General features: G+C 39.0%; 3 protein-coding genes and 1 pseudogene across 7 annotated transcripts; all 4 read left to right on the forward strand.

The window, feature by feature from the left end:
* Positions 1-10,796: 10,796 nt before the first annotated feature.
* On the forward strand, positions 10,797-18,735 carry LOC143862044 (jasmonoyl--L-amino acid synthetase JAR4-like). Its single transcript, XM_077373034.1, has 5 exons — positions 10,797-10,893; positions 12,855-13,208; positions 13,311-13,412; positions 13,880-14,703; positions 17,993-18,735. Exons 2-5 carry the CDS (start codon positions 12,868-12,870, stop codon positions 18,538-18,540), a joined length of 1,815 nt encoding a protein of 604 aa, XP_077229149.1. The 5' UTR covers positions 10,797-10,893; positions 12,855-12,867; the 3' UTR covers positions 18,541-18,735.
* Positions 18,736-20,159: 1,424 nt separating this feature from the next.
* On the forward strand, positions 20,160-25,498 carry LOC143861933 (jasmonoyl--L-amino acid synthetase JAR4-like; annotated as a pseudogene). The gene is made up of 4 exons (XR_013240077.1): positions 20,160-20,453; positions 20,538-20,639; positions 21,134-21,970; positions 24,432-25,498. The product of XR_013240077.1 is annotated as a jasmonoyl--L-amino acid synthetase JAR4-like (transcript).
* Positions 25,499-26,706: 1,208 nt separating this feature from the next.
* GLA1 (Folylpolyglutamate synthetase family protein) lies at positions 26,707-36,771 on the forward strand. 3 transcript variants are annotated; one of them, XM_077372081.1, is made up of 12 exons: positions 26,707-27,068; positions 29,156-29,262; positions 29,397-30,155; positions 30,285-30,365; positions 30,667-30,817; positions 33,699-33,761; positions 33,980-34,141; positions 34,861-35,052; positions 35,234-35,333; positions 35,660-35,791; positions 35,876-36,007; positions 36,169-36,771. In XM_077372081.1, the coding sequence occupies exons 3-12, from the start codon at positions 30,130-30,132 to the stop codon at positions 36,516-36,518; spliced, it is 1,389 nt and encodes a 462-aa protein (XP_077228196.1). In that variant the 5' UTR covers positions 26,707-27,068; positions 29,156-29,262; positions 29,397-30,129; the 3' UTR covers positions 36,519-36,771. The 3 variants fall into 3 exon arrangements, with proteins under 3 accessions (XP_077228196.1, XP_077228195.1, XP_077228197.1); XM_077372082.1 differs by having other exon boundaries at positions 27,041-27,068; positions 29,165-29,262; XM_077372080.1 differs by lacking the exons at positions 29,397-30,155; positions 30,285-30,365 and having other exon boundaries at positions 29,165-29,262.
* Positions 36,772-47,627: 10,856 nt separating this feature from the next.
* LOC143860583 (uncharacterized) lies at positions 47,628-60,452 on the forward strand. 2 transcript variants are annotated; one of them, XM_077371292.1, is made up of 6 exons: positions 47,630-47,793; positions 48,149-48,410; positions 48,523-50,926; positions 57,226-57,286; positions 57,385-57,608; positions 59,980-60,452. In XM_077371292.1, the coding sequence occupies exons 2-6, from the start codon at positions 48,296-48,298 to the stop codon at positions 60,032-60,034; spliced, it is 2,859 nt and encodes a 952-aa protein (XP_077227407.1). In that variant the 5' UTR covers positions 47,630-47,793; positions 48,149-48,295; the 3' UTR covers positions 60,035-60,452. The 2 variants fall into 2 exon arrangements, with proteins under 2 accessions (XP_077227406.1, XP_077227407.1); XM_077371291.1 differs by having other exon boundaries at positions 47,628-48,410.
* The last annotated feature ends 1,365 nt before the right edge of the window (positions 60,453-61,817 follow it).

Below are 61,817 nucleotides of genomic sequence, written 5' to 3' on the forward strand. Positions count from 1 at the left end.
TTCTCTATCGGCAATGACGAGCAATTATATGGTGGCCGACCGTGTGGTAACCAGGAGAGAGAGAGAAAAAAAAATCTCACCCTTGATTTTTTATCAAAGGAAAAGTAAAAAATGGGGCTTTCCTTGGATAAAAAGTCAAGGAGGGGGATTTTTCTCTCTCTGACCTTTACATGTAAAGGTGGGCCACCATATAAAATCTCGGCAATGACACCCCATTCCACTACTCTATAGTCTCTACCACTATGCTACGTGGTTGAAAGCCAAACACTACTACCAGTAATATTCTACAAGGGAACTAGGAGAAGACCCAGGATTGTCTGCTCCCTGTTAACTACTTCCAGCACTCGACGAGTTAACTACATGAAACCAAACAGAGCAGTTAGCCATGATTTTGTTCCATAGAATATTAACTTACCTAATGGCGAGGGGAGTGATAGAACTATGAGGGACTAAGTGAGCAGATGGTAAGAAAAGGATGAAAACAAGGATAAAAAACTCCACTCAAAATACGATTGATTTTTTTTTCTATTTTTAGCCACTTCTTGCGTTCTCCTCACTCATGCCCACTAAGTTTCTCTTCCCACCCTCATTACCCCTCTCTCACAGCTAGATAAACTAATAGAAATAAATTCATAGTTGCCAAATATGACCTAAATGTCTAGAACTCCACAAGGAGAAACCCATTATTCAGCACAAGTCAGGCACACTTGATGTTTCTCTGTGTAATTGTGTCTCCCTATCATTCCTTTTGTGTTTATATTTGATAAATGAACTCTGGAGAGCATAGGAATGGACGACTTTCTTGTGCTAGGACTTTAGCTCTTCAACATAAAAATAAGTCACAACTTTTCTTAAAGGTTAGGTTCGGAATTCTTAGAAGGTTTTTTACAAACAACAAGTTCTTTCTTTGATCTTCCCAGAGTCTAAGGGGCCAAGTCCTATCCTTCTTCTCTCGTCTCCCAACTACGATTTTGAGGAAATTTAAGATTCTAACATCTGTGTATCCAAACGGCCCCTAATTGAACTCAAAATTCACCTTCTAATAAAGCATCCCAATTGGCCAGGTCTAAACCGGCTCGCTTTTGACCAAAAGTGGCATCTGGGTCCACTTTCTTGGACTATATTGGCATGCAATTAACCATCATTGATAACTTGAGAAGACTATACGTACCGGCCATTTTACATCTAAACATTCAAGAGGAAAGAGACACCTCTCTCCTCCCAGTTGGACGCTTTATTGGACCGTGAAAGTGGAGGACGACGAGTAGTAGTAGCGATAGAGACTACTCAGTGGCGTGGGCTTAGGCGGAGAGTATAGCAATTGGAACTGGAGATATTTGATCCAGCGAAGAGGACTAATAATCAACAATCAGTTGACTACGACAAAGCGAATCGTATGGCAATCGGAACTCGTCATAAATAAAGTCAGTCTTTCAACGTGAACAGGCTAGCTAGCTAGCCAAAAGGACTGATTATTCAGGGTGTTGGGCTTTCCTAACAACTGTTTTTTGGGCCCCACGCATCAGGCCCATTGATCAATCAAGCCCCATTTAAAATTCCTCACGCTAAGAAAAACCAAAACATTGATTTTTATAGGCCTTCATCTTACCGATGGAATGCCTGTTCGGCATGTGACCAAGACAAAGTGGATTGTTGAAGTATAGATGATCTAATAACACCAAGTCTAACCGTTTGGTTTCCTTCTAATAACACCAAAAAGAAAGCTTACGGAGGAAGAAGAATGGATGAGAACTACTTTTCCTGGTTCAAATCAACTGCCTACCGCTATCCCTATAGCATTTACTTCCTCAATTTATCTCATCTGGTAGGAAAGAAATAATAGGTTACACGGAGCTGACAATTCTCACAAGAAAGTGATCCTGAGTAATATCCTCCACACTATCAGAAGCAGATGTATATTCTTAGATTAGATAGTCAAACCAGCAATAAAGATCTGGCTTTTTCAAAGGCCTTCGATTTACCCCTGTTCAGGTCCCAGAAACCCACCAAAAGCTGTAAATGAGTCCATCCAGAACCTGGATGTGTCATGCTAAACTGTGATGCGTCTGTGGCAAGCTCATCAGCCTCCATTGGGGGTCTTTTGCGTACCAATGATAGTTCAGTTCTAGCCATGTATTCCCAGGACAAGATTCAAATGACCTTCCAGGAATTGGAGCTTGAAGTGATTTGTTATGGAGCCTCCCTGGCCTCCTCCCTTAATATTGATCGCCTTTGGATTGAGTCGGACTCTCTATTAGCAGTGAATGTAATAGAAGGCAATGTCCCATGCCCGTGGAAGAAAAGACTATCATTAGCTCATCTGAAGAACACTCTCTTAAAATTTGTTTCTTAGAAGGTGTCTCACATCTGGAGGGAAGCAAATCGACCTGCTGATTTTCTTTCAAAAGCTTATTGCCCTTTAAAAGGTTCTTGTATTCAAGGGGTGTCCCTCCCTCATCCTCTTTATGACTATGTCAAAGATGATGATGAAGGAACCCTCTATTATAGATTGTAATATCTTTTTTTCTTTTTCTCTGTTCTCTGGTCTTGGGGTCCTAACCCCAATTACTAATAAAAAAAAAGTCTTAACAGTTTGGACTTTGGAGTAATTGGTTGTTTCTCATGGTTCGGGAGCTATTACCTCACTTGTCTTGGGTTCAAAACCCAACAACCCGTTGATATTGAAAACCCACTCTTAACCCAAACGAGTGGTCACATGTGCCAATGTGTACTCACATCGATCCCCTCATGATTATCTATAAGATCGAAGGTGCGATCATAGGTTTGCCACAATGTGAATCCCAAGTCTTATTGTTAGGATTCATTATGATGGTGGTCATACACCAAGACAGATTTTTTATTTTATTCTCGTGGCTGTATGACAAGAAGGTATGTTGAAAAGAATTGGAACAAAATATAAATAAAGATGATTAGGACCCGCTTAGTGTGAAAGCTTAACTGTTGTTTTTTATCTCATCATTGATTTTGATATTATTGGCAGGGCCACCTCTCTCATCCGGATCCACATGGCTTTATTGGACGGTGAAAGTGAAGGATGGAGAGTAATAGTTAGCAAGAGAGACTAATCATTGACGCTTAGGGTTGGAATTCGCGCCAGGCTCAATCGGAAACTAAGGACGACTCGGGTTGGGTTAGGATGTGTTAGGGTTGAGAACAGCCAACCCAATTTAATTTCGGGTTGGGTTAGGATTGAGGGTTGAGGGTTGAGGCCTTGGGCAACCCTACCCAAACTGAATCCGATTTCGCCATCTAATTTTATAACGATTTTTAAAATTTCAAGGTTATATATATGTTTTGCTTCTTTTTTTCCCTAGGCCAACCCAGCCCAACCCGATCTAAATTGGGAAAAAAAAAAGGCTTAGGCAAGTTGGTTTAAGGCATGTTGAGTTGTTACTGACCCTCCTCGACCCAACGGTCAAGTTGGGTTGAGTTAGGGTTGAAGGAATGCTATCTTGGGTTGGGTTAGTGTTCGCCTCAACCTGACCCATTCCAGCCTGAGTTGCACCCCCAGTCGACACCCAGATAAAACTCTATAACCAATCACTGTTATCGTGACATGTGTCCCAAAAACAAAAAAAGAGGGCACCTATCCTCACAAATCCAGAAAATCTCTTGAAATTGCCAAAACGATCGTTCATTGTCTCCCCTTATTTATTCTCAGTACAGTATCCCGTTTTAGAAGTGTTGTCCTTTTAATTATAAACAAAGTTGAGAGCGGTCCTTCATGGCCTCTCTCATGTGTCACAATATAATAGAAAGAAAGAGAATCTGCAAAAAGTGATCGACTGAGGACATATCATGCTCCCTTAAATTACCAAGTGGTTCGCCTGGGAGAAGCAAAATTCTACCAAAAAGCAAAAGATTTTCACAGCCCCGTTTATTAGTCTCTTCTTAAAAGTTGATTTATTTTCAGGGAAAGAAAAACTACTATATAACTTACCCAATTGCTTTTTTTTAAACATGCGGACATTTATTAGAGGAGAAAGCACACGACCGTGAAAGTCGAGGCAATTACAGGGAAAATAAAGAAAATTAAAAAGAATGCTCCCAAAACTGGGGGGGGGGGGGGGGGGGGGGGGGGGATCAAATATCTCTAACACCGCTCGGGAAACCGCCTCCTGGGCTAACCAATTAATCTGCCTCTCCATTCACCAAACTCGTAACATGTTGGAACTAGTGTCCTTCTACTCGATCAAGGATCTCAATAATGAACAATGAAAGTATCCAAGGAGGGAGAGATCTCATGGCCAACCACTTGATAACGTTTAGGGAGTCTCCTTCCACTCCAAGATTATCCAAGTCACCTGCCGCCATCATTCTAATACCCTGAATGACTACTCTGACTTCAGCCTCATTTGAATCCTCGATGCTGATACGGCCATAAAAGGACTACTTGGTGCGGCCACTTTCATCCCTAAGAAGCCCTCCAATGCTAGCTAAGCCCAGGTTGCCCAATCTAGATCTGTCAAAGTTTACTTTTAATCATCGTGGGTCAGGTCAACTCTGTCTAAGAGTGACTTTCTCCTCAAAATCCCTACTACAGCAAATGTCCTTACACCAACAACTAATATATATATATGGCCGAGTACAAGCTGAAGTTGGGAAGGACTTTGGCCCAAAGCGCTTTTGACTACATTCTTAATTGTGCACACATTTCTCTCTTTCCAGAGGACCCAGATAAAAGGCAAGAATACCAGCTTCCATATGATCCTTCCCTTGCTAGGCCATGGCATAAAAAACCATCTATCTAGAAGGGCTCCTCAAAGGAAGCAGTGAATTCCCACGAAACCCGATTAGATCAGGAGTTCTAGGCCAGACGTCCTTGGCTACGTCTGATGCCTTCTTAAAATTTGAAGTTTGTCTCAATATTGCTAGAGCATTGTGCCTAAATTTGTAGTCCTATATCCAATTTTCAGGCAAAGCACCATACTTAGTTTCAATTACTTTTGTCCAAAGATTAGATCTTTCCTCCCTAAAACGCCATAATGACTTCCAAGGAGGTCGTTTTTGGACTTCTCTTAACCGGCAGATCGATTCATATTCCCCCATTTTTATGGGCTTCCAAACATCGTTTCAATTGTCTAGATGCCTCTTTTCCTTATCGACGACTCCTCCCCATAGATATATAGCTAGATGCCTAATTGCTTTTACACCCAAACACCGACCCAAGCCTAGTGACTACTTCACGCCACTTATTTCTAAAAGATGGCAGAACGAGCTTAAGCCTTTGGAGCTCCATTTCCTTTTTTAAATAATTTTTTTTTTCTATTATGTATGAGATGGTATTTCTTAAAAGATGTGTCCACCATATCAAAAGATCCAGCAAAATTAAAGGGAAAAGCTCATGGTTAAATGTAGATAAAACACTAATCTAACAATCTCTTTTTTTTTTAAAATTTATATGAGGTTTTAAATATTTTGGGGTGTCTATGGCAACCCACTTATTCCATTACATACAGTATAGGTTACAGGGATTTGCTAGGGACCATCAAAGAAGGCTTTCACAGACCGGCTGTTGCATGAGTGAGCAGCCACATAGGCTAACGTTTTGTCTTATTCACTTAATTCATTGCTCTCTCATGATAGCCAAATGTGCCTTAAAACTGTTTTTTTCTCCTGATTTTTAGGAGCTTTTCATGCTCCCCTTCCTGCCTCTGAAGTCTCTCCCGACCATCTCTCACAACTGACCCCACAAATGTTCCACGGAATATTTTTTTCCCAAACATGGCCAAGTCTTCAAAAAAATTTACCTATCATCCCTGACCTTGATTTTTTTTTTTACTCTTCATCACCTGGGACTAGTCCTAAAACTTGTGAGTTTTCTCTTTTGCCTTTATGAAGAAGAGCCGTAAACTTCAGACCAATCCTTTACCACAATAGAGAGAGATTGCTCTTTTACTAGTTGTGAAAGAAGGGGGGCAAAATTAATTATCATTCCCCTTACCTTTTCCTTTTTAACTCCTTTACCATCATCTCACGTTCACTCTTATGCTGAACTTTATATTAATAAGAATATAGGTCTTGGACAAGTTACAAAGTTAGAGATTGTTATTAATCATCAATTGATCTTTATGAGTTGTTCATGCAACGAACAAATACCATTGAAAAGTAAAATATCGGATGGGTTGTCACAAATTAATGAGAAAACGGTTCCTACACATATGTGGAGATAAGTTATCTACACACTAGCTTAAAATACAGTGAGGGCCACATTATTTGGGTGATCCAAACCATTCATTTTTAAGGCCCTCACATAGATAAGGTGTCCACAAAAAATCAGATCCATAGGATCATCCTAACCATTCGAATTGTGGAGGCAAAAAATGGACTAATTTGTGAAGGTTTAAAGACATCCATTTTACCTCCACAAATCGTAGGGTTGGGATGATCCTATGGATCTGATTTTTTGTAGACACCCTATCTATGTGAGGGCCTTTAAAATGGATGGCTTGGATCACCCAAACAATGTGGGCCCTCACTGTATTTTAAGCTAGTGTATAGAGAACTCTCTACACATATGTGTAGGAACCGTTTTCTCTTTCTTAATACAAATTAAAAAATATTATGAAGGTTGATACTTGCACTACTAATATTTGCACTACCATCTATACACACAAAATATCTTAAACTTAGCTGTATCCAAACAAATGCACGTACTATACTATACTATATTATTTATACATTATAAGGCAAACCAATAAGCTATTGGAACCTATATATTCCTTCACAGACGCACTATACTAATTATGATTTAAATTTATGCAAATAAAGGAAAATTAGCAAGCACACACTAGCCCCTTTCTGCTCTAGAGTTACCAAAATATCCAGGCTATTCTTTTTTTAAAGACGTGAAAGGTGATATTACTAGCACTTTGCCCACTTTTCTAGGCGTTCTAGTTAAGAATGTTGCCTCATTTCCCACTACGTGTGTGGGAGGCAAAATAGAAAGAATAATGTGACACGCACATATGGGCTGTTACATGTGAGAGCAGCCACCTCAGATGAATCAAATGAATGAAGATCTATATGTGTGTGTGCAAATAAAGGAAAAACAGAAAATGCACACTAGCCCATTTTTGCTCTAGAGTTACAGAAATACCTAAGCTATTTCTTTTTTTAAAGACAGTGAGAGGTGATATTACTCACACTGTGCCTACTTTTCTAAGCGTTCTAGTTGAGAATGTTGCCTCATTTCCCACTATGTGCGTGGAAGGCAAAATAGAAAGAATAATGTTTGTCCTATGTATAAAAAGGCCTCTAATCTCATCAGCATGGTTGTGACGGCCACAAGTGGGATGTGAGGAGAGAGAGAGAGTTTTTCTTTGCGAGTTTCCCTTGGGATTTTATTCTCTTGGATTCTCCTATGAATGGTCTTTGTTGAGAAGCAAGGGAAAAGGTTGCAGGTTTGGGGGTTTGGGTTAATCCATCATAATCCTTATAGTTTTTTTCTCATAGTGGAAGATCGTGTTCTCGCCCATGGATGTAGGCATTGCTTCCAATTTCTAACTATGAGTACAATCGCTGGTTCTTTGATTTTCATCATCCACTTAATGGCAACTAACTAGGGGGTTAGAGCAATCAAATGAGATTGAATTTTGATGCATGGCCCGTTCATAACAAGGCTTAACAGATAAATGGCTTGGATCATTGTACAGGTGTCCTCATTTTGTACTTCTACATGCTCATATTTTCTCTTGTAAAAATTTGTCAGTATATCATATATAGGTTTAGAAGGAAAGAAACTCTAGGGTGTTTGCTAGCTACGTGGTGGGTGATTTGGAAGGAAAGAAACTCTAGGGTGTTTGAGGGTTTGGCCAAATCACCTTATTATTTGTACATGCGGATTATAGCATTGGTCATATCGTGGGTTAGATGTCTTCCATCCTTTCATTTTGTATCGGCCTTTGATCTTTGGGAATGGTGGAGGGAAGTGTGCTCTAGTAGTGAGAGGAAAATTAACATAGTCCAAAGATGAGAGCCTCGATGCTAGGTATGTTGAAAATAAACATTGATGGTGCTTGTTTTGGAAATCCGGGTCCAGCGGGGGTGGGAGGACTTTGTCGTGATGAGTTTGGTGAGATACATTGGGCCTTTTCTGGCCCTATTGGTGTATGTGATTCTTCGGAGGCGGAAGTCAAAGCGGCCTATGTTGGGATCATGAAGTTGAGTAGGAAAGTTTTGGACCATATTATCGTTGAAGGGGATTCATTGAATGTCATTCGGTGGTTGAAGGGTGGAGTAGCTCCTCCTTGGAGAATTTTAGCTTTATTTGATGAAATTGAGGATTTTACTGTGGGTTCAGCTATTGTCTTTAAACACGTTTGGAGGTCGGCAAACGAAAAGGTGGATGTGTTAGCCAAGCAGGGAGTTGGGGGGGGGGGAGTATTCTCTGGTTCGATCATCTTCTCTCGTAGTATATTCTTGTAATTTTTGTTGTCTCTTTTCTTCTTCTTTTCTTCTTCTTTTTCCTTGTTTTTGTTCTCTGGATTGCCCATTCTCGGGTGCTCCTTTTTCATTTAATACAAATTGCTATTTAAAAAAAATAATCATATATAGGTTTAGACTGTCGTTTAGTGAATCATTCTAACATATGAATAAAACAAGGATATAAAGAACGTGTTTCCAACAAAAAAAAAACATGTGAACCCAAAACTTCGATATTGGGTCCCTCATATCACATGTGTGTGGTCCTGATGAGATGACCTAATATGGTATTGGTTTGCCGTGAGAATATTCCATGCGTATATCAGATATCACGATCCAATGTATCATGTTTTCCAATGTATCATGTTTTCCCATCATCACCTATAGAGACAGAGAGGTGAGGGCCCGAGAGAATTTAATCCTTTACCGATTGTGAAGTGAAGTCGATTAAAGAGGATAAGAGCATGAAAAAGGGGGGGGGGGGGGAGGGGAAGGGGGGATGAACATATAATTCCCCTTTCCTCTTTTCTTGTTAATTGGCCTCTTTTGGAGTTGTCTTATCATGTTTAATGTTCCTGTGGATTCCATATTAATAGGAATAGTTCTTAGACAAGGTAAAAGCTGTAGATTGTTATTATCACTTGATTGATATGACTTGTTTCATGCAATGAACAAACATCATTGCAAAGCATAATATTTATAAGGTATGGGTTGTCATAAATTAATTTTCTCACGTTTAGGTAATGACATTTTATTAGAGGCTAAAAACTATTCTTCATATCAACTAAAAATAAACACAACATTATTTTTTTCAATATGTACTGTATATGTAGCAAGGAATGCTAAACTGAAGGGTGCCCTTGCAAAAATCAGCCGCAATGGTGCCTCCATTGGAACTATGTCATCAAAGTGCATTTATAATAGTGGTGGATCCAACGGGCAAAGGGGTAACCATTGTGGCTGGTTTTGCAAGGATGCCCTTCATAGTAGCATTCTATATTATATATGTAGTATATGCCTAAATTGCCCCTCTTTTAAAGATGGAGAAGAGTCTGTATAACTCGCCCTTTCCCCACTTTTCTAAAGGTTCTTATATGATGAATGCACATATTTTTTTCAGGTGGAGTACAAGGCAGGAGGGGGCCTACTTGTTCAATGACAAACTATTTATCTGTTAGATATGGATGGGCCTTGCATAAAAATTAACTTCAATTCCAAGTTTTTTTATTCTTTGTGCTTTTACCATCCACTAAATGGCCACAAATTAGACGGTTAGAAACTTAGAATCGTTTAACGGGAGTGAAACAAGCAAAATAGGGAGCATTTTCTACTCCTCTCTGGTTGTTTGTTCATGGTTCAAAATCACAAGATATGATATATTCACCCACTTTTCCAGCATTTTCACTCCTCTCTGTCTGTCCCTTTCCTAAAAATAACCTTACTTTAAGGAGAAGACAAGCAAAAGGGAGGTGAAAAGTGGTGGAAATATAGCATGTCACATTAACATAATAACTGTCCAGATAAGGACAACCTGTTAGTCAAGTGGAAAATCAAACGCTCCACCAGTTCCAGTAGTCCACACTGAATAGACCCTTTCAAAAACGTGGAAAAGTTTAGTATTTGTTTTTTTGGGTGATGACATTTTCACCCCCCCTGCAGTACTTGCACACCCCCTTTATAACATGATTTAACATGAAGTTGCCCACTTGCACGTCGAATCATGTTATAAGGGGGGTGTGCATGTAATGCAGTGGGGTGAAAAATCATCTCCCTTTTTAGGGGTGCAACTTGGGTCGGGTTGAAGCCAAATTTGGGTTGGGTTTTTCTCAAAATCGGGTTGGGTTGGGTTAGGAAAAATCAACCCGAATTGGAAATCGGGTTGGGGTGTCGGGCAACCCGACCCGACCTGAAACCCGATTTCCAATTCCGATATGTGGTTAAAACCCGATTTCAACTGCACACATTTTCCATTGAAGCTAGAAATGTGCTTAAATTTCAACATAAATTTATCCTTCAGTTCAGTTACAAAGTTTTTATATGGTGGATGCCTATGTGGGAATGTGAGCAAAAAAATATAAAAAAAACAGTGGGGCTCACAAAAAACATGTGCATAAATTGGAATTCGGGTTGGGTCGGGTTGCACCCCTATCCCGAGTTGGTTTTTGTCAGGTACGAAAAAATTTTCCTGTAGGTGATCCACATTAGAGTGGGGTGGGACCCACTCGCCTGGGACAGACGATCGACTTGGTTCCTCTGCTCCGACCTCCCAGACTCCCAGTGATGTCGCTCATGGTGTTTTCGTAATTTCTTCAAAAAATACGGGCATTGAATAACGTACGTTTATTTCGGTTTTCTCTATAAAAACGGCCGTCCTCAACTCAAGAACCTCCATCTCAACCGTTCTTCTACGAGACCAATCTCTCTCAGTTCATTAAAGATCCCATAAAGGTCGGTGATTTTTTATCCATTTTTTGTACAGAATTCTGCTTGAAACAATGTTCTCCCGTTAAGGATCGGTTTGATTGTACTCTGTTCTTTTGCTGGAGCTTTTTTTTTTTTTTTTTTTCAGTGATTTGTAGTGTCAGTTGAAGTTCACTTTGGTTTCGTTTCAAAGAAGTGATTTTTCTTGTCGGAAGAAGCTGAAATTTTGTTTAACTCTTGTTTATCGGAGATTTAGTTCGAGAAACCAGTATCAATGATTTGTATTTGTATTTGTATTTTTCGAGCGAATTATAGTGACGGAATTTGTTCTGCTTTGGAAGCTTTGATTTCCTCTTCTTAATCGCGTGCTTTAGAGGATTTCTGTATCTCTATTCAATGTAGGTTTTGAATCTTTTGATTTCTCTCCTATCTGGTATTTACAGTTGTGCAATTTTTCATGTTCTTCTCATCAGCCGCCTTTTCAAAAGTGGAATTTTTTGTTTCAAGACTAAGATTTTTCAAACAGACGTCTAATTTTTTTTTTATGACAATGGCCATAGAGGCCTCGTTGTAACCCATGGGGATTGCATACGTTTTTGTATGCGGAATGAAAGAGGGGGCGTAACGGTAGTCATTAATAGCAATTTGTATGTATTGTTCTCATTTTGTCATGCTTTTTTACCCTTTCGTTGAAGAAGAATCCCTGTTTCTCTAATTTCTTAATACCTGTGATGTCTATGATTCTATTCCGTCCTCACCATCCTCACATACCCACCTTCCGATACTCTCAAATCTTGTTTAACAGATTTGAGAGTATTAGTTTTGTGGAAACTGGTGGTTTTAGTTGGCTATGCATTCGAGTTAGGTTGTATTTCTGTTTTGCAGGTCTTTAATGAGGGTCCTCCTTATGTGATGGAGCTATTGAGCTGTTGACTTGTTTGTTGAAAGACCACAATTTTTACTCTTCTAATCTGGCACATGTGTGGTTTTCCTTTCCTTAGATTCATGTTTCTTAACAAAGCTTTGAAATGCTCAGGTTTTTTCCACTTGAATAATGTGTGTTTTGTCTTCTTTTTTTTTTTTTTTAATGGCAAAGAATTGCATTAATAAAGGATTCACCTTCTTCATGAAAATTTTCTAAAGGATTCATTGGCCGACCCCAACTAGTTTGGGACAAAGGCTTAGTTGAGTTGAGTTGAGTAGAATGGCAAAGAATTGCATTAATAAATATAAGAAACAAGGGGAGAACCCCGGCGTTTGAGATGATCTAAACAAAAAGATAGGAAAGAACAATCACGAGTCAATGGGGAGAAGAAAATCAAACACTTCCAACTCTGCCATTAACACTCCTTCCTGAGCCGGACCATCGGCCTCGCTATAAGCCGATCACCTAACATGATGGAATGACATAGCAGTTCCCACCACTCTATCCAATATCTTAATCTCATTGATCCACCGATCAAACCTCCAGGGATGGGCTTCACTTCCCTTCAACCACTTTATCACTTTTAAGGAATCGCCCTCCACTATCACCATGTCCAAAAGCTTTCAATTAATCAACTTGATTCCTTGGCCCATAGCTCTAATCTCCACCTCATTGGCATCAACGATTCCAATTGACCATCCTCGTTACTGGATTAGGCAATTATGCTAAATTAAGTAGTTAGGTTATGTTATGCAACTTGGTTAGATTACGCAATTATGCTAGATTAAGTGGTTAGGTTATATTGTGCAACTCGTGTTAGATTAGGATTATCTCTTCCTCTCTTTGGGTTGACTGTCTTAGTCGCCCTTTCTTTCTTTCTTTCTTTCTTTCCAATAAAAGTTCTGCTATCGTTAAAAAAAAAGAGGATTATCTCTTCCTAATCTTATATTTATCTCTTCCTTTGTTTATCCCTTAAGTGCTCTATATGAGGACTATTAGAGTTCATTGTTAATCTACAAAGATTATTGAAAATCATTTCTTCACAAGTACTTCTTTCTTGCAGTGCCTTTGAAGATATGTCAGCATTCTTGAATGACCGTAACAGCACTGTGAAGGTTTTGAAGATGTCGGGGAAAATAGAGAAATTCAATCAAGAGAGTGTGATAGAGGAATTCGAATCAATAACAAAGGAGGCGGGGAGAGTCCAGAGAGAGACACTTCGGAAGATTTTGGAAGAAAACAGCAATGCAGAGTACTTGCAGAGATTGGGCCTCAAGGGAAGAACCGACCTTGAGAGCTTCAAAGCATGTGTTCCATTGGTTACTCATAAGGATTTAGAACCATATATTCATAGGATTGCAGATGGAGAAACTAAGCCCATTCTCACAGGAAAAAGCATTACCACCATATCATTAAGGTGTTGTTTTTTTATACTTGCTCATTCTTTTCTTGTGATTATTTTGATCTTGTGTCTATTTTGAATGATCTAAAAACTCTTGGGAATTTATTTTACTTGCAGTTCTGGTACGACACAGGGAAAGCCGAAGTTTGTCCCATTCAATGAGGAATTGGTTAAGTCCACAATGCAGATATTCCAGACATCCTATGCCTTCAGAAACAGGTACAAGACCTTCCTTTTCAATGCTGTTTCTCTTTCGGCTCATTACATTAAGAACCATCATGCTAATTCGTAGAAGGTTTATGCATATTTTTCTGCAACCGGATTTCATATTAGTTTCAACAGCTGACTGTATTGATTCTCTGTCCTTTTTCATGCTTAGATAGGAGTTTGAAATCAGTTCTTTTATGATTCTGGTTTTAATGGTTTAAATGAATCCACCCTCTCCAGATTTATTTCTTTTTGGTTTTGATACTCACATCGCTTCCCAGATGCATATAATATCAAACGATATATGAACTTTAATATGCACAACCCATTAAAGTAACTAGCAATGTGTAATCTCTTTCTTCAAACGTACTTATCCAGAGGCTCTGAAATTCTGAATCCTACCCATGCCTTGTATGCAGTCTAATTTTCTTCTCTTTTGGATTTTAAGGTGATAATCTATTGACAAATTGTCTCTGCAGAGAATTCCCTATCGAGAATGGAAAAGCCCTGCAATTCATCTACAGCAGCAAGCAGTTCAAAACAAAAGGGGGTCTAACGGCTAACACTGCTACAACAAATGTTTACCGCAGCAAAGAGTTCAAGAACACGATGAAGGACATCCAGTCACAGTGTTGTAGCCCCGATGAAGTCATATTTGGCCCTGACTTCAACCAGTCCTTATACTGTCACCTCTTATGCGGACTAATATACTGGGACAAAGTTCAATTCATATCATCAACATTTTCCCACAGTATTGTTCATGCGTTCCGAACATTTGAACTTATTTGGGAAGAACTCTGTACGGATATCAGAGATGGGGTTCTCACTAGCAGAGTTGCCGTTCCATCCATCAGGGCAGCTATTTCTAAACTCCTCAAACCGAATCCGGAACTGGCAGATTCTATATATAAGAAATGTCTTGGTCTTAGTAACTGGTATGGAGTAATCCCAGAGCTTTGGCCTAATGCCAAATATGTTTATGGTATTATGACCGGGTCGATGGAACCATATCTGAAGAAATTAAGACACTATGCAGGAAACTTGCCACTGTTGAGTGCTGATTATGGGTCATCTGAAGGATGGATTGGTGCAAATGTTAACCCACAATTACCTCCAGAGTCGGCGACTTTTGCAGTGCTTCCCGATATTGCATACTTTGAATTTATTCCTATCAGAGAGAAGCTTGAGGAGCAGGAACTTGTGAAGAGTTTGTCTACTATCGTATATACAGAGTCTGAGCCAGTCAGTCTGACGGAAGTGAAGGTGGGGGAAGAGTATGAAATCATCATCACCAATTTTGCAGGTATAAAGTCTTTCTGTAGTTAAAGTATTTCCTTGAGAACTTGGACTCCTGCAGACATCCTTGCCATGATTTTATTTTCTTAATTTATATGTATAACATGATTTCGTAAATCAAACCCCTGATATGACTTCACCGAGCCTCTGCTCAATGATATAGTTTTGCGAGTGTTTAAAAGCTCACCGAGTCGAATCGATTCTGTTTTGCCTTGGCTAAGTTGTAGTTCTAGTCCGAGTTTGGCACCTTTGACTCGCCCTAGTTAATGAAAAATTGACTGTGTCAATCATTGGCTCACCCGAGTCAATTCAGTTTTAGCTTTGCCAAGTTCTCTTCCAGTCTGAGTAAACACAGAGTTTCCAAACTTTTTTCAGGATTGACTCCTAACAAAAATAATATCATCGTTCCTATTCTACAGAGAAGTGGTCTTCCCTCTTATATTTTCAATAGTTTGTCTCTTGTCCTGGTTTAGAGCTAGTCAAAAGCTTCCATTTTATGTGTTATTAACTATTGAATTGAAGCTTAAAAAATACCGATAGTACTTTTGTAGACAGAACACTGCTCTCTCTCTCTCTCTCTCTCTCTCTCTCTCTCTCTCTCTCTCTCTCTCTCTCTCCTCTTATATTTTCAATAGTTCATCTCTTGTCCTGGTTTAGAGCTAGTCAAAAGCTTCCATTTTATGTGTTATTAACTATTGAATTGAAGCTTAAAAAATACCGATAGTACTTTTGTAGACAGAACACTGCCTCTCTCTCTCTCTCTCTCTCTCTCTCTCTCTCTCTCTCTCTCTCTCTCTCTCTCTCCTCTTATATTTTCAATAGTTCATCTCTTGTCCTGGTTTAGAGCTAGTCAAAAGCTTCCATTTTATGTGTTGTTAACTATTGAATTGAAGCTTAAAAAATACCGATAGTACTTTTGTAGACAGAACACTGCCTCTCTCTCTCTCTCTCTCTCTCTCTCTCTCTCTCTCTCTCTCTCTTATTTATTTAATGTGCCTGCCACTTGCACAAAATAATGGGAGGAGTTTTTTATTGAAAAATTTGTTGTCTTATGGTTCCTTTCCTCTGTTTGTCAATTCATTTTCTCAGTTTCTTAGGTGCATGCCTTAGTTTCAAAGCCTTGGTCCATAAAATATTTTTTATATGCTCTTCACATGGTATGCATTATCTTTCTTAAAGAAAGAAATTTCAGTTAGTTTTCCTTCTCTTTCCTTCAGCTTTCTGACTTGGTTCCTATAGCTGCCAAAACCGTATACATCCTTGGAATTTATAATTTGGTAACTACATGAATCATACACAATACACAAATATTAAAATAGATGGAAAATGAAAGATTCAGTTTTTTGCGATTGTCGACTTGTATTTAAACGAAAGTATTAATTTTCTCGAGTTTCAAGAAGAAAATAACTGCCCCTTGACCTTCATGAATTACTCAAATAGCCTCTGAAAATTGAAATTTGGAGGTTAAGAGAAGCAGTGGGAAAGCTGAACTTCTTTTGAAAGCTATTGTCATCATCATTCATATGAATCTAGTAAAATGGTTTCGCCCTTTCCTATATAATCTAGTAGAAACTTGTGCTGAGGTCCAAATCTTAAAGTATCCTTCCGTCTCCATTCATAAATTCTTTTTTTTACGTGTGGGTGGAATATCCACATAAATAAAATTATAAGCTTCTTCACCAATGAAACCTACTGATGTCTTAATACTGTACTAAACAAGTTGCATCAGGTTTTGGTCTGGCCTGCTTATTTTTTATGAAAGATAACCAAAGTTTAGGTGAAATGCTGCGCTAGAACCCACTATATAGTCAGCCTACATTACATCAGCATAGGGATTCTTTGGGATACATGACTCGTGGAATTGGTTGCTTGGTGCTAGATAGCTTTATTGTATCTAGTGATTTGTCGGAAAAGTGGAGAAAATATTAAAATGAAGTGTTAGGTTTGGAATATGTTGTATAGAAGCTAAGTATAATTTATCCCGCAAAGATGGGCAGCTGGTGGTCCCATATATTAACTCTTTGGGAGAATTACCTCAGGGAGATTGCATTGCAGATAATGAATGGTATAATCACTTCTTAATTCAACAGCCCAGACAGGGTTTCCCATTTTATGGTTCCTTTCTACATTTATGCATTAGCGTTTGGCCTGCATAAAGCGTTTGGCCATCCAGTGATTATGGCCTAATCGCTGCAGTATTATGTGTGTCATTGTGACATAAGCAATGACCTAATCCCTTGTCATTGTGACATAAGCAATGACCTAATCCCTTGACATAGCCTTCTAAGTTTGAAAAATGGAAATAACTTCATAATTGTTTTTTGGGGTTTTACCTGAGTTCATGGTGATTCAGACCACGTCTGATCACCATTTCCGGTTGCTTTGAGCATCAAAGTACTTCAGGAATCCCCTCTAGCCTTCTCCTCTCTTCAGGCAATTGGAGATGGATTGAAGCAGGGACCTAGAGGTTCCCTTTATAAGCCTCATATGAAGAGACTTCCATCACGTCTCTCCACCCTAAAAAATGTGTCTCTTACATTTCTACGACCAAAATATCGCATGCAAGAATACATAAATACATCATGCAAGAAAACAAACAAATGAACATGGGTTCGAACTCTGTGCCTGACTAGTTTTATTCAGTGCCATGATGTTGAGGTCACTTCTAGCTACAGGTATATTCGTCAGTCTCATGTGTTTTCCTTGTGAAATTTGAGTCTGACATATTGGAGGAACCTCCACTAGAAGATCTGGTTTTGTTTATTTTGGAAAAAGCCTTTTGATGACATTTTCATTTTTTTTGTGAATGCTCTAACTACCTCATGCATCTGATACTCTTATCATATCTCTTGTATGTGTGTTCGTACTTCTTAGCCAATTTCCACCATGTTTACTATCTGAGATGGGCTCTCAGAAATAATCGAAATTTGAAAACTGACTTGAGCTTTATGAAATATTACACCCTTTTCTTTTTCTCAATGTAAATGGAACTATCTCTTCCGTATAGAATCACTTTCTTCTCAAGAGAGCATTTTGCTGCTGTTCTTGCTGGGAGAAGAACTACGGAAACCCCCATCCCATACATGACATTGAGTTGAATTTAGATAGAATTCCAGCAAAATTTTCAAGAAATTACCTATAACATGCTTTAAAGTTCTTCTATACAATTTATATTTATGACTTTCCACCTGAATAATCTTGCTATCATCCTATGGATTATTACTTCATTGGTCTTTGAACTTTGTGTTTCATAGCATTTCACGCGACTAAATTAAGTACTTTCATTTGATTTTCAGGTTTATACAGGTATAGGCTAGGAGACATCGTGAAGGTGATGGGATTTCACAATTCAACACCAGAGCTTCAATTCATCCGCCGAAGGAATCTCCTCCTAACCATCAACATTGATAAGAACACAGAGAAAGATCTGCAGTTAGCAGTAGAAGCAGCATCAAAGCCTTTAGCAGATGAGAAGCTTGAGGTAGTTGATTTCACCAGCCACGTGGATCTATCAACCGACCCGGGTCACTATGTAATCTTCTGGGAGCTAAGTGGTGATGCAACCGACGAGACCTTGAGTGGGTGCTCCAATTGTTTGGATCAATCTTTCTTGGACGCGGGTTATGTCGGATCTCGGAAGGTGAAAGCAATTGGGGCTCTTGAGCTTCGTGTGCTCCGCAGGGGGACTTTCCAGAAGATATTAGACCATTATGTTGGGCAGGGCGCGGCGGTGAGCCAGTTCAAGACGCCCCGTTGTGTGGGAGCCTCACACTGCGTGGTTTTGCAGATATTGTGCAGTAATGTTGTAAAGAGCTATTTCAGCACTGCATTTGGTTGTACTTGAAAGGCTAAGCTTGTGGCTTGTGGCTTTCCTCTTCTTGCTATAATGTTTTCATTGTCTTCTGGATAGAGAGGCCTTGAATGCTTTGTTTAGGTTGCCATGCCTGCTCCCCCGGTGGGCACAGTAGAAAGGGGGAAAAATCATATCAGAGCCTCTCTGTATGCATCTAAAATATATGCAAATGGTTTTAGAATATAATTATCTTGTGCAAATAATGATTAAAATAGTTATATGCATGATATGCTTTTGGGAAATTCATGGGTATGCTCCCCATTGACTCGAGTTCGAATCCCCGGGCTTAACTGATGCGCATGGTTTACGGGTGATTGCGTGCATCCGTAAGGGAAAGTCCTGCTCTAAAATTGAGGTGGGGATACCCTCTTTAATAAAAAAATGTTTAGATGTTTGCAATAACGCATCTTAGATGTATTTTAGATAATGATGCTTTGGCGAAGGTAGACCATAGGTTGTAAATCTTTAATTCTTCTAATTCTTCTAGTCTCTAGTTGGGGTCTGCCTAACCCCTCATTACCTACCAAAGAAAATATTTAAGGCGCTGTCAAAATGTTAGTACAGTTCTCGAAAAGCTCTCAAGAGGTATTTAAGAAGAAAAGACCATCATGTTTGACTTTTCAGCCGTTATTAATCCATGATGGTGATGTGCAGCCAATAGGAGAGCCCCAATAACCCATGATGGTGATGTGCAGCCAATAGGAGAGCCCCTTCACCTCTTTTCTACAAGGGCTCCCTTCAGTCTAGAATTCCTCTAATAACTGATATCATTTCTCTATACTTATGTAATGGAGCCTTAGAGCTGCTGACTTGTATGTTGAAAGACCACTCTATCCAATATCATCAATCCTCTAGGGATGGGCTTCATTTCCCTTCAACCACTTTCTCATGTTTAATGAATCATGTTTAAGGAATCGCCCTCGACTATCACCATGTCCAAAAGCTCTCGATCAATCTACTTGATTCCTTGATGCATAGCTCTAATCTCCACCTCATTGGAATCATCGTTTCCAATTGACCATCCTAGTTACTGGATTAGGTAATTATGCTAAATTAAGTGGTTAGGTTATATTCAACATTTTAAATTTCAATTTCGGTGTCGGTTTCGGGCCGAAATTTCGGCCAAAATTATGTAAAATATGATTATGATTTCGGTTTTTTTTTTTTAATTTCGACCAAAATGTCTAAAATTTTGGTGTCAATTTTGGTTGAAATTTCGGCTATTTCAGTGGAAAATTTGTAAAAAAAGTCCAAAAATGAAATTTCTACCAAAATGTTGGCGACATTTCGCCGAAATCTTGTAAAGAAACGACTTCATATGAACTTCGTTTCGGTTTGTACCAAGACCGAAATATTTCGGCCGTAGGCAACTTGGTTAGATTAGGCAATTATGCTAGTTTAAGTAGTTAGGTTATATTAAGCATCTTGGTAGATTAGGCTTATCTCTTCCTTTGATTATCCATTAAGTGCTCTATATAAGGACTATTAGGCTTCATTGTTAATCATAAAAATTAGTGAAAATCATTTCTTCACAAGTACTTCTTTCTTGCAGTGTCTTTGAAGACATGTCATCATTCTTTAATGACCGTAGCAGCTCTGTGAAGGTTTTGATGGTGTCAGAGAACATTGAGAAATTCGATCGAGAGAGTGTGATAGAGGAATTCGAATCAATAACAAAGGAGGCAGGGAGAGTCCAGAAAGAGACTCTTCGGAAGATTTTGGAAGAAACAGCAAGCAGAGTATTTGCAGAGATTGGGCCTCAGGGGAAGAACCGACATTGAGAGCTTCAAAACATGTGTTCCATTTGTTACTCATAAGGATTTAGAACCATATATTCATAGGATTGCAGATGGAGAAACTAAGCCCATTCTCACGGGAAAAAGAATTACCACAATATCATTAAGGTGACGTTTTTTATAATTGTTCATTATTTTCTTGCGATTATTTTGAATGATCTAAAAACTCTTTGGAATTTATGTTTCTTGCAGTTCTGGTACGACACAGGGAAAGCCAAAGCTTGTCCCATTCAACGAGGAATTGGTGAAGTCCACAATGCAGATATTCCAGACATCCTATGCCTTCAGAAGCAGGTACAAGCCCTTCCTTTTCAAAGCTGTTTCTATTTTAGCTCATTACATTAAGAACCATCATGCTAATCTGTTCTATTTCATGCTTAGATTGGAGTTCCAAGTCGGTTCTTTTATGATTCAAGATTTAATGGTTTAAGTGAATCTACCCCCTCCGGATTTATTTCTTTTTGGTTTTGATACTCACAGATCACATTACTTCCCAGATGCATATTATATCAAACGATATATGAATTTTACTATGCACACCTCATTAAAGTAACTAGCAATGTGTAATCTCTTTCTTCAAACGTACTTACCCAGAGGTTCTGAATCTTACCTATGCCTATGGATTTCTAATTTTCTTCTCTTATGAATTTTAAGCTCATATTTTTTTTTTGATGACGTAGGATGTCCCCACCCCCTTCGGGAGTAGGACTAGTCCCTACGGATACACGCAATGACCCACTCACCACGTAATTTTAAGGTGATATTCTGTTGACAAATTGTCTCTGCAGAGAATTCCCTATCGAAAATGGAAAAGCCCTGCAATTCATCTACAGCAGCAAGCAGTTCAAAACAAAAGGGGGTCTAACGGCTAACACTGCTACAACACATGTATACCTCAGCAAAGAGTTCAAGAACACAATGAAGGAGATCCAGTCGCAATGTTGTAGCCCCGATGAAGTCATATTTGGCCCTGACTTCAACCAGTCCTTATACTGTCACCTCTTATGCGGACTAATATACAGGGATGAAGTTCAATTGATATCATCAACGTTTGCCTACAGCATTGGTCATGCATTCCGAACATTTGAACATGTTTGGGAAGAACTCTGTACTGATATCAAAGACGGGGTTCTCACTAGCAGAGTCACTGTTCCATCCATCAGGGCAGCTATTTCTAAACTCCTCAAACCGAACCCGGAACTTGCAGATTCTATATATAAGAAATGTCATGGGCAGAGTAACTGGTGTGGAGTAATCCTAGGGCTTTGGCCTAACGCCAAATATGTTTATGGTATTATGACGGGGTCGATGGAACCATATCTGAAGAAATTAAGACACTATGCAGGAAGCTTACCACTGCTGTGTGCTGATTAACAGTGCTGATTGTGGGTCATCTGAAGGATATATTGGTGCAAATGTTAACCCACGATTGCCTCCAGAGTCGGTGACTTTTGCAGTGCTTCCTGATATTGCATACTTTGAATTTATTCCTATCAGAGAGAAGCTTGAGGAGCAGGAACTTGTGAAGAGTTTGTCTACTATCGTTTATACAGAGTCTGAGCCAGTCAGTCTGACGGAAGTGAAGGTGGGGGAAGAGTATGAAATCATCATCACCAATTTTGCAGGTATAAAGTTTTCCTGTAGTTAAAGTATTTCCTTGAGAACTTGGACTCCTGCAGACATCCTTGCCATGATTTTATTTTCCTAATTTATATTTATAACGTGATTTCATAAATCAAACCCTTGATATGACTTCACCAAGCCTCTAAGTAATGATATAGTTTTGCCAGTGTTTAAAAGCTCCACGAGTCGAATCGATTCTGTTTTACCTTGGCTAAGTTGTAGTTCTAGTCTGAGTTTGGCACCTTTGACTCGCCCGAGTTAATGAAAAATTGGCTGCGTCAATCATTGGCTCACCTGAGTCAATTCTATTTTAGCTTTGCCGAGTTCTCTTACAGTCTGAGTAAACACTGAGTTTCCAAACTTTTTTCAGGATTGACTGACTCCCAACGACAATAATAGCATCCTTCCTATTCTACAGAGAAGTGGTCTTCCCTCTTTTATTTTCAATAGTTTGTCTCTTGTCCTGGTTTAGAGCTAGTCAAAAGCTTCCATTTTATTTGTTATTAACTATTGACTAGAAGCTTAAAAAAATGCCGATAGTTCTCTCTCTCTCTCTCTTTCCTCTTGTTGTCAATTCAGTTTCTCAGTTTCTTAGGTGCATGCCTGAGTTTCAAAGCCTTGGTCGATAAAAAAAATTTTATGCTCTTCACATGGTATGCATTATCTTTCTTAAAGAAAGAAATTTCAGTTATTTTTCCTTCTCTTTCATTCAGCTTTCTGACTTGGTTCCTTTAGCTGCCAAAACCGTATACGTCCTTGGAATTTAAAATAGATGGAAAATGAAAGATTCAGTTGTATTTAAAGGAAAGTATTAATTTACTCGAGTTTCAAGAAGAAAATAACTGCCCCATGTCCTTCATGAATTACTCAAATAGCCTATGAAAAATGAAATTTGGCGGTTAAGAGAGAAGTAGTGGGAAAGCTGAACTTCTTTTGAAAGCTATTGTCATCATCATTCATATGAATCTAGTAAAATGGTTTCGCCCTTTCCTATACTCTAATATATCCTCACTTTAATCTAGTAGAAACTTGTGCTGAGGTCCAAATCTTAAAGTATCTTTCCGTCTCCACTTATAAATTCATTTTTTTTACGTGTAGGTGGAATATCCACATAAATAAAATTATAAGCTTCTTCACCAATGAAACCTACTGATGTCTTAATACTGTACCAAACAAGTTGCATCGGGTTTTGGTCTGGCCTGCTTATTTTTATGAAAGATAACCAAAGTTTAGGTGAAATCCCACAAAGATGGGCGGCTGGTGGCCTCATATATTAACTCTTTGGGAGAATTACCTCAGGGAGATTGCATTGTAGATAATGAATGGTATAATTACTTCTTAATTCAACAGCCCAGACAGGGTTTCCCATTTTATGATTCCTTCCTACATTTATGCATTAGCGTTTGGCCTGCTTAAAGTGTTTGGCCATCCAGTGATTATGGCCTAATCGCTGCAGTATTACGTGTGTCAGTGTGACATAAGCAATGACCTAATCCCTTTTCATTGTGACATAAGCAATGACCTAATCCCTTGACATAGCCTTCTAAGCTTGAAAATTGGAAATAACTTCATAATTGTTTTTTCGGGTTTTACCTGAGTTCATGGTGATTCCGACCATGTCTGATCACCGTTTCCGGTTGCTTTGAGCTTCAAAGTACTTCAGGAATCCCCTCTAGCCTTCTCCTCTCTTCATGCAATTGGAGATGGATTCCCTCGAATTCCTCTGCTGCTTTTCATGTGGATTGAAGCAGGGACCTAAAGGTTCCCTTTATAAGCCTCATATGAAGAGACTTCCATCACGTCTCTCCACCCCAAAAAATGTGTCTCTTACATTTCTACGACCAAAATATCGCATGCAAGAATACATAAATACATCATGCAAGAAAACAAACAAATGAACATGGGTTCGAACTCTGTGCCTGACTGGTTTTGTTTATTTTGGAAAAAGCCTTTTGATGACATTTTCATTTTTTTTTGTGAATGCTCTAACTACCTCATGCATCTGATACTATAATATCTCTTGTATGTGTGTTCGTACTTCTTAGCCAATTTCCACCAAGTTTACTATCTGAGATGGGCTCTCAGAAATACTATAAATTTGAAAACTGACTTGAGCTTTATGAAATATTACACCCTTTTGTTTTTCTCAATATAAATGGAACTATCAAGTTTTTCTTCCGTATAGAATCACTTTCTTCTCAAGTGAGCATTTTGCTGCTGTTCTTGCTGGGAGAAGAACTACGGAAACCCCCATCCCATACATGACATTGAGTTGAATTTACATAGAATTCCAGCAAAATTTTCAAGAAATTGCCTATAACATGCTTTAAAGTTCTTCGATACAATTTATATTTATGACTTTCCACCTGAATAATCTTGCTATCATCCTGTGGATTATTACTTCATTGGTCTTTGAACTTTGTGTTTCATAGCATTTCACGCAACTAAATTAATGTTGCGCAGGGCGCAGCGGTGAGCCAGTTCAAGACACCCCGCTGTGTGGGAGCCTCACACAGCATGGTTTTGCAGATATTGTGTGCTTTGTTTAGGTTGCCATGCATGCTCCCCTGGTGGGCACAATAGAAAGGGAAAAAAAAATCATATCAGAAGCCTCTTTGTATGCATCTAAAATATATGCCAATGGTTTTAAAATATAATTATCTTGTGCAAATAATGATTAAAATAGTTATATGAATGATATGCTTAGGGAAATTCATGTGTATGCCCCCCATTGATGCTCCCCGTTGACTCGAGTTCGAATCCCCCGGGCTTAACCGATGCGCGTGGTTTACGGGTGATTGTGTGCATCCGTAGGGAAAAGTCCTGCGCTGAAAATTGAGGTGGGGATACCCTATTTCATAAAAAAATGTTTTGATATTTTCAATAACGTGTCTTAAATGTATTTAAGATAATGATGCTTTGGCGAAGGTAGACCATCAGTTGTAATATTTTTTATTCTTCTAATTCTTCTAGTCTCTAGTTGGGGTCTGCCTAACCCCTCATTACCTGCCAAAAAAAACTATTTAAGGAGCTGTCAAAATGTTAGTACAGTTCCTGAAAACTCTCAAAAGGCAATTTAAGAAGAAAAGACAAGCTGGGTCTTTACAGTTAATAACTGATATCATTTCTCTATACTTAATGGCTTCCAAAAAGGCCTTTTGGCTCATTTTGGGCCAGCTCCCCTTCATGGAAAGCAAACAGAATAAGGGCAGTGTGTGGTTTTATTATCTACTAATATATAGCAGAAGAGCTGTTTCACTGTCAGAAAGCCAATTAGAAAAAGAAAAGACAAGATGATTTAGTGCAATTATCAAAACTTGGTAGCGCCAATATCAATAGCCTTTAGTTATTTAAATTCTTCACAATTTTTCCATGGCTACATGAGTTCTTATACATTGCACCTGTGTGAAGCTCTCATGCAGCCAAAATAAGTATAGCAGAACCTACATGAATAGATGGATGATACAAGCCATGTTTTTTTGGTCCCGTGCCGAAAAGCGGGGGCTATACGATAATTCCAAGTTTCTAACTCTTCAGCTTGTGGCCCGGATTTTTAGATAGTACCGTCTAGAAATATGCCACAAATCTAAGGTTTAAAATCATCTTAAGGCTCCCATTTTTTGGGTATGGCCTATCTACGGTCGAGACCAAAGAACGAATGGGTTCGAACTATAGGTGACCGGATTGTCCTTCACTGTTCAGATTTTATAAGCATTCGTTTTAAAATTTTACCCGTATACAGATATTTCAACCCAGTATCACTAATGCTCTGTTTGGATGCTAGGTTTTTTTTGTTCCCAGGATTTATGTGGGTAAAGTTTTAGTGGTCACATCAGCTTTTTCTTGCTGACATCAGCAAAATCTTCTCTTGAAAATGATGTTCTCTCTTTCTCTCTCTACACTCTCTCTCCACTCATCATAATATCTTTCTCTAATTAATGTTTGTCCCCTCTTTTGTCTCCTACCTTTACCCACATAAATCCCAGGTAAAAAAAAAAACCCGGCATCCAAACAGAGCATAAGGTGTAATCAACGGCTAGGATTACACAACCGTGATTGGACTTAAGATCAGCAGATATGATCGCCATAGAGAGGGCGAATATGTCAGGTGCGCCTAGCGATATATTCACCCTCTTTTCTCCCCCTTGCACCGCCTCTACTCTCTAGTGTATTTTGAGTCTTTGACTACTCTTTTTACTAGGGTGCAACTCGGGTTGGGTTGGGTCTAATTTTTTACAGGAAAACCCGAGATTCATAAATCTGACCCTACCCAAGATAGTTTCTCGGGTCAGGTCGGAATGGGTTTTCATTTTTTACTGTAGGATAGTGACTAATTTTAAAAATCGTAGAAAAAAACAAATTTTCACACCAAAAATTTCTAAATTTATGTCACCAAGTGTATAACTTTAAGAAGGACATTATATTTTCACATGGCAGATATGATCACCTCAATCAAAACAATTGTATCAATATATTGGAAAATAATTTTCTATGTTATTCAAGAAATATTTAAGAAAGTGACAGTGCACACATATGAGTCGGGTCGGGTTTCTGGTTTTTTTTCTTTAAACCCGGCCCTAACCAAGATTGAGTCGGGTTTTAAACCCGACCCCTGTTATTGCCGGGTCGGGTCAATTCACCCGAGACCCGACCCAAGTTACAGACCTACTTTTTACACTGGGTGGCCCAAGAAAGAAAAGGGGGGAGAATATATCATTTCGCCAAAATAGCCCCGCGTTTTGTAGCAAGTGTTGTAGGAAATACAAACTTGCAAAGAAACCCGATATAGGAACCGCGGTACAAGTACAACATCGATTCTGAATGCAATCCTTTTCCTTTCTCCGTCAATGGAGAAACATGACGAGAGGAATTGCGAGAAGAGGAACCCTAATCTCTCCAGCTAGGGTTCCAAAATTAGGGTTCTCGACCGATTCAGATGATCCGAAACTGAAGGATTTGTTAGATTATTTAGAGAATCTCAAGAACTACGAGAGATCCGGTGTGCCCAAAGGCGCTGGAACGGATTCCGATGACGGTTTCGATTTGGGGAGAATGAGGCGATTGATGGATCGCCTTGGAAACCCTCAGGAAAAATTCAAGGTATGAATTTAATTCAATTCTCTCTCTCTCTCTCTCTCTCTCTCTCTCTCTCTCTCTCTCTCTCTCAGTTTTTATTTTTATCCTTTTTTTTTTTAATTCAATTATTTTCTTGTGTTTTTGTAAAAGATTTTTCTTTGATTATTTGATACTTTGTGAGTTTTGGAAGAGGGGAGATGAGATGTTAGGGTTCCCAATTTGAGTAGAATTTTACAACTTTTGAGTATCTTCTTAGGGGCCGTTTGGATACGCAGATTTTAGAATCCAGGTTTTTAGTTTGAAAACAGTGTAAATGAGGGTTCATGATCAAGCAGCTGTATGCTGTCCTGACACCGTTTCTAGGAATTTATGTGAGAAATTCAGGTTTTTAAAATCTCTCCTGCATTCTGAGATTTCTAAAATCTGGAAATATTGGAGGATCTGCTACTCTCTTGCTGACAGAAAGAAGGGCGAGAAGTCAAAAAACGAGTAAAAAATGACGGCTGGTTCGCTTCTTCTCTTGTCTCTTAGCTACAATTTGAAGAAATCCCGGATTCTAAAATCCGCGTATCCAAATGGCCCCTTAATATCTGATCAAAACCCCATCCTTTTCACGGTTTGGTGTGACTCGTCCTGAGTGTCAGGCTAACTTGGTAGGGGCAGGTCGCATGAATTGGGTTCGAATTAGCATTTTGGCAAATTAGTACTTACTACCTATCAAGAGAAATGCTATTTCCACAAACCAACTTTCCAAGCGCTTTAACACTCTCCCATGGTTGGGTGCATTCTGATTGTTTGTTGTGGGCTCCACTGCTTGCACCATTCATATTAGAGTGCACTCTAACAATCAAAATAGGTTGGCTTTGTCGTAGTAGGCGTTTACATAATTTTGCGAGATGGGAAGGTAGCATGGAAGTTGCAATTCAGTAGGAACTTCTTCAATTGAGAGCTCGACACAGTGGGCACTTTTATGGTGATATTGGACTCCATTTCCATTAGGATACAAGGATAATGTGAGGACAGTCGGTTTGAACTTGGAATTTTTTATGGGAAGTTCTCAGTTCCATATTTCTAATTGTCAGCTTGTTTCATTGTCCACCCCTTCATCAGCTAGGAGGGTGTGGAAGTCTCCACCACCTTATCGTCTTTGTGCCTTTTTATTGGACCTTTTGTCTGGATATGATTCTTATGATCGACCATCTACATTTCAGAAGAGGGTTATCATCAATATATGCAGCATGTGCTGTGCATCTTTGGATTCTGTTGACCATCTTTTCATCCATTGTACCTTTGCCAGGGCAATTTGGTCCTTAGGGTCTTTTCTGTGTGGGTTGGGTTCTTCTGAAACATATCATGGATTTTTCGAGGGCTGGGCTTTTATCCAATGGCTAACCAAAGGGAGACTGCTTTCGAGGCTCTCTATTTTAGCGGTATTGTGGTTAATTTGGAAGGATAGGAATCAGAGAATCTTCATGGGTCCATCAGAGGTGTGTGTTGTATTCATCTACTATAGATCTTTTCCTTTGTAGTTCATCAAGTGGTTCATCGGGCAGCAGTTCTTCCGGATTTCATGGGCATTTTGAAATTTTCCGTTCTCTTTTCACTAAATGCTATCTGATTCGCAAGGTTCAGATTGACCAGTCAGTGCCCAAATGGTCCCCCCTTCCTTAGGGTTTGTAAAGCTAAAATTTCAGTTGAACTTATCAACACCCGTTTTTGGCTCCTTTTCATTCAGTTTGTTTTGAATCTATTAGTTTGGCCTTTTTTTTTTTAAGGTTCGGGTATTTGGTCAAGGGTCAAGGTCAACTGGGGGTACAACTCGGGTCGATTTTTGAGAATTCAGGTTGAGCTTTTACCTTAAAATCTGGTTGGGTTCGGGTTGATTCCAATTCAATTTTTGCAAAAGCTCAACCCCACGCGAGCCAAGTTGCACCCACAGGGTCTACTTTCAATTTTGCATGATATTTCGTATCTATCTATCTGTCTGTCTGTCTCTAGGTCTATTTATTTATCTATATATTTACAGGAGAGAGAGAGATAGAGAGAGAGAGAGAGAGAGAGGGTGTGATTTCATTTATTTGAATATAATCATGACCTCACTGTTCTGACAGTATTTATAGGCTGTGCACATTGCTGGCACTAAGGGAAAAGGATCGACTGCGGCGTTCCTGTCCAATATTTTGCTGAAAGAAGGGTATTCTGTTGGTTGTTACACTAGGTATAATCTGATTACTATTTATATATGAGCTACCTTTTGTTACATCCTTAATGTTTTTGCTTTCTGTTTATTTCTTGAGAAGATGATCCTAATGTTGTTTTTCAATGGTAATGCTTTGTTTGTAAACGGCATAGCCCAACAACCGAGATAGTCAGGAACAATCCAAATAAAGAGGAAAAACGAAGCACAAAATTACATCAAAGAGGGAGATAATCAAATGTCTCTAATGCTGACCTAGTTGCCCCCGAACGAGCCAAATGATCGGCTTCACTATTAGCCAAGCACCAAACATGCTGAAACAACATGCAGTGTCCCTTAACCCTATCCAACACCTCCTTGACAGTGTCAACAATCTCCAAGGGTAGCTAGTCTTCTAATTCATCCAATGAATAACGTTGAGTCACCTTCTACTCTAAGGAAATTAAGGAGGTCATGGCCTATGAATTGAATTTCGATCAACGAATCTTGAACTTCCACCTCATCGGATTATATCGTCAATTGGACCAGACAAGGCCACCGAACCTCACTCTCAGCATTGTGAAGAAGGCGCGCAATGCAAATAGGGCCTGGATTCCCTATGATAGAACCATCAAATTTCAGCTTAAAGAACCCAGAGGAGAGAGAGAGAGAGAGAACCATCGTTGCGGCAGGGAAAAAAGGAAGGGATATACTTGTTTATCTGTGGATCCTTGAGAGCTTCTTGGCAGATGCTTTATACAGGTTGACATGAATAAGTTTCCATGGATTAAACTTGGGTTGCATGAGTAAACGGGAAAAGGACACTTTTCTGCCATGGTCCTTGATAGCTTCTCCACAGATGCTATATGTGGAAAATCAACATGAATATGTTTTCTGGATTAATTTCATATGGATACTTTCTTTGGTTTGGTAAGGTAAATGCATCAGCAACTTTGATTGTCTTGCTCCTTGTATAGAACTCAAGGGTTTCTTAGTTCTAGTCAGTAGTTTATGTAATTGAATTAGCAAATACACTTGAAAGAGGTATGTCTTTTGCAATGCAGTGGCTTGGAGTTATTATCTGCATCAGTTCAAAATACATCTAATGCCTCATATCTTTATTGGGTGCTTCTGTCGATTATCTGGTATTTCTTGCATTATTCTTTTTGCTTTCACAATTTCATGTAATAATCATATTGTGTTTATGTTACATTGCCATCTACTCTATCAGTTTTTATGTTTGATCTGTGGGTTCAAGTGCTTCTCAATTTAGAATGTTTTGAAATTAATATTTCTAGAGCTACCAATTCTCTCAAAAATTCTACTTAAAGTTTTGCATAGTTCCAATCCATGATTTAGTGGTTGATAAGTGACATCAATTCTCTTCTATATGATTTGTTATTTCATGTTTGATTCAAATTCACTGGTTTTATTTCCTGTATGCAGTCCTCATCTTTTGACTATCAGAGAACGAATTTCCTTGGGGAAAAAAGGAGATCCTGTATCAGCTGAAGCATTGAATCATCTTTTCCATCGCGTTAAGAGAATTATTGACACGTCAATTGAGTTGGAAAATGGATCTCTCAGCCATTTTGAGGTATTGACTTTGAACAAAAAACTTGATTTAGGATCAATATGCGAGAAGAATTTAATTAAAAAAAATTGTAGGTTCTGTACATAGAGCAAACTGGTTGTGGGTAATAATCTATGCCAATGACTTGGGTTCCGACTTGACAGGGTTTAAAAGATTTATTTAAAGTAAATCCCATCTTCTAGTAAAACCCATCTTCGTCAGGACAGCTTTACTCATACAATCCGATTTCATTTCTTGTAAGCACACTACTTCAGGTCTATATTTTTTTTGCCAATTGCTTAATATTGAGCTTTTTCTCAAGGGAGCCCAACCCTCTTACATTCCAACTCAGAATCTTCATAGCTGCAAGGATCTCGACTTATTCCCCTTCGTCTGGTTGATCACTCCAAATCTCCCTCTTCCTCTACCTTTGGACTTGCTATAAGAAGAGCCTTCATAATTAACTGACGATTGAAGCCGAACCATCTCTCTTAACGTTCTTTTTTTATTTTCAGATCTGTCTACCTCTGGACCTCTCATTGGCTTATCTTTTATCTCTGCCCTGAGAAACAATCTTCGAAGGTCATCCTCAAAACCTGTGAGATGCAGCCCCAAGGGCGTACTGGTTTCTATTGTATGGTTTACCATCAACTAAGTCAATTCGATGTCCTGGTTTGCCCTTCACAATTGAGGCTCTCGCCCTCTTCCCCAGTGACAATAGCATTTTGGATCTGAACACCTAATTCCTCATCCAATGGTTCAATCCTATTCTCCAACCTACAGGCCTCTGATGCTCTTTGATCTAACAGTTTCCAACTCCCATTCTTGTTTTCTCCATAGGTCAGCAAACTCAGACTGAGAGAATTTGAATCTCTATGACTTTTAACTGGATAGATCACCACCTCTTCCCTGCCATCGATCTCCAGTTCCGGTTCCGGTAACACAGCTCCCTCAAGGTCCGAAACAATTTTCTCTTCGGGTCCGTCCACAAAAGGCCTGAGATTCCTCTTTTCTGCAGAAAGAAGTCGCCTGGCCCAAACTCCATAATCGCCTCGCTATCGAATACACTGTCCTGGCCAGGACCAGTCATACAAACAGTCAAAGATACGTTACTCGTATTATTATCTTCATGAAACCTACTCATCTGGATGCCTCCTGCGCTTTTATTTTCTATTGATAAATTCAATATAAAAGCCGGTCTAGCTGACTCCCTCGCATGACTGTCCGGGGCAGAAATAGTGAGTGGTGCCAAAATTTGATTTTGAATTTCGAATTTGTAATTTGATTTCCCATAAAAGAAGGTGACATTAAAGGGAGTCCAGTTGGCTCCATTACGTCTCCAACATTAGCCAGCGCTGCCATGTTATTTTGAAATTTGAAATTAGAATTAGAATTTTGACATTCCAGCATCCGATATTCCGATGCACCCCCTCTGAATAGATGCCACATGGTGAAATCCCTGCCCTCCGAAGAAATTCTTCTTCAACCTCCGTTCTATACTCAGGACCGCCCTGAACCATGCAGCCAGAGAGATTGAAACCGTTGTTCAGGTTTACACCGGGAACAGCCATGTGGGTTGTTCCACCATATGGCCAGTATTTCTCGACGACAATTCCAGGTCCAGACTATAAGGTTCTCTCCGAGCTATCACCCAATATCTTTCAGAATCCAAATTCATTGGGATTACAAGGGTTTTTGGACTGTGTTGAGCCACATTTCTCACATCCACTACCATTTTTACAAGACTGATCTAGAATTCCATGCTTCCAATTTACTCTCCAATCGTCCTAAAATTCCTCTCACACCAGGTGGTATTCCACCTATCTCCCACCACCTAGGCAGAAACCAACTCGACCTCTGCTTGATCCATCTTTCCATCTCGGCGAATGGACAGCCTAGCTTTGACCGCCAAATCCGACTTAGGTTCTTTGGATTCAGAGAACCTTGGGGAACTATGATTACTTCCCATGTGCTATTGGTTAGATGGGAAAACTCCTTTCTTATTCACACGCCAACCATCTCTCAAGAACGGTCAAGTGTTCCCGAGTCCCGAGCACTACTCGGCCAACTTCCCCCACACCTCGATTAGCCTCTAGAATAGGGCGAAGATCGATTGGTCTCAAGCTATCCACGCTGACCTGGTTCCTCAGGACCTCCAGTCCAATGATTTCTCCCTCTTTCGTCAAAGCTTCTTGATCCGCAGGCACTTCAACAGGAGGAGCTGCTATCAACCTCCCTTGAGCAGCAGGCACTTCTACTTACTGGAGGGACTACTGCTGGCCTCCCTTTTGGTTGAAGGGTTTGATCCTTGGACAACCATTCTTTTCCACACCTCCAACAAGCTATTCTTCTTTTTAAGTTTAAATATCTACACCAAAGACATTTCCAATATCCCAAATTTCTCCTCCTCTGCATGTTTGCTCTCTCGTACCTCTCTGCCTCCTTGCTTTGCACTACATCACACCTGGGATCACCTCTTTCACCAGTCTTTCCTCTTCCATTTCAACGGGCTGATTCATCTATATCTGTGATTTGATACCCACAATATTGCTTCAAACTCATGTTCTTCTTCTTCTTCGTCTTCTTCTTCTTCTTCTTCTTCTTCTTCTTCTTCTTCTTCTTCTTCTTCTTCTTCTCTCTCTCTCTCTCTCTCTCTCTCTCTCTCTCTCTCTCTCTGTTTTCTTTACATATATTGATTTGAGATTGGATATAACAGACTTGGTTGGTCTATTTTCATTGTGCAATCTACCAGTTGATATGTTAGCCCAGGATTTTCTCTATCATTGCGATTGTTTCTATTTTGCTTGGGCATTTGCTTGTTTTCTGCTTCTTTGTATATTTCTTTTCACAGTATGCAACCTTTTACTTTGGATTCCGTCAGCAATTACACACAGTGAATTTTCAGGTTCTCACTGCCCTGGCATTTGCCCTATTTGCTCAAGAGAATGTTGATATTGCAGTTGTTGAGGTGCGTACATGTTTTGCTGCTTTACTTCTTAGTTCCTATGGAACAACAATGTTTCTTTTCACTGTGTTCATCGGCAGATGACCCTTTGCTAAGTAATATTACTTTTTTGTATATTTAGTATTTGGATCTAATTCATGATTTCTTTTGAAAATTAACTATTGGATCAATATTGCTGGTTACGATACTTGAACTGAGATGGCCTATTTTCTGGGTGACAGGCTGGCCTGGGGGGAGCACGAGATGCGACAAATGTCTTGCGTAGTAGTGGACTTGCTGCCGCAGTAATAACAACAATAGGTGAGGAACATTTGGCTGCACTTGGAGGTTCCCTAGAAGGCATTGCAATGGCAAAGTCGGGAATCATCAAACGCGGGCGCCCAGTTACGTACTTTCTTCTTATTTTGTTTGCATATTATGGAAATTGCATCTCTTTCAGGGTATCTACTGAAGAGTAAACGCTGTAGACGAATTGCATAACTTTGAAGTTTGCAACTTTGAGTCACTATTTAATCCAGGATAGTATGGTATTGGTTCCATGCCAAACCCTCACCCCTTTATGTGCTGATGTGTACCTTAAGCAACAGATGCCAAGCTACCCTCTATGATGTATTTGAACAAATTTAGGACATGAAAGTGAGGAAAACTCTTGCAAATTTAACAAATGCTTATTCGATTTATGTTTCCATAGTGACTACGTTGGGGTTTAAATGCTTATTTATGCCAGAAATTTATGATTTTTCCCATGGCCAAGTGTTTGGGGTTCGATTGATTATTGTCTGCCATTTCTGGAATTTTTTTTGAGGAACTTTGTGCTGTTCATTTGTATTTTTCCCCTTCAAACAATTCTAACCCTTCAATAAGTGCCTGCAAATGGATTATTAATAAAAATAAAAGCCAGGAGTTCACATTCGAAATCTCTGTTGATCGGAGGGTTAAGAACTTATGATTCTCTTGAAACTTTTGGGCCCAATACATGTTTTTATATTCCTACATTTCATTCTTCATGGTGATCACAATTAAGTCTACAACATTGGTTTCGTTCTTTTCTTTTTATGTGGTAATCTTTATCTTGACCCTTTTAGCTGCTTGAACCATTCAGTTGGTGATGGGTGGTCCCTTCAAAACAAACATCGAGTGGATTCTCCATCAAAAAGCATCATTAATGAGTTCGCCTGTAGTATCAGCTTGTGATCCTGGAATTCAAACTATTCTAAACGGCTTTGAGAGAAAAACTGACATTCCTTACCAATCTTGTGATATACTCATTCAAGTTGAGAAGGACTTGCAGCTGGTATGCACTTGGGACATTTTTTATCTGATAGCTAATAATTCTTTTTTTTTTGTGAGGATGAAAACACTTCACTATTTGATAAAATGGGGCCTCGATATGCTATGGACACAAATGTGTACTTCTCTTGAAGTTGTTGCTTTATATTTTATGCATCTAAGAAATTATTCATTAATGTATGCAGTTTATCAAATTATATGATGTGAGATTGAGGATGCTTGGATATCACCAGCTTCAAAATGCTGTTACTGCCACTTGTGCAGCACTCTGTCTCCGTAACCAAGGTGAGGTAATTTATATTTCCATCTAGTTTCACATTTATGTCCTTTTGTGTTTGAAGTACTTCAAGGGTAAACAATTTTTTTCCAGTTACTATAATAAATCTATCCATATTCATCAAACTAACTTTTTTCTTTCAGTCATATTTTTTCCTTTTCAGAAGTCTTGCGTGCAGATGTTTTTCTGCATGTTATAATTAGCAAACAAATGTAACTAGAATTGATAAACTAGTTAGTTCTGAGTTTTACATTTATATTTATTTTCTCGGTTATCAGTAACATCTATTTAGATTATTTCATCATTCTCTCCTGTTGCATTCCTGAAAATGTAGGGTGGAAAGTATCGGATGAATCCATTCGCGCTGGTTTGGAGCATACATATTTGCTTGGAAGATGCCAATTTCTAACAAGAGAGGAAATTGAAATGATTGGGCTCTCTGGAATATCAATATTGATTGATGGAGGTCTTCTCTTGAACCATTCACCTGCATTGGTTTGTTTATTTTTGATCATCTGATCTTTCATTTACATCCTTAAACAATTGCCAGCCCACACAGAAGCATCTGCTAAAGGTTTATCGGACACAATTAGGATGACATATCCAGATGCACCTTGGGCTCTGGTGGTAGCAATGGCAAGTGACAAAGATCATTTAGCATTTGCAAGACAACTACTTTCAGGTATGCCCTTCCTTTTGTAATCCATATTGTAATTTTTCCGGTTTAGATGCTTAGCTTTAAGCGGTGAAAACACTTTCCTCTCCCAGCTTGGGGTGGGGATACCTAGCCATAAAAAAAACTATGGAGAACTCACTAAATTGTGGTATTTCAAACTACTTCAGGAAGACTCCCAAAGGTCGTGTTGCTTACAGAAGTGAGCATTGGTGGAGGTAAATCTCGTATGACTTCAGCTTCATCATTAAAGGATGCTTGGATCCAAGCTGTTATGGATTTGGGTATCAAATTTTGTGACATTGGGATGGGAGGACTCGAGAATCAATCGGGTTTCTCTAATGGATTATCAGAATACGGGCCGGACTTAATTATTGGCTGCCAAGTGGGATCAGTTGAGGATTCCATGAAAATTGCGAGTCAATTGCTCGCTGCTAGTACGGAAAATCAATCGGGTCTAATTGTTGTCACTGGCTCGCTTCATATTATTTCATCGGTATTAGCATCTCTGCGGAGGTAATTTGTTTCCACTGCTAATCCACAACAAACATAATTTATTTAACCCGCTATGTTCTCAGTTCTTTAGTAGTTGTGATTAGCCTTGTATGAAAGGCAAATTACCAAAAAAATATGTAGAGATAAAAGAAGCAATAAACTAGAACATGACCAACATGGTCGTGTAGAGTTAAAAGAAATTATTGTGAAAAAAAATGCAGGGAACAAAGTTGCATGAATTTGAATTTATGATATAACCTGAAAATTTGAGTTTTGTATTTCCATGTATTTCAATAGCTTCAAAAATCTGTGCATACAACTTCATATAAATAATCTCCTTCCTAACTTAGGACAACTGACCCTAACCTATCAAAAAAAAAAAAAAACTGACCCTAAGACTTACGAAATCCCAACCATCCATCATTGTTTAGTATTAAATACATAAAAAATTGGGGAAACAATTTCATATATAGGCCTAAAAATACTCCTAGCTAGAATTTTAGAAGCACAAAACCAAGTGGAGACAAGTGAACATAAACTCTTACCTAACCTGAACTCATGTGTAGAGTCAATTAAAATTCTTCTAGAATAACTGGATTACAGATGGACATGGCTAGGGCTCACTTCTAACTTCATCATGCCTATGATTTAGGTCCCTGCTTGGATTGATATTGGCCGCTTGGCCCCCTTCCATGTCATAGATTTTGTATATGAGGGGGCCCATGATCTTCACCATTCTTCCCTAATTAAAGAGAATTCACCCTCGAATTAATCTTCTTCCCTAATTAAAGAGAATTCACCCTCGAATTAATCTTCTTTCAATCCAAGTATGGGCTAATTCCTTACTAGAGTGTATTCAAAATATCTACCTAAGATTAGAAAATCCAAGAAGAGAAATGTTCAATAGATTCAGATAGCCTGCTAGAGTCTAGTAAGTAGACACACGTGACAGTACACCCAATCATAGCTATAATGCCGTACAAACTTCCCGAGGGCTGCTGAAGCTCATGAGGAGATACCGTCTGTGATCCATGGATCTCCGATCGGGAAATCGTATCCAATCTCCGTGGCTAGTTTGCGCTCTTTGGATTTTTCAAACTTAGCGAACTGATATCTGAGTAGCTGAAGGAAGGGAAATCAACCGAGAGCTATTTGGATTAATATCATTGATTGCTATATGGATTTTAATATCTTCCTCATACAAATCATTAAAAAATCTTCCTCGTACTGTCATACATTACTGATCTGCATCTTAATTATGATCCAACTCGATCTCGATCTCGATCATGAATTCTAACTCGATCGACATCCTTCTTTTCTAGGTCAACCTCTTTGAATTAGGAATGAAACCCCATATTTTCCCCATCATTTGCTGTAAACATCATAGCTTGATCTCTGACAAGTTCTAGCAAGCCTACTTGAATCTTTCTTCATGAATACTTCAAACAAATTATTTATCGAAAGAATATTGCGTTCCGCCATTCTCTCACATTATCATTAAAATGTGTAAGCATTCTTGTTTCTATGATGAACACTATAGGGACAGACTGCTGTAGCATTCCTAATAATCCATGGGCCTCCATCTTTGTTTATTACCGACGGAAAACACTAACAAAACGGGATTTCATTTGGAAAATAAAGAAGAAAGTGAAACTGACCAACGATCCGGTCATTTCCATTGTTTTTTTGCATTTCATGGGGACTTGAGCTCACCTTTTTAATTTTTTTGCACATTTGTCACAGCATGGGATTTCATCTTTATTTTCGAAACAAAATCCCATTTTGCTAGCAGCCCTCATTACTGATTGTTCACAGCCTTAAATATCAGTCGAGGAGCATGCTGGTTGAAGGATTCTACTATTGTTTTCACACTTATTTCCAACAGAAGTCTTTAAACGTTTATAAAAATCTCAAAACATTCTCAGAACGTGTGTAAAAACATATTCCCAATGCAGCTTAACGTAGCAAAACCCATAAAAATTAGTGGTCCCATCTAACCTCTGACTACATTTAATTAGATAATTAGGTTTGTCTTGTTAGCATGATTTGTTTGAAATTTGGGTACCAACGATAGCCTGGAAGGTGAACATGGTTCAATTATAGGTCAGGCCCACAATGTAATAACAGTACTACACGATTGGTACCTTTGGGATCAGTCCTCCATAGAAAATGTATATGTAGTCGAGGTGACCCGCATAGTTCCTGGTCTGTGATCTTCATAGAAAATGTATATGTAGTCGAGTTGACCCACATAGTCCTGGTCCCATTCCTAGCCCACAATTTGTTAGGCAGGACAATTGTAAGAGCAAATCAAATCAAGGCATGACAATTGTGAAAGCAAATTAAGTCGAGAGGCAAATTTGCCGGTGCCACTACCAATTTCCTCCTCTGCCTGTTAGTCAATGGAAAAGAAGAAAGGATATTTCCACCCTCATTTTATTATTGTCATTTCTTGGAAAGTCGAACAAAAGGGGGTTAAATTTCAATCATTTTTATGCTATGTTGGATTGCAGGAAAAACATTTCTTGGGGAAGGGGAAATTTTTTTCATTTCCACAGATTAGAGGGAAATGATATGGGTATTGCTTCGTTTTAGATTGTACAACCGATTGTAGGCCTAGAGTGATTGCTATATTTTGAGTCCAATAATTGGTTTAGGGCCCACAATCTATTGCTTCTATTTAGATTGTACAACCGATTGTAGGCCTAGAGCGATCGCTTTATTTTGAGTCCAATAATTGGTTTAGGGCCCACAATCGGATTGTGGGCCTAGACCTATTGTTTAAATTTGAGTCCAATAATTGGTTTGGGGCCCAAATCAAGCCTCCCAGCCACTTCTTGTATGCGTTTCTCGGGCAGCCACAGAGGCTCACTTTTCAACAGATTTTGTCTTATTCATGAGGTGGCTGCACTCTTGTACAACAGATGGCCACGAAATGCCTTCTGCAGTGGTCCCTAGCAAATCCCTTCCCTTTAAATAGAACTACTTTTGAGAATTTTATGTAAGGCCTGTTTGGATACCAACAAGATTTAGATTTGGATTTAGTTGATATTTGGAACTAGATCAGTTCCTTAGATTTCCAAATCAGCTACAACAGTGCAAAAAATTCCGATGTTCAAATCTGTTCTGCGAGACATTATTTGGAAATCAATATTTCCTTCACCATCGCTGCTCCTCAACGTTGCTCCGGCAGCAGCAAGACATCCCCCCCTCTCTTCCGCTCTCTCTTTCTCTCTCTTAAAGCATGATCATGAGGATGATTGATGTGTTTTGTATCCAAATCAAAATACAAATGCATGAGGTATCCAAACGGGCCCTTAATAGATTTGACAATTGGTTAAAATTAGACCTGGCAAAAGCGACCCGTGCCCGCGGGTCGACCCGACCGACCCGCAAATTTGCGGGCACGGGTCTGAGTTTTAGTGACCCGTCAAAACTAACCCGCGAGTGACCCAACCCGCAAAAACACGGGTCGGGTCAACCCGCGGGCACCCGCTTTTTTAAGGGTGGTGATTTTGTTATGCTAATCTAGTTAGATGGCTTTTTTTTCTAATGCCAAGGATGGTGATTTTGTCATGCTAATCTATTTTTTAAGGGTTTGATGCCTGAATAGGTTATGGCTAGCACCATAGGTTGATCCCAACCCTCCGATTTGAATGTTAGAGGGTTGATCACTTGATCCTAACCCTCTATAGATCGGAGGGTTAGGATCAACCTATTGAAATGATTTTTGGGGCAACACCTATTTAGCCTGTGGGCCATCTAATGGACGGTTTGGATCATCCCACGGTGCCGGCCATACCACCCTCATCAAAATCCAGTGATAACATTTCCCAAAATAAGCAATTGTTTGAATTTGAGGGTGACCCGTAGGTTGACCCGGCCCACCCGCGGGCCGCCTGGGTCACCTAAATTCTGACCCGCAAAAATGCAGGTCATTTCCTCACCCGACCCGTGTGACCCGCACCCGCATCACCCGCGGGTTGACCCGGCCGACCCACCCGTTTGCCAGGTCTAGTTAAAATGGTATAAAATAGGTGGTTCATCCCCATCATCTTATAAAAACATTGTGGTGCAGATTTTTTTTAATTTAACAAAAGGTTAGTAGAGCCGAATCAGTAAGCAATGATTAAGTACATGAACGGTGTATGGCCGAGAGCTGATTGGCCTAGTAGACTCTAAGAAAGATCTAGCATACTATTGGGGAAAACAAACATAAAAATCTATTTTTCAAGGTCACATGAAAATCTCCATCTTTGAGACCTAAGCAGCAATGGCCAGTTCATAAGGCTACACCAATTCAACAGGCTTCTCTTCCCATTCCCATCTCGGTAGTGCTCTACTCAATTAGGGTTGCAACTTTGGCCAGGAACCCGACCTGAAAATGTCATGGGTCGGTCTTAGAATGGGTGGATTTTAGGTTTTGAAAACCCGGGTGAATCTCGGGTACGATCGGGTTTAAAGTGGAAAAACCCAACCCGCAAGGGCACGCAAAAAACCAATGAGTGTGGCCTTTCATTTGACTTTTGCAAAGCCCCTGACTTTTTACATCTTCTATATATATATATATATATATGAGAAAACGGTTCCTACACACATGTGTAGATAAGTTATCTACACACTAGCTTAAAATACAGTGGGGGCCACATTATTTGGGTGATCCAAACCATTCATTTTTAAGGCCCTCTCATAGATAGAGTGTCCACAAAAAATCAGATCCATAGGATCATCCTAACCATTCGAACTTTGGAGGCAAAAAATGAACTAATTTGTGAAGGTTTAAAGACATCCATTTTACCTCCACAAATCGTAGGGTTGGGATGATCCTATGGATCTGATTTTTTGTAGACACCCTATCTATGTGAGGGCCTTTAAAATAGATGGCTTGGATCACCCAAACAATGTGGGCCCCCACTGTATTTTAAGCTAGTGTGTAGAGAACTCTCTACACATATGTGTAGGAACCGTTTCCTCATATGAGAAAACGGTTCCTACACCCATGTGTAGATAAGTTATCTACACACTAGCTTAAAATACAGTGGGGGCCACATTATTTGAGTGATCCAAACCATTCATTTTTAAAGCGCTCACATACATAGGGTGTCGACAAAAAATCAGATCCATAGGATCATCCTAACCATTCGAACTGTGGAGGCAAAAAATGGACTAATTTGTGAAGGTTTAAAGACATCCATTTTACCTCCACAAATCGTAGGGTTGGGATGATCGTATGGATCTGATTTTTTGTAGACACCCTATCTATGTGAGGGCCTTTAAAATGGATGGCTTGGATCACCCAAACAATGTGGGCCCCCACTGTATTTTAAGCTAGTGTGTAGAGAACTCTCTACACATATGTGTATGAACCGTTTTCTCTCTCTCTCTCTCTTTCTCTCTATATATATATATATATATATATATATGGTATGCTAAACTCAAGGGTGCCAATGTAGCAAGTGGATGCGCCTTTTCCCTGGTCCCACTAAAGTGCATTGAAGATATTTTAAGGCTACTGATATTGGCTCAACAATGTTTTAATAATTGCACAAACTTAGCTTGTCTTTTCCTTTTTAAATGGCTTCTAAGAGCTTTTTTGAAAAATGAAATAACTTTTTTTTATTTTTATGGGTAGGCTGGGGAAATGAAATAACTTTTGACAGCTGTTTAAATGAAAAAGGACAAAACGAGTTAGTGAAATTATTAAACCACGGTAGTGCCAATATCAGAGAGAAATTAGAGGCTGAATTCGTCTGGGCGTGGTTTGTGTGTAGCAACATGGCTTTCATGTGTTTTTTTGTCCTCATCAAAATACAGCTGTGTGCTGATAACATTTCTCTCAAGTCTCAACAACCAACATACCATCTGACGTGGAATGCTCCCAACTCAGGACTTGCATTGGGAGTCTCGGACTCACTGTACGGAGCCCCCCTTTCCTCGGGATTCTGGAAAAAGACAAAAAGAACCGAATCGAGTTCCGCGCTACTTTATCATTCCATTCTCTATTTTTAACTGACCAGAACACCCTTTTTACTTTGTCCTCCTATGGTATTTGAATGACGAAAATACCCTTTGCTTTTTCTTTTACATGCAGGAGACCGACCACGTGGTTGCAAAAATCGTTCTCTGTTTATCTACAGAAAAATCTACTGCGCCAGCATAAGTCTGGTCTTTTCTCCCTGTTCCCAGATGTAGCTTTACTTTGGATACGCATGAATCAATCGAGACCGTTCAATTGACATAGCATGATCTTTAACCTTCTGATCAAACAACATGATATTGGACGGTCAATAAAGACAACAACCTGCTTTCATACCCCCTCTGTTTCGGTATCTACACCCTGATTTACTTTGTAAGCTTTGACTACGTTGATGGGAATTGTAGTAGAGACCATAAAAAGAAGAAACAATTGGGTGCAAATATAGATATTCGTAAGAGTATTGTTGCCATCTTTTTTCATGGATAGTACAATCCATGAGACGTCAATCGGGACAGCATTATCGACAATGTATTCGATCAACGATGTGACACAGATATCAATTAGCAAGAATAATAGCATATGCATAGGAGTACCGTGTATAACTCGAGAAAGGGAAGTATTGCGTGGTGCCACTCTATCTGAAAAAGAAAGGCCTCTATGGCTCTATCCAAGCCACAAAATATAGGACCTACGTGTACATTTTTTTTTTTAAATTTGTTCTTATTTGCAAGATGTTAGGCCTAAAATCGATAACAGATATGACAGTGACGTAAGAGCCGAGCTGGATGACTCGAGGAGCCGAAGTGAAGGAAATGAGTCTTGTAAAACTGAGTTCTGCCGCGTTCTGCACAGAAGCAAACGAGGTCAGAGTGACCAACCGGAGTGTTCCTCCGGACAGGCCCTTCGACACTCAAGTCAGTATGAGCAAGAGTGCGGAGCTAGTTTTTAGAGTGGTGGGTAAGAAGTTATTACCTTCTTTATGAGCTTCGAAAGCCCTTTTATAGAGGAAAAATGGGGTAGTTAGGGAGTTAATGCTCCAAGACAGGTGCCGACCAGCTATAGGTTCAAACTCACCTACTCTGCCGTAATTACCAAACTACCCCTGCTAATGCGGGGTTTACGGTGGGCCCCCTCGAGACACATGTCGGCAGCTAATAGGCTGGTCTGTGATAGGCCCTCCCCGAGACACGTGTCGGCAGCTAATAGGCTAGTCTTTTTACACCCAATCACAAGATATGGACCACCAAGAGTATCTAGCTTTGGTGGTCGACAGCAACCATGATCTAGTGCAAACCTGTAGTTGGTAATTTGAGATCATTGATCTGATGGGCGATATAGGGCGCGCGACTCGGTGGATTTAGGTATGATGCTAAATAAAATCTCATCTGTATGATACGTGCAAAAATCATCTGCTTAAAGGGATTTTCAGAATGTATTTTTCATTGATCAAAGATCATGAATCATGTCACTAAGGTCTCTTTGAAAGACCTAACTATATAATTTCTATAGCAATTGCATATTTAATTTCAAAACCACATGCATATAATATGAGAGAACGCTTCGTAGCACGTCATATTCCAATGATAAAAGCCAATTTTGGGTCTTACATCTACCAAAGAAGAGCATGTATATGATGACATCAAGACCGTTGATCTTGATCCGGATGAGTCAATGTTTTAGCTTTACTTGAGTCCAAAACTGCTTTGTAGGACTTACTGGGATATTTTGGTCATTTCATGGGAAAAGGAGGGTATTTCTGTGATTCAATTTTGTCTCTGCACTCAACCCCGTGTCTAGAGCTGGAGAAAGTACTTGGTAACGCGGCGGTGGGACCCACTCGACTGCGAATCATTTATGTAAGTATGAGATACGCATTCCCGACCTTCTTTTCAGAACCGCCAAAACCAGGCTTTATCAGAAAAGCAAAATCGCCGATTTTTTTAAAGGACAACGATTCCTCGTTTACACACCAGTACACCACCAATACGATACGACCTTCTCCGCCTCAAAATGTATTTCTATTGGGCGACGATTTTTCAAGACTGCTAAACTGAAGGGCGCCACACAGGATGTTCCAGGTCACAACAGCATTATAAGGGCTCTGAAAAATGCAAAATTAAAGAAGATCCTAATAAGACATGGTGACGTGGATCCAATGGGGACGCACTTGCATCTGGTTTTTAAAAGGTCATTCTTTAGTTTAGCATTCCTCTTATATATTTGGGCCTCTCTTTCCAGGAATTTCACGGTGTATTCTTTACCTTAATCACACACACATATACAAAGAGACAATCTCACTGAATAAGGCAATCTTATTTGTTTAGTTGGATTGAGACAATCTCACCACTTGTTTTTCACTTCAGATAACGGGGAAAAGATTGAGAATAGTGTTTGGCAAATCTAACCCATGCTACTAGTTTCTGAAAATTCTGACTCCTAAGTGGTAGTTGGTTGTTATTTACGATGAATTCTATGTTTGGTTGCGTGGGGGTGGCTGGGAAAGTAATATAATTAGAAGTCAAAAGGGAGTTGACAAGCATTTTATTTCTCTAGAAGAATAGTGGAATAGTAGTAAGTAGTGTTTAGTTACATAGCAGTTTTCTCGAAGAGTAGTCGGGGTGTCATTACCAAAAATTAGAGAGTAAAGAGAGAGAGAGAGAGAAGAGAGAAAGATAGAGAGAGAAAGATATCATTTTTAATGATGCATCAAGTTATTTGTTCTCCCGATTATTAGGAAGATTAAGAGACTTATAAGTGATAGAGGAGGTGAATATGAATCATTAGAATTTACTGAATTTGTTAAGTCATTAAGAATTATGCATGAAAGAACCGTTCCTTACTCAAATGGGGTTGCAGAAAGGAAATATAACACTAGTGAAACTTACAAATGCTTTACTCCTAAGTTCAAGAGCCCTTTCTAACTTATGGGGAGAAACAATTCTAACTTCCTGCTATGTTCTTAATTGAAGTCCTATAAAACTAAAGTCTCGCCTCTTGAACTATGGAAGAATAGGAAACCCAATGTAAGTTACTTCAGGATTTGGGGATGTTTAACTTACGTAAAACTTTCAGATATTAAGAAACCAAAACTAGGAAGTAGAGCCATAGAGTGTGCCTTTATGGGGTACTCACTTACAAGCAAAACATATAGATTTTTAGACCTTAATAGCAACATAATAGTAGAATCAGTGGATGCTGAATTTTTTGAAGACAAGTTTCTATTTAAATCTAGACATAATGGAGGTCTCCGTGTCTATTGGAGATAGTGGGGGTACCAAATCTAGGTTAAAGGCAAATACTAAAGTTGAAATTGAAGGGAGCATGTTCCCTTTTGGCTGCTTTTTAAGCCCCCTAGTTGTACTCCTTTTTCCATTAATGATATCTGGTCGAGGTCTTGCCTAACCCCATCTTACCTACTACCAAAAAAAAAAAAAAAAAGAGAGAGAAAGATAGAAAAGGCAAGACCTTTTGCACCATTCTTCTACCAAAATTTTATTGTGGTTAAAATTTGGTTGGTAGATGTGTAGAGGGCACATAAATGTCACATGGGGCACTAAGTGTCCAAAAAAATAATAATGATGTCTACAACATGTTAGTGAATCAAATGGAATTTGAATGCAATATTGGCAACCAAACAAGAAATAACATTTGATATTCCACCAGTCTCCTATATTTCTCCTACGGTTTTGGCAACCAGACAGGGTGACAACCATACATGGAATGGCGTTTGATATTCCACCAATCTCCAATATTTCTCCTATAGTTCTCGCAACCAAATAGGGCAGCGATGCGGAGTCACTTAACTCAATTCTTCTCCCCCCCCATTTCACACCGAAACAACCGAGAATGAGAAGCGTTGAGCAACGTAACTCAATTCTCTATTTCTCCTACAGTTCTCGCAACCAAATAGGGCAGCGATGCGGAGTCACGTAACTCAATTCTTCTCCCCCCATTTCACACCGAAACAACGGAGAATGAGAAGCGTTGAGTAACGTAACTCAATTCTCGTCCGCCCATTTCACACCGAAACAACCGAGAATGAGAATGAGAAGAGTTGAAGAACACACCCTAAATGTCCGATTCAATAAAAAGGTTGAAGTGACTGCTTTGGGCTTTATGTTAGAAGAATGTTATGGTAGGAGTATATTTGTAAATTTACACTATAATAGATGGCGGTAATTTGGATGGACAGGGTTACGTCAGCACCTAATTGTAACAATCTACATCATGTGTCCATTCGTCAGACTAGCTAGGAGTTAAGACGTTAGGGAGACGGCTGATGGAGTTGATGCTAATATTGAATTTTGCTTCCCGCAGTGGGGACAGTTGATGTTGTGGAAAATTATGGAGTCACCCACGTCGTTGTGATCCCATGCAAAAGATAGGACTACAAGAATCGACCATTTATTTTGGGAAGTGATAAATCTACTTGGGACAGCCACCTCTGGTGTATCTAGGGACCTGATTACTACGTACACTGGAGCTAGCTGTTCCATGTAAAGAAAGGGGACAAATTTCCAACTTTAAACAGGGCACGATAGATCGAGACCATAGGATTGTCTGATTGAGGCGTTCTCTACGGCATTTGTCCGGAGAAATGGATCTGATCATATACCCGGCACAAGCAACCCAAAACATAGCAGTTAGGAGCCTAGTAGCCATTGTCTTTTTATCATCTTTCCAAGATAAATCTATAATCTATACTAACCACGTTTCTTTCCATTGTCATTCCATTTGTGGGGCAAAAACAATGGGCAGATTTGTGGATAAACAGTATCTGTCCATTTTCTCACCCCCAAATGGACACCCTAAGATGATCCAATGGAGCTGAGTTTTGGTACACATCCCATCCATGATGAGGCCTTTCAAATGAATGCTTAGATCACTCAAAAAAGGTGGGCCTACTCTTGTTTCCACCACTCGAGCGCAGCAACTGTTTACCCATTGCATTTTCTTGTATTTTAATTTTAGTTCTTTAAAAGTTTGAGTAAGTTAAAGATATCTACACTCCAATTTTCTAGAAGAAGAAAATTTCGTAAACGTGTGGGAGAAGAATTTTTCCAATTAAAAAAGTCAAATTAATAAGAATAATGATATAGTAACCGAATTAATAAAAGTCCAACTCTAACAGGAAAATGATATATTCTCCCCGTTTCTTCCCCGCGCCATCCTAAATTCCTAATACAGCAATACACTAGAAGAGGGTGGCCCGGGGAAGAAAAGGAGGCGAATATATGACTTCTCCTCAAAAATAAGTGCAGCCCTATATGGCTATATCTACGCGTTTGGCGATTATTTCATCTTAACTCGCCGATTACCTATGGTATGTGAAAAGGGGGTTCTGCTAAATTGCTAATCGACTCTTCTTCAAAAGCTCGTTTCTCGTTCTTTCTCTTTTCTCTTTTTCTTTCTCTATCTTTTTCCTTTATCTTTCTTGGGAAACCGATTCGACTTTTTCTTGTCAAGCTTTTATCTTTTATCGGCAAATCTCAGTTTCAAAACCTCTCTCTCTCTCTCTCTCTCATTTCAGTGCAAGAAGGAGAAGCAACGATTTGAGGAAAATGGAGTAAAACTCGGTCTTTGTTTTTTCTTTCTTTCTGAAACTCCTAAAAATGCGAGAATGATAACTGTTGATGAATTTTTTGGGGTTTTTTCATGTGTTGGGGTTTTAATTGCAGCATTTTGATGGAGTTTCAGAGATTTCTATTCTCTTCTTCATAGGAATGTCACTCTTTTAGGGTTTCTCTCTGCTCCATCTTTATCAGAAGTTGTGTTTCCATAAAAAAGAGTCCTTTTTTTAGCTGGAGAGTTATTTTCCTCTAAAAATGGCGGAAGGGGCTAAAGTTCGAGTAGTTCGTTGCCCTAAATGCGAAAATCTTCTCCCAGAGCTTCCTGATTTTCCACTCTATCGATGTGGTGGCTGCGATGCGACTCTGCAAGGTATGCAAGCTTTGCTCATCTGTTTTTCTTTAATTTTTCCTTTTTTTTTTTTTTCCCTTTTTTACTTTAGATTTTATTTCCTTCTTTGAAATTAGGGTTTCTTTGATTACAGTGAAAAAACATTTACTTGGAACGAAGTCTGTTTCCTCGGAAAAATCTGATGAAGAAAGGGGTGGAGATTGTGAGAATTCAACGAAATCTCCTGATAAAAGGGGAATTGTTTTGAAGGAAACTTCGGAGACTGATCGAGAGAGCGAAAGTATTGAATTTAGGAAAAGGGATAGAGTCTTGCCGGGAAAAAAACTGAATTCGAGTAGTAGTTCGTCTTCTAGAACTGAAAATCGGAATATTTCCAATGATTCTAATGTTGGCAGAGAGTTTGAACCCAATAGCTCGCTGTATGGTGGTAAATATAGGCGTTCTTCGAAAGCCCCGGTCGAGAACTGGGTCGTTTCGAACAATCTGGACTCAAGTTCAGATGAACTGATGAGAAAGAACACGGAAAAAGATGCACGAATGAATGCCCATATTGAAAATTTTAGTGGAACTTGTCAATTCCGACAAACAGCTAACTGGGAGGCCGCAGAGAGATGTGAAACGTCGGCATTTCGGAAAATACCGAGGGCTATAGTTGAGGGTGTGCAGTTCGCTCGCTATCCCGACGAAGGTACGTCAAACAACCTTGATTCTGCCTATGGCAATGGCAAGCAGATTAAGGATCAGGACCCAGATACGTCTGTTAGAGTTGAGTATCTTGAACAAGATCGAGCGGAGCTTCTGAGGAAGATAGATGAGCTGAGGGATCAGCTTAGTCGATCTTGTGATGTATCAGAAAACACGAAGGAAAGGGTTTCTGTTAATAGAAGGTTAGTGCCCCCAAATTCTTATGATGGTCATGATACTTGGCTTCCCGAAAGCTCGTCTGCTCCAATTAGGGCTTCGTCTAAGCTGTATCCACCTGATAACCGTTTTCGCAGGCCATCTTACTTGAACAACGAACCCGTTCCTGTGATGAATAGGTATGATATGGATATGCGGAACGGTTATCCTCCAAATAATGCTCAGAATAAGAATCTTGGTTACATGGAGCCATTTGGGTCTCAAATGCTCAAGAAAGCCCCCCACCCATATCGTCGATATCCACAAAGACCATCAGGGGATCACCTCTCTGGGAACTACATGGAAATTGATCCAGATCCCCTTGTTTCATACCCACATAATGCATTTTATGATCTTCCTCCTTGTTCGTGTTTGAATTGTCACAACAAACACTGGCAAGTGCCTGCGCAAGTTCCACCTTCTGTTATCTGCAACCAACATTTACCTCATGCTGGAACGAATCACATGTTCTATAATCACGATGGTCCTGGTACATTTGGCCCAGTTGCTTACAACCATAGAGCTGGTAATGCTCCGATGCGGTCTCGTGAACCACCTCCCCTTGCAAGGAAACCATGCGACCTCGATTCAGATATGGGTGGTTTTAGGAGGTCGCTTCCACAGAGGGCCATGCGTGTAAAGGGAAATGGACGCACTTGCCAACCCATATCCGGTGGTGCACCATTTATAACATGCTATAACTGCTTTGAATTGCTACAATTACCTTCGAATATTTTGTCTATAAAGGAGAATCGGCATAAGCTACGTTGTGGGGCATGCTCTAAGGTAATCACATTTATCATTGAGGGCAAAAGGCTTATTGTTTCTGTTCCTACAAAACCCAAACATCTACAATCGGAGGTCAGTAATGATTCTGGTGATGTGAAGAATGAGGAATTATTCTCTCATGGCAACATGGATGAACGAATTATAAACACTTATTCCAAAGATCACGATGATTCGAATTATAACATCCAATCCACGGGTACAGAGCCTGTCTCATCTGCTCCGTTTCCTATCGCCGGTCATTGTGTGATCGGAAAAGAAAACATGCCAAACATAAGCGCGTCTGAGAAAAATCAGGGGCTTTCTCTGTCATTCAGTTCTCCCGAGAATGAGGAATGCCCTGAAAGCATGGTCATTCAGAGAAATATGTCCAATTCCATGGAGCTGCCCTTGAATTCAGATGTAATTCCTCCAGTGCAGGGTTCACCTTGTCATGAGCATTACGGAGACTCTCCAACCAATCTCGTGGCGAGCAAGTTTGGAAATGGAAACAGGAGTAAACACTCAGATCAGGAAAAGATGGTTTCCAAAAGTGGCACTTCTAGACAGAACTCAGTGAAAGATGCATCAGTGGCAACTGAGGTGGAAGTCTCATACAATGACTACGCAAATTCGGCTATGTCCCAAGATTCTGGAGAGGTGAGCAAAGAAGAAAATCGGTCTAGGTTCAGCAAAAGGGGTGACTCATTTTTCGCTGGATTGATTAAGAAGAGCTTTAGAGACTTGGGTAGATCTAATCAACCGTTGGAAGATGCCAAAACTAATGTTTCAATTAATGGCCAGCCTATACCAGACCGTTTGGTTAAGAAGGCTGAAAAGCTAGCCGGACCAATCCTTCCTGGACAGTATTGGTAAGATCCTGTTCACATAAACTATATTCATTATTTTGAATCTTCTACATATGTAAGTTATAGTGCTATACAATTTGTTGATCTTACAATTTATTTGCTGACCTTACTAGCTTAGTTAAGTGAAATGAGTCTATTTGATGCATATGAACGAAATTTTATCCCCTATAAGCATCTCCTAACTTTTTAATGTCTGGGAAGTTGGATGATAATGTCAATAATGTTTTCTTTAAGTCTTACTATTCATTTATGTAACATCATCACTATGAACTGATGCATTGATTTTCATGTCGAAATGTGTAACTGTCATTTTTATTTTAAATTATTCTTGATTTTAGAAGAGGAGTTCATGCTTTACTTGTTTACTTCATCTGCTGGGAATAAAATGGTAGCCACATAAAACTCTCAGGAAGGAGATGGCATTTCTTTGTTTAATATTTTTTTTTTAAATTATGTTATTTTAGTCTAGAAATGCTAAAACATCTGGACCCTAAGTATCAAACCTGCACAAGTGCTTCATTGTGGACGTAAGTGTAAGAAGGAAAAAAAGGATAAACATGAAAATTCTGAACATTGGTTTAGTTGTTATGCTATGTAGCAGTTTTAGGTATTTTTTTATCTTCCCTATCTTGTAACTTGAAACTGTTCTTCTTTCCTTTTCTGTTAGCATGAATTTGTACACTATTTGTATTGCAGGGACTAAACTGAAAAATTTGATTCCACAGGCATGAACTTGTGCTCAGTATCTATCATTTTAAAAAAATAAATTGTGCTCAGTATCCATGTTGTGCATACTAATTTAAAGCCAGATACAGGATAAAGATGAAATGTAGTGATTGGTAAAACGTCATGAGGACACATGTTGTTTAGAACACAGTTTAAAAATTTCGAGTCCATCATCGACTTGCCCGCAAGTCTCTTTTACCTTGCTCAAGTTCTCTTTCGAGTCCAAGTTTGGTCCTACCAAGTTAGTTAAAAACTCATTTGACTCGCCTGAGTTAATAAAAAAGTTGGTAATATCTATCATTGTCTCACCCAAATTGGCTCCTTTTTACCTTGGCTGTGTTCTCGTCCGAGTCCGACTTTGTAAATACTGGTTTAAGGGACACATATAAAAATGTCTTCTTATTATTTCTGATAAACCTGCAGCGTTGAGAATCTGCTTTGGTCAACACAGAGTAAATTTTCTAGATAAGTTGTACCATCCATGTAGAGAGCAGTCAGAGTGGATGACTGATGGGCTGACATCATCTTCGAAGACATGGACAGATATTATTCCTCAAATGAAGCCATGGTTTTAAAGTGCCGATTTATTGGTCATTTCAGCCAATACTTTTAAATGAAGATACAAGCTGATAAATCTGAGAAATCGGCCATAACCATCCTATTTGGTTATCTCCATTGTGGTTGGCTTCTCTGGGTACGCATTCGCAAGTTCCAATTTTTATTGACCTATAAACTTTTTGCGTATAAAGCCTTGTATCTCGTGTCATCTGTTGGCCAATACCAAGATAAACAGAGATATTGGCCAATATAAAAACAATGGACACAGTGTATATTTTGGAACTGTTTGTCTTTGAGTTTGTTACATCACCAAGAATTCAAGTCAAAGAACCAGCCTAGAGTGCTCCTGGGTGCCAAATAGGGTTTGAAATGGAATTGATCATTTTTTAGTTCACAGCCATGAGCAATGAGTAAATTTTCTCTTAGACAATTATGCTTCGAACCCGTATTAGAAATTTGTCACATTTTGGTTGATTCATACTTGTCGTAGGACTTATGTAGAAGGATAGTTTCTTCAAGGTCTCTCTTTTCTTTAGGCTTATGAGAACTTTTTGGGAACTTTAATAACCATTGACGTGTTTTAATAATAAAAGAGGAGAATTCAGTGCAGTTATTAAGCATGGTAGTGCCAATAGCAGTAGCCTAATTTTTTTGCTTACTAGAAGAGAAGAGTGTTGTTCTATCTGTATTTCTTAAGAGGAAACGACATTTAGAAAGATGATATACATTTGGAGAGTAATGATCCGAGAACAATCATCACAATTTTAATGGTACTTAGGTCTAATCGATTGCCCAATCGATCACATGTATTGACTGTGCTGTTTCTCAAACATAATAGGTCACCTAGCTGACAATGGATACATAGGCCAGAATTACCTAGAAATGAACTTGGAGAAGACTTTAGAAACTTTGTCCATGGATCAGGTATTGGATTTGTGAACTGATTATAAGAAACGTTCACTTTTTGTAATGAAAGGAGCTCACCCAATGGAGTTAGAATTCCCTTCAATTGTTTGAGAAGACATTGAGTGGAGAAGTTCCAGCAGGAATTTGGAATATCAAAACCCTTCAGAGTCTTCTTCTTTATACAAACAATCACTCAAGGCAACTACCTATTGATATACTTGACCTCATGCAGTTGAGAAACTTTACTCTGTTTAATACCCATTTTTCAGGAGTCATTCCCCAAGGTTTGGGCATTAACAGTAGTTTATAGGTGATAGACTTCATCAATAATAGTTTCATCGGTGATATCCCACCGAATCTCTGCTCCGGGAAACATTTGAGGATTTTAAATTTGGGTCTTAATCACCTTCAAGTACCGTACCTTTGGATATCGGAAACTGTGGGAGTTTGCAAATGTTGATGTTCAGTAATAATAACCTCACTGGTCTTCTCCCGAATTTTGTCAAAAAAATCCAATCTTTTATATAAGGACATCAATGGAAATAATATCAATGGGTCCATTCCATCTAGCTCGGGAAACCGTGCAAATGTCACTTTGATTAACTTGTCGAGGAACAGGCTCATAGGCCTTATACCTCAATAGATTGGAAATCTAGTTAATATGCAGGTTTTGCATTTGTCTTCCAACAAGTTACATGGTTGGAACCGCCTTCACAGTTTTCCCTTTGCAATAGCTTATTCTTACTGGATTTAGGTTTCGATTGAAAAAGCGATGTTAAGTTTGTTAGACTCGTAGGAATTGAACCATTGAATGAATTGAAACCTAAATCCAATAAGAATAATCAATTGCAATGGGAAAATTGTGAAGGTAACCGACCATGTAACTTGTTGGAAGACAAATTCAAAATCTGCAGATTAACTAGATTCCTAATCTCTTGAGGTATAAGGTCAGTAAGCTTATTCCTTGACAAGTTAATCAAAGTGACATTTGCACAGTTTCCCAAGATAGATGGAATTGACTTATTGATATTATTTCCACTGATGTCCATATACAAAAGATTGAATTTTTTGACAAAATTCGGGAGGAGACCGGTGAGGTTATTATTACTGAGCATCAACCTTTGCAGACTCCCACACTTTCCGATGTCCAAAGGTATAGTACCTTGAAGGTGATTAAGACTCAAATTTAAAATCCTCAAATGTTTCCCGGAGCAGAGATTCGGTGGGATCTCAACGATGAAACTATTATTGATGAAGTCTATCACCTCTAAACTACTGTTAATGTCCAAATCTTAGGGTATGACTCCTGAAAAATGGTTATTAAAAAGAGTAAAGTTTTTCAACTGCATGAGGTCAAGTATATCAATAGGTAGTTGCCTTGAGAGATTGTTTGTATAAAGAAGAAGACTCTGAAGGGTTTTGATATTCCTAATTCCTGCTGGAACTTCTCCACTCAATATCTTCTCAAACAATTGAAGGGAATTCTAACTCCATTGGGTGAGCTCATTCCATTACAAAAAGTGATCGTTTCTTATAATCAGTTCACAAATCCAATACCTGATCCACGGACAAAATTTCAAAATTCTTCTCCAAGTTCATTTCTGGATAATTCTGGCCTAGGTATCCATTGTCAGCCAGGTGACCTGTTATGCTTGTAAAACATCATAATCAGTACATGTGATCGATTGGGCAATCAAGGAGACCTAAGTACCACTAAAATTGTGATGATTGGTCTCGGATCATTACTCCAAATGTATATCATCTTTCTAACTGTTGTTTCCTCTTAAGAAATACCCATAGAACAACATTTTTCTCTTTTTATTTATCTCTTCCATTTTCTACCACTTTGATAACTGAAAACCCAACTCCCCAAAACACTTTCATAGTCAATTACCTCATAAACTCATGTGGGTTTTCGAGGGACAAAGCAATCGACACCTCCATAGGCTTCACCCACAAACTCCCTAGAAAAACCAGAATTCCTCAAAAAGAGCGGTTTGACAATACCCTCATCAAAAATCTCATTTCCCGTCGACCAATATTTCTCTCATCCAATGTTGACAAAACCCTAAAAGCTAGCCGTTAGAGGGAGGGTGCCCACTCCTTTATAACCCATTCCCATCCATTCCACTTATCCGATGTGGGACTATTTGCATCTTAGGTTTTGGCTTACACAATTTAGAAGGCCTAGTGCTATCAAAGTTCTTTTGTCAACTATTGCATAATCCTTCTTTCAAGATATAGCATGTGTTTTTATAACCTGTATTATCATCTATGAATCAACATTTCCTACCTGTTGAACTAATGTTCATACATGTGACATGTTAAGAAAACTAAAGTTCTTGCTCAAGTCTCAAGAAGTTTTTTGTTTCTGTGGAAACATGAGGGTTTGTCTTTTTGTCTTCCAAAAAATTAGGGCTCGTCTTTTCTTTAAGGCTAGATGACTTGGAGTGTCTGTCTTATAATGATTACTCTCGTAATCCAAGGGTACCTTCACTTAAATGTTGTGGCCCCGTTCTTGCATTCCACAACGTCCATTTTTTTTTTATAAATATTAATAACTCGTGGCCTCACTATGTAACATATTCTGGTAATCTTTGCTATCTGTCTATCAAGATGTAGCCTATGTTGCACCTTGAATCTATAGTTTATTTATTGCTCTTTCTTCTAATTGTGGTCTTCATTAATGCCATATTTCGAGTTCCTTGTTGTCTTGATTCCATGATTACTCTCGTAATCCAAGGGTGCCTTCACTTAAATGTTGTGGCCCCGTTCTTGCAATCCACAACGTCCATATTTTTTTTTATAAATACTAATAACTCGTGGCCTCACTATGTAACATATTCTGGTAATCTTTGCTATCTGTCTATCAAGATGTAGCCTATGTTGCACCTTGAATCTATAGTCTATTGATTGCTCTTTCTTCTGATTGTGGTCTTCATTAATGCCATATTTCGAGTTCCTTGTCGTCTTGATTCCATGATTACTCTCGTAATCCAAGGGTACCTTCACTTAAATGTTGAGGCCCCGTTCTTGCAATCCACAACGTCCATTTTTTTTTTATAAATACTAATAACTTGTGGCCTCACTATGTAACATATTCTGGTAATCTTTGCTATCTGTCTATCAAGATGTAGCCTATGTTGCACCTTGAATATATAGTCTATTGATTGCTCTTTCTTCTGATTGTGGTCTTCATTAATGCCATATTTCGAGTTCCTTGTCGTCTTGATTCCATGATTACTCTCATAATCCAAGGGTACCTTCACTTAAATGTTGTGGCCCCGTTCTTGCAATCCACAACGTCCATTTTTTTATTATAAATACTAATAACTCGTGGCCTCACTATGTAACATATTCTGGTAATCTTTGCTATCTGTCTATCAAGATGTAGCCTATGTTGCACCTTGAATCTATAGTCTATTGATTGCTCTTTCTTCTGATTGTGGTCTTCATTAATGCCATATTTCGAGTTCCTTGTCGTCTTGATTCCATGATTACTCTCGTAATCCAAGGGTACCTTCACTTAAATGTTGTGGCCCCGTTCTTGCAATCCACAACGTCCATTTTTTTTTTTATAAATACTAATAACTCGTGGCCTCACTATGTAACATATTCTGGTAATCTTTGCTATCTGTCTATCAAGATGTAGCTTATGTTGCACCTTGAATCTATAGTCTATTGATTGCTCTTTCTTCTGATTGTGGTCTTCATTAATGCCATATTTCGAGTTCCTTGTCGTCTTGATTCCGCATTTCAAGTTGACTAGAAACTAATTTGAGATTCTTCAAGAAAAGTCCTATGTTGTTGATTATATTGAAAATCACTTGTGAAAACACAGAAATAGTGAATACATAGACCTTTTGATTTCCTGAAAATTAATTTGTAAGATGTGCCACAAATCGATAGTTGAATTTTCAATAACAGTTACTTTATCTAACATCAGTGGCGTATATTTCTCAAATAGTTCTTTGTGAGATGCAACACATATCATATAAATCTGTCCGTTTGTGTTCCTTTATCTGAAGAAGCTCATATACAGATGCACATACCGTTCTTCTGTCTAAGTTATTTATGTTCTTAACTCGTGTTTCTTTATATGCCTCAACCAGGTACGATTGCCGAGCTGGATTCTGGGGTGTCATGGGCCAGCAGTGTATTGGCATAATTCCTGTAAGAGCCACCAAATTTGAACATAGATTAGGAATCTCCTTTTGTTGATAAAATTTATCTCAGTGAAAATATATGAAACAATCTTACATGTCTTGCAGCCATCTATTGAAGAATTCAATTATCCCATGCCCAAGAATTGTGCTGGTGGAAATACTGGTATTTTTGTTAATGGGAGGGAGCTTCATCCGAAAGATTTTGAGTTACTTGCTTCTAGAGGACTCCCGACGAGCAGTGACATGTCTTACATTATTGATATATCTGGGAGAGTTGTGGATGAGGCCACTGGTGAAGAGCTAGTTAGTCTTGGCAAACTCGCCCCGACGTAAGTCCTAATTTCTTTGCTATGATTACCTGATGTTTCTTTTGTAGCATGTAAAAATGCATCACAAATCAATTATTACTTGCATCAACAAGTTTTTTTGTTTTCTCTTATTCTGCTGGTATGTTCTTAATGTTCGGTCACCACTCATGTTAGATATATACAGTTTGACTTGTAGAATGTGATTCTTAGTGTGCCTTTCTTCAGATCAATGTAAGCATATATTAGAGGACAACCATACAAGAAAACCCAAAAACAAGTCCGCAAAATGCTGGACATCTTCTTTTTTTTTGAAAATTTGTACTTTTTCTCTTCAGATCAATGTAAGCAAAATGATGGAAATCTGAGGTTGATGCCCCTCTATAAAGTATGAACATAAGGAATTGGAGTCTCCCTTATCTGAGATAAAATCTCAGAAGTTTCATTGAGTGCATAAGATTATGTAGAACTATTTATCACCCTCAACAACATAAGGAAGATCTATATAATATGGGATTTGCTAGCGTCCATCGCAGAAGGCATTTCACGGATGGTCTGTTGCATCTGACAGCAGCCACCTCGTGAATGGAGACAAAATCTGCTGAAAAGTGAGCCTGTGTGACTGCTGTCAGATTGAACAGACCATCCGCGAAATGCCTTCTGCGAAGGACGCTAGCAAATCCCATATATATAATATTGATTAGTTCTAAAGCCCCTTCCTGTATCATCCATCATCACCTCAGTCCCACCGACCGGTCTCAGTAGAACATAAGGGGCACCGTTGACTTTCATGAGTTATTATGCCATAGTACCCGATGAACTGGGCCACTCCTACTACTTCTGTCAATGCTAATCTTTAGGCACCCCAAAAAGAATCCCCCCTCAAATACTCTCCCAGCTGTCCAAAATATCATAAACAGTTAACTTTGTAAACAAAAGTTACTCATCTCATATATGAAAAAGAAGAGGAATTACTCATCTCTCAGTATCCATGATTGTACCTTTAAATCCTCCGATGATTAATTGTACCTCTCTTCCTTGGGAAAAACAAGTTAGATGGGGAGGATCCCCTTGAAGGGTACACTAATTATTGGCAGCAAAGTTTATGTCCAGATCACTGGAAGGATCTTGTCTCTAATGAGACAAAGCCCAGTTATTTTGGACTTGTCCGATAAGCTACCAGTTGGCTTTACTGTTCAAATGGGAGAATTCTTTACCAGCTGTCTTGAAACTTGCACCAAAAGACTGAAGGCTAAGGGATTTGCATGTAGGTCATGATACTAAAACTAGTCTTCTATTTCTTCTTTAGAAGAACTCTGTAAGTTGAAGAATCAGACTCCTAACCAGCAATCAAATTATGTGACTGCCTACAACTTGAGGCTCAAATAATTTTAATCATCAGGATTGAACCAATATGCTCCCATGATTGTCTCGGTAATGGTTTCGGTTTTCTAATAAATTCTCACCATTTAAAAAAAAAAGGAAGATTTGAACCAATATGCTTACTATGATGAGTTATTTGTCACTGTCCAAGATGATGGTACTGTTGTGAGAAGACTAAAGTTGTAATGTGCACTATAAATTGGAGAGAGTAATGTTAAACTACTGTTTGTATTCATAAGTTCCTTGTGTTTAATTTGGTTAATTGGGAATATTATATATTTTGCAGAATTATTTGCTTGTCATAATCTAGTTGGCTTTCTGGAAACTGGACAATAGATGGGGTGGGTTCTTGGTGTTATTTGATTGTCAGTGTCACAAATCTGACATCTTTTAAGACCACTGACCTTACTACTCGTCTTTTCAATGCCTCTGTTATTGTTAGAAGCTTCCATCTTTACTTCGTAGATTTGGTCTCCTTGTCCTTTCATGTTTTCGTAAGAAATGTTGTGTTATCCTATCTTTTGCTTGTGACTATATGTTCTTCCTTCACTGGTTACAGTGGGGTCTGCAGATGCTCTTAATGTAAATGATTTCAACTGTGTATGAGTGTTTGTGTCACTCTTTGCTTCACTGGTGGGCCATCCATGTGGACCAGCAGTTTGAAAGGAGATGGAAACCGGACTATTTAAGTAATGGATAAACGTACTTTTGTGCAATTACAATTCAGGCTTTGGAAAACAACTCAAATGAACAATCAGAGTTTCTGTTTTTTTTTTCATGGTGCATTCAAAATTTCTGTTGAACAGTCCATTTTGGTTATGATACTCGGAACTAATATCAATCCCATATGCTGGTATCATGGTGGTATCTTTACATTCTATGTGGCTCGCTTTCTAAGGATTCATTGGAAATCCATATGGTTTTGAAATAACACTTTCATTCCCAGTTTTGTGCCAGCACTTCCAAGTAGTCCATATGCTGACATCTTGACGCACTGTTTGCATTTGAGCAGAGTTGTGAAAGTAAAACATGGGTTCGGCATGCGGGTTCCAAGAGCTGTGACATAAAATTAAGGTATTGTGGATCGAAATTGATGCCGTTGGAAGTGTTCACAACGGCTTTAGCCACGCTTCAACTGTCACTAGCACAACATATAACTTCTTGAAGCCTCAGATTTCATGGAGTTGGAATGGGTAATTTTGCTAATCTTCTTGGAATGACACTGTTGCATCAATTCATTCAAAGGCTTCCAGAGAAATCTTCCCAATCACATTCAATATGGGTGAGGCCGTCCTGTATACCTGGTATGTTCCAGTGGCATAAATCTGTTTATTTGTTATGTTGGAAGTAATATCTTTGTGATAATTCAATATCAAATTGTCCTTTGCTTCTGGTGGCTTCACAATATTTGTATAAGCGTGTCTGTAAATTTTCCTTAATTTGGTATCCCCATATTGTAATATGGAGCTCAGTCTTTGGCATGCATTGATGGGTTTAACTAACACCTCCGAGAACATAAAAATGATCAAAGAGCTTATACGAGGCTAATACGCATGAGGGAATTTGTATCTTCCCGAGATGCCTAGGCACTGCCTTATAATACTGATTATTAACGGAAATTTGAGTCTAATAATCAGTTTTGCACTCACAATCGGTTCTCAAAATCTAAAACAAACAGGGCCTAAGAGTATGTTTGTTAGGTATGAGCTGCCCCACATCATTGCTTCTCATTGCAGGCTCTTGTAATAGGTAATGATAAATCCGCCCTCCCTTTTTACCGTCTGCTTTCCCTTTACCCATTTTAACTTGATTTAGATGGTCTTCTGCCTAAAAAAATAAATAATAACTTGTAGGATCTAGGGGTGGACATGGTTCGGTTCGGTTTTGGGTTAAACCTAGAACCGAACCATATATAATCGGTTCCCTGAAATTGGAACCAGAACCAAACCATATACGTTTGGAACAGAACTAGAACCATATGTAATCGGTTCGGTTCTGGGTTTACCCAACTTTCACCAAAATTTCCATGTGAACTACAAACCGGCACAAGCTTAAATCCTTTATACAATCTACTGATGGATGTGACTTTCAAAACAGAAAACATGTTGGAGAAATCGCATATATTAAATTTGATTATCAAATGGAAAAAATAACATTTAATGTCACCAACCAAATCCCCAAACCCAAAAAAATCATAGATCAAGCAAAAGCCCCAAAATTCAAACAACATTTAAATCCCTTAACCCCAACAAATCATTGTATTTTGTTACCCAGGAAAAAACAATCTCCAAAAACATTCAAATCCCCCAACCCCAGCCAGGAAAAATATCAAACCCTTTTCCCCAAGTTGCAACCCTACAAAAGATCTTAAATAGTAAAGGCTTACCTGAATTGGATGAAGGTTTTGATGGGAAAGGTGGTCGGATCTGTGATTAGGGTGAAGAAATCGCCGGAATTAGTGACTGTGATTGGAGATAGATGATGGTAGTGGGCCTGGTGGTGGCTGGTGGGTTAGGTATAGGTGAAGGAGATGAAGAAGATCTTTTGTTTTGGGAACTAGGGTTTCCACACTACGGTAAGGGAGGTGGAGGAGGTGGAGGTGGTCGGAGCTTGAAGATGGTTCCCTCAAAACCCAAAAGAGGTTGAAGAGACGGCGATATTTTTTTCGTTTTGGGGAACTAGGGTTTCCTCAGTACGTTTTATTTTTTAAGAAGTCACGAATTTAGATTAAAAGTTAAAGCTTCCAAAACGTTACAGGTGGGTGAATTTATCCGATTGGGGTTTGGGCAATTTAAAAGCCAAAACTTCAAAGGTGGGTGAATTTATCTTTTGTAGGGTTGCAACTCGGTT

The sequence above is a fragment of the Tasmannia lanceolata genome, unplaced genomic scaffold (genome assembly GCF_043159265.1).
Source record: "Tasmannia lanceolata isolate RefF3 unplaced genomic scaffold, GAP_Taslan_0.1 ptg000037l, whole genome shotgun sequence".
NCBI lineage: Eukaryota > Viridiplantae > Streptophyta > Magnoliopsida > Canellales > Winteraceae > Tasmannia > Tasmannia lanceolata.

Coding starts and splice junctions, on each gene's coding strand:
- LOC143860583 (XM_077371291.1), top strand. CDS start 48,296: ATGGCGGAAGGGGCTAAAGTTCGAGTAGTTCGTTGCCCTAAATGCGAA. Junction 50,927..57,225: donor ATCCTTCCTGGACAGTATTG/GTAAGATCCTGT, acceptor TGCCTCAACCAG/GTACGATTGCCGAGCTGGAT. Junction 57,287..57,384: donor AGTGTATTGGCATAATTCCT/GTAAGAGCCACC, acceptor CATGTCTTGCAG/CCATCTATTGAAGAATTCAA.
- LOC143862044 (XM_077373034.1), top strand. CDS start 12,868: ATGTCAGCATTCTTGAATGACCGTAACAGCACTGTGAAGGTTTTGAAG. Junction 13,413..13,879: donor TCCTATGCCTTCAGAAACAG/GTACAAGACCTT, acceptor TTGTCTCTGCAG/AGAATTCCCTATCGAGAATG. Junction 14,704..17,992: donor CATCATCACCAATTTTGCAG/GTATAAAGTCTT, acceptor TTTGATTTTCAG/GTTTATACAGGTATAGGCTA.
- GLA1 (XM_077372080.1), top strand. CDS start 26,790: ATGCAATCCTTTTCCTTTCTCCGTCAATGGAGAAACATGACGAGAGGA. Junction 33,762..33,979: donor TTGATATTGCAGTTGTTGAG/GTGCGTACATGT, acceptor TCTGGGTGACAG/GCTGGCCTGGGGGGAGCACG. Junction 34,142..34,860: donor TCATCAAACGCGGGCGCCCA/GTTACGTACTTT, acceptor TGAACCATTCAG/TTGGTGATGGGTGGTCCCTT.